General features: G+C 39.2%; 1 protein-coding gene across 1 annotated transcript; it reads left to right on the top strand.

The window, feature by feature from the left end:
- The first annotated feature begins 26,656 nt into the window (after positions 1 to 26,656).
- Positions 26,657 to 71,507, top strand: LOC126475145 (2-aminoethanethiol dioxygenase). Its single transcript, XM_050102758.1, has 2 exons — positions 26,657 to 27,529; positions 69,326 to 71,507. Exons 1-2 carry the CDS (start codon positions 26,820 to 26,822, stop codon positions 69,330 to 69,332), a joined length of 717 nt encoding a protein of 238 aa, XP_049958715.1. The 5' UTR covers positions 26,657 to 26,819; the 3' UTR covers positions 69,333 to 71,507.
- The last annotated feature ends 582 nt before the right edge of the window (positions 71,508 to 72,089 follow it).

Below are 72,089 nucleotides of genomic sequence, written 5' to 3'. Positions count from 1 at the left end.
GCGGCAGAGTTAACACACAGGCGTCTAAAGCTAGCAAAATGAGGGATGCTCAACTACCGGACCTAACGATAGATGGCTCTACCAGCTGATTACAGTCGTCTGTATTGCCCGCCATATTCGAATTTGGCAAGAAGTTACTCATAGATGGCTCTACCAGCTGATTACAGTCGTCTGTATTGCCCGCCATATTCGAATTTGGCACGAAGTTACTCTCGGTCTGTACGGTGTATAAGGAATTACGGACTATCGAAATGGTGATTTCTTGTTCCGATTTCAATTGTACGAAGCGATGGAGTAAGGAGAGTGACTTACCATTTCACAGGTAATACGAATACGGATACAATACGATAAAAATACAGACTTAGTGCGTTTGCTAATTCGATGTTTTTGAACAGGTTTCCTCTAAAGCACCCAGAGCTACTAAAGACATGGATTACTTCCGTGAATCGGAAAGATTTTAATCCTACGTCTTGCAGTTTTCTTTGCGGAAACCGTTTCCGACAAGATGATTACGTAGTGAGCCCTGGAACGTGGGAGAAACGTTTCAAACCAGAAGCAGTGCCATAGTTTTTGACTTTCCGACACATTTGATGCACCAAATAAACAGTCACGACGACATGTTGTCAGGATTTTGAGTGAAAACGATTATTCTCCATTTGAGGTAGCTAATTACTTTCCTTGCTGTGTGTGCGCTTTTTACTTTTGTAAATTTATTTCGTACGCTACATAGGTCTAAGCAATGTTGTAATACAGGTCCATATTTTTGTTTTTAGCGTTCTGTCATGGAATCCGTGCTCGATTTGCCCATTGCAGACGCTACTGATTGCGTGGAGAATGTTGTCAATGAGAATTCTTCCGTGGAAAGCATGTCCCACTTATCCAATGCAGAAGCTGCGAATTGTGTCGAAAACGTTAGTATAAGGATGTTTTCACACCCCCAACGTTTTCTTATAATATTTTTTCATCAAACCTTGAGTTATTTCAATCGTATATAACGAAATTATTTCCTTATTTAGAGTGCAGTTGGTTCTTCAGTAATTGATTGTGGTATACAGTCGAAAGTATAAATGGAAGGCAAGGCGACCGAAACTTGCATTTTTTTTCCTCAGACATTGTGCACGAATTAAAACGTAAACTGAAGTGTGTCCGTGAAAAAATTCGAAGAAGAAAGTGTTTTCCGTGGATGACATGATAAGTTCATTGAAGGAGAAGGGGCATCTTCCTGAGAAGTTACATAACTTCCTCAATCATCAGAAAGGAACACAAGTGGAATTAGTGTGCAATTTAGTGAACAACTCTCTCTCATCAAAGGGTAACAGATACACAACAAATGTGAAAATGTTTGCGATGACTGTGTACTTTTATTCACCAGCAGCATATGAATACCTGAAAAAATTAATGCCTCTGCCCCATTGATTTCAAAATGGGTGGCAAGTGTAGACTGTGAACCTGGCGTCTTAAAAGATGTTTTCAAGTACATTGTAAGGGACCAGTTCAGCGATTCATGTCTAATTGTAGACAGTGTGGCAATTAGGAAGCAAGTAGTTTGGGACCAAGGAACTAAGCACAGGTTTTTTAGACTTTGGTGGGGAAGTGCCTCAGTAAAAGAAGTAGTAGAGCCATCTGAGGCTCTGGTTTTCATGCTTGTCTCTATTAAAGGCAAATTTAAATGCCTGATTGCATATTTCTTTATCAACGGTGTACAGGCAAATAATCAGGCCACACTGATAAAATCTGCTTTAGAGAGGCTGCATAGTTCTGGCATTAGGGTTTGGTGTGTTACATGTGATGGCTGTAAGGTAAATATAAGCACTTTACGTTCACTTGGCTGTACTTTAAATTTTTACAAGGGTGATTTTAAAAGCTACTTTCCTCATCCTGTGGAAAAATACAATGTTTAATGTATCTTGGACATGTGCCATATGATTAAGTTTGCCAGAAATGCTCTAGCAAAAGTATCTGCTATTGAGTCTCCAACTGGCATTATTAGATGGCATTTCATTGAGCAATTGAATAAGGTACAAGAAGAAGAAGGTATGACATTTGCGAACAAACTATCAGGACAACATATAAGTAGTGTAAATAGAAAAATGAATGTTTCATTAGCTGCACAGACTTTGAGTTCTAGCGTGGCAGATAGTATAGAGTTTTTGAGGAGGGTTTGTGATCCAAATTTTAAAGGAAGTGAAGCAACAGTAGAATTTTAGTATTTTATTGATAGGATTTTTGATATTCTGAACTCTAGAAATCCATTAGGTAAAGGGTATAAGAGCCCCCGGAGACTTAACAAATCTTATTGGCTTGGTATTTGGGTCTAGTGTAGCAGGGGATACAACCCGTCGGCTTTGGACAATGACGTCACAAGTCGCCAGATAGCAGTTTACCATTTTCGCTTTTGCTGTTATGTTTCAGTTTCGTTTTTTTACTGATTGCTTAATAAAGCGGATCTGTTTATTCTATCTCGTGAGATTTTTTTAAAAAAAGCCAAAAAACACTTATCAGCCACTAAAGGGAGCTACAACACTAAGAAGAATCGCTTCTCGATTGGCGACTTGTGACGTCAATGTCCAAAGCCGACGGGTTGTAACCCCTGCTACACTAGTCCTTGGTATTTTCAGACACTGAAAATTATATCAAAAGCTTAAAAATCATTGGTGTTCCATTGCTGCTCCATGCAAGAAATGTTAAATCTGCATTAGAATGTATTTATCTCTATGCTTTTCCCAATATGGCCAATAAAAATGCATTTTTAAATTTTGTTAACTGGGGAAAACTGTTTAAAACAAGTGACTGCGTGTACTCTGTTGTAGAATACTCAGAAACTGTTTCAGATGTTTGTGATTGCTGGGGATATGCGACAGAAATATATACAGGCCAAGATTTTGCATTGTGTTAAAATTAAATTCGTAGATTACCCATTTCCTGCTCCTGCTCTTGGTCATGATTACCATTATGAAATTGGGATTGAGGATTTACATCAGACTCAACTTGTTTGTAAGATTGCATCCCTGTACTCCTGCACATGCTTAAAAACATATGGAAAAAAAGCCCGCTGAGAAAATTTTAAACAACAAATCACGTATAAGGCAGAAGTTAAATAAACTCATATTGTTTAATCATGTATAGTGCTCAAATTGGAAAAGATTATGTATTGGGACATTTCATGCAGATGGGTGTGACATTTTGACAGATTTTTTAAAACTATTTTGTCCATAGATTTGTTGTTGTATAATGATGAACTTCAAACGATGAATCACATTGAAGTAAAATTAACTCTTTACATCCTGTGTAGATATTGTAACAAAATTATAATTGTTGTGTCTAGACAAGACAGCCTAGACACAATGAGAGGAAGCCGAAAGGCACACGCTAAGCTAAAGCAGGATGGCGTGAGGTCTGAAACAGGATACGTAATGAATGCTATAAAGTAAAGTATGTAGCTTCTGGAATACTTAACTTTAATCCATCATTTTGGTACATCTGGAGATTGTGGCAATACAAGTGAGACTCTTTAGATACATGCAATGTTACTTGCTAGGTCGTAGCCATTGATTTAGCTGAAGGCTATTCTAACTATCTGCTCTGCAAATGAGCGAGGCTTCGTCAGTGTGCATCGCTAGCTACGTCGTCCGTACAACTGGGGCGAGTGCTAGTCCGTATCTCGAGACCTGCCTTGTGATGGCGCTCGGTCTGCGATCCCTGAGAGTGGCGACACGCGGGTCCGACATGTACTAGTGGACCGCGGCCGATTTAAAGCTACCACCTAGCAAGTGTGGTGTCTGGCGGTGACACCACAATAATTATTTATTATATAAGCTTATTTTAAGATGTTAGGTGTTACAAAATATGCACTTGCATTAAAAACAGGTGATTTGTGTGATATTAATGAAAAAAAAGTTCTGAGACTTATTTGAGAGATAGCTTTCAGTGTGAGAAAATATTTCCCTCAATAACTATGTTAACTTGAATTTTTCACTTTAAGAAAGCAGTTTAATCACAGAATGGGTGTGATCTAATGGAGTATGCAGTGGCCCTATGTTTCAAACAGTAATGTTTGTGGATACTCTGCAATATAAGAGCAATAAAATTGTTACTCTCTTAATTCTTGTTTTAATACTTCTTAGAATGAACACAATGTTCCAATTGATCGTAAGCATTCTTATTACTTTAGAACCATTCTAGAATAAGGGGGCCTGATTCAGGCAAAACCTAATTTTGTCTTTATTTTGCTAGGAGGTCTTTCTGTTATATTTTCCTGTGTTGGGGGGGGGGGGGGGGGGGAGAATGCAAATAATCAACATTAACCTTCATTATACGGTTACACTTTTTGCTGATTGGTAATAAAAGCCTTTCATTTTTTTAGTTCATATGTCCCATATGGAACTGAAATTATCAAGTTATGATGACAAAGGAAGGAATAAGGAATCTTACTTCACAGAAATTATGTAACAATGGTTACACTTTCTGCTAGTTAGCTTTAACATAAACAGTTTAGTTTTCCATTAACAGTGAAAGCAGTTGCACGAGTCACGTGAAGAACAAAGTTTCCCATAGGGAACAAAAGTATTTTACGTTTGAGTTATTGCAGACCCAAAGTATTGTGATCTTCATATTTCAATTTAAAAAAGTTCGTAACTCAAATTCACAGACATTTTGGAATCTGTACATACATGTGTGAAGCAAGGTACTTTTCATGTGCCATGTGGAACCTTTAATTTTCTGGTTTAAATATAACTTATTTCATGAATTACCTTTAATACCAACAATGTCTGAATGCAATATTTACAATTTAGAAGAGGAAATCTTAGTGTACAGAATAACAAACCTCATGAAAAATGAGAGAGATTGTTCTGTACAGAACTTGGAATGGCTGTCTATCAATAGCAGGTAAAAAGAAGGCTTCTATTAAATGTTCAAAGAAACCAGTCAGTACCTCTTAATTCACCATAGAGGTGATACATTAATAAAAGAATTTCTGCTAAGTATTAAATGTGTAAGACCTATTCAATAAGTATTTGCTTTACCAATAACCTGTAGTACAAGCACATGTATAAGCAAGTAATTATGGGAGTCAAGAGTTATGTTAAAATTAAAGATACTGACTGGTATTACTTGCTCACAAAACATTGTAGTTGCTGTACAGTTAATGCTGTAAGTGGTGTACCCAATGTGATTCCTGGAGGACATAATATTCTGTTATCCTATGGGAGTGCACTGCTACCACACCTATTGAAAGTAAGTTTTGCTGTGGAATAGTTGTATCAGACGTCTGTACCAGAAAACAAATCTCCACTGTGACACCCTCGTGTTCTTGGTATGCTATTAGCTGTTACTACAGGAATACTCTTCACATGGAGGAGGGAGGGAGAGGGAGAGAGAGAGGGAGAGAGAGAGAGAGAGAGAGAGAGATTGGAGAACATCATGTTCTTAGGAGGAGCAAGCTTTACAGCAGCATATGCTGTTAAATGCATGGTGAGATTTTCTTTTTCGTCATTTCCAACATTGTACACAACTTTCTTGCACTTTTATGTTATCACATTTTTCCGTTGAGAATGGAGAAGAGAGAGAAAAAAAAAATTAAGCAAGCTCTCATAATAACTGAAAACTCTACTTGCGTCATTTGTTATATTCATAATGTTACTCTCTTTCCAAATACTGTTCTATTTCTTCAAACCAATTCTGAATTTCTCAGGTTATTACATATTATTTACTGTACATTGTCCAGCAATACTTCTGTTGTTACTGGATAGTTTGTAATTTGGCACTGCCTTTGTGCCACTGGTATTGGCTAGTGTACTTTTGCAGGTAAGAAAATTGACTGGACTAGAATGTCCTGTCATTAAAGGACAAAATCAGACAATATGGAACTTTCTACACTAAATTTGCAATATAATGTCACCCTTGTGTCTCACAGATTGTAGCAGCCATTGGGGTGCCAACTTCTGCAGCTTTTGCTTTCAGGTTTGTTTTTTGCTTGGGCCCTATACTGACAACCAGTCATTTCAGTGATTGACACCATGTCAAAGACTGGAACCAAGATTCACAGAAATAAGATTCCATGGTTGTAATTCATAGTGTAATAATTTTTTCTCACTGACATGTTTTGAATTCAATTTTAAAATAAAACCATGGTACCAGTCGTTGTTTGGGTGTCAGACTGGAAAATTACAGTTTTAAGACACCCCAACCTTAAAATTAACAGCTGTGAACGATGTTATTTTCAACAAGTTCCTTCACTTCCTACATCATCATGGATCAGTCCAATATAATATTATTAATAGACTTAACTTCCAAATGATACAAGTCATGCATTTAAGAGGAGCCTTAACGTTGGTTTTTGTGTTTGTCTCATTTAAATGTATTTCTTGTCTCGTATCAAAGACTGAAGCACTGTCAAAAACTAGTACTTCTACCTTATCACTCAGTTAAAATACACCGTGTAATGTACAGGCGTTAATAATATCATGGTATTTAAATTTCTGATCAAAGAGTGAGCCAAATTCGTAAGTGCATGTTGCAATTACAGTGTCAGCATATAAGCAGATCGGTAATGCATCACTACAGATAAAGAAAAATTTTTTCCGTTTATACGGAAGTAATACTTTAATAGTTCAGTTGTAATTTCTGTTGTCAGTAAAGATACCCCTAAGCAAACGATGTCAACTTCTCTTTAAGGGACGTCTTCACTCTTTTCCACACTTGATTTTCCGAATTATACCTGTAGTTAAAAGCTTTGGCAAGCAAGGTAATTTTTTGACCTCCATTGAATCTTAAATAGTGTTTTAAAACGGGCAAATAAGTAAAGCACTCATAAAATTAATAGTAAACAATTTATAGGTCAGCTTGTCAAACTTCCAAAACACACTCGAATTTAGGAATTTCATAGCAGAACAGTCACTGTTTTTTCTCGCTAGATTAGAAACACTTCATTATGTTGATCTGTAGATATCTAGAACATAGAATATAAAAGACTTATGAGGGCGCAGAACGAAAAACATTTTCATCCGTGTTTTGACACTTCGCTTTTTGCCAAATTCAGACATGGCGGACACCAGTGACCTCTGGCGGACACTCAATGATATGATGTTTGGCCGGCACGCGCTAGGGCCATCTATCGGTAGGTCCAGTAGTTGAGCATCCCTCATTTCGCTAGCTTTAGACGCCTGTCTGTGTGCTACAGGCGTCTAAAGCTAGCGAAATGAGGGATGCTCAACTACCGGACCTACAGATAGATGGCTCTAGCGCGTGCCGCCACGAGATTATATCATTGAGTGTCCGCCATATCTGAATTTGGCAAAAAAACGAAGTGTCGAAACACGGATGAAAATATTTTTCGTTCTGCGCCCTCATAAGTATTTTATATTGGATGTTCTAGATATCTACACATCAACATAATGAAGTGTTTCTAATCTAGCGAGAAAAAACAGTGACAATTCTGCTATGAAATTCCTAAATTCGAGTGTGTTTTGAAAGTTTGACAAGCTGACCTATAAATTGTTTACTATTTTATGAGTGCTTTACTTATTTGCCCGTTTTAAAACACTATTTAAGATTCAATGGAGGTCAACAAATTACCTTACTTGCCGAAGCTTTTAACTACTGGTATAATTCGGAAAATCAAGTGTGGACAACAGTGAAGACGTCTCTTGAAAAAAGTTGACATCGTGTGCTTAGGGGTATCTTTACTGACAACAGAAATTACAACTGAACTATTAAAGTATTACTTACGTATAAACAGAAAAAATCGTTATTTTTTCTTTATCTGAAGTGATGCATTACCGATCTGCATATATGCTGACACTGTAATTGCAACATGCACTTACGAATTTGGCACTCTCTTTGATCAGTAATTTAAATGCCATGATTTTATTAACGCCTGTACATGACACGGGGTATTTAAACTGAGTGATATGGTAGAAGCACCAGTTTTTAACAGTGCTACAGTCTTTGATACAAGACAAGAAATACATTTAAATGAGATAAACACAAAGCCCAACGTTAAGGCTCCTCTCAAATGCTTGACTTGTATCATTTGGAAGTTAAGTCTAGTAATAATATTATATTGGACTGATCCATGATGATGTAGGAAGTGAATGAACTTGTTGAAAATAACCTCGATCACAGCTGTTAATTTTAAGGTTGGGGTATCTTAAAACTGTAATTTTCCAGTCTGACACCCAAACAATTTTAAAATTAAATTCAAAACATGTCAGTGAGCAAAATTAATTACACTTTGAATTACAACCATAGAATTCTATTTCTGTGAATCTTGGCTCCAGTCTTTGACATGGTGTCAATCACTGGAATGACTGGTTGTCAGTATATGGCCCAAGCAAAAAACAAACCTGAAGGTGAAAGCTGCAGAAGCTGGCCAGACAGGCACCCCAATGGCTGCTACAATCTGTGTGAGACAAGGGTGACATTATATTGCAAATTTAGTGTAAGAAGTTCCATATTGTCTGAATTTGTCATATACTGACAGGACAATCTAATCCAGTCGATTTTCTTATCTGCAAAAGTACACTAGCCAATACCAGTGGCACAAAGGTAGTGCCACATTACAAACTATCTGGTAATAACAGAAGTACTGGTGGACAATATGTAATAACCTGAGAAATTCAAAATTGGTTTGAAGAAATAGGACAGTATTTGGAAAGAGAGTAACATTTTGAAAATAACAAATGACGCAAGTAGAGTTTTCAGTTATGAAGGCTCGCTTAAATTTTTTTTTCCCCTCTCTCTTTTCAATTATCAAGTGAAAAAATGTGATAACATAAAAGTGCAAGAAAGTTGTGTACAATGTTGGAAATGATTAAAAAGAAAATTTCACTATGCTTCCTCCTCCATGTGAAGAGTATTCCTGTAATAATAGCTAATAGCATACCAAGAACATAAGGGTGTCACAGTGGAGATTTGTTTTCTGGTACAGACATCTGATACAACTATTCCACAACAAAACATACTTTCAATAGGTGTGGTACCAGTGCACTCCCATGGGATAACAGAATATTATGTCCTCCAGGAATCACATTGGGTACACCACATACAGCATAAACTGTACAGCAACTACAATGCTTTGTGAGCAAGTAATAACAGTCAGTATCTTTAATTTTAACATAACTCTTGACTCCCATAATTATCTGCTTATATGTGTGCTTGTACTACAGGTTATTGGTAAAGCAAATACTAATTGAATACGTCTTCACACTTTTAATACTTAGCAGAAATTCTGAAAAAAGTAAATTTTTTACTACTGTATCACCTCTATGGCGAATTAAGAGGTACTGACTGGTTTCTTTGAACATTTAATAGAAGCCTTCTTTTTTACCTGCTATTGATAAAGAGCCATTCCAAGTTCTGTACAGAACAATCTCTCGCATTTTTCATGAGGTTTGTTATTCTGTACACTAATATTTCTTCTTCTAAATGGTAAATAATGCATTCAAGCAGTGCTGGTATTAAAGGTAATTCATGAAATAAATTATATTTAAACCAGAAAATTAAAGGTTCCACATGGCACATGAAAAGTACCTTGCTACACGCATGTATGTACAGATTCCAGAATGTCTGTGAATTTGAGTTACAAACTTTTTTAAATAGAAATATGAAGATCACAATACTTTGGGTCTGCAATAACTCAAACGTAAAATACTTTAGTTTCCTATGGGAAACTTTGTTCTTTACATGACTTGTGCAACTGCTTTCACTCTTAATGGAAAACTAAATGGTTTATGTTAAAGTTAACTAGCAAAAAGTGTAACCATTGTTACATAATTTATGTGAAGTAAGATTCCTTAATGTTATTTCCTTCCTTTGTCATCATAACTTGATAATTTCAGTTCCGTATGGGACATATGAACTAACAAAATGAAATGCTTTTATTACTATGACCAAACAAAATCTTTTTAACATGTAGTACACAGTTCAAATCAGCAAAAAGTGTAACCGTATAATTAAGGTAAATGTTAATGAAAATTAGGCATGTAACATTACTGAAATTTCCTAGATTTCCACGTGTACCTGTAATCACTGTATTCTGCACTTTGTAGTGCTAGAAAGATAATTCTATATGATTATTTGCATTCTCTTCTCCCCCCTCAACACAGGAAAATATAATAGAAAGACATCCTAGCAAAATAAAGACAAAATTCAGAAAATTAGGTTTTGCCTGACTCAGGTCCCCTTATTCTAGAATGGTTATAAAGTAATAAGAATGCTTATGATCAACTGGAACATTGTGTTCATTATAGGAAGTATTAAAACAACTGTTTTCTTAAAGTGAAACATTCAAGTTAACATAGTTATTGAGGGACATATTTTCTCACACTGAAAGCCATCTGTCAAATAAGTCTCAGAATATTTTTTTTTTTCATTAATTTTACACAAATCACCCGTTTTTAATGCAAGTGCATATTTTGTAACACCAAACATCTTAAAATAAGCTTTTATAATAAACAATTATAATTTTGTTAAGATATCTACACAGGATGTAAAGACTTTAATTTTACTTCAATGTGATTCATCTTTTGAAGTTCATCATCACACAACAACAAATCTATGGACAAAATAGTTTTAAAAAATCTGTCAAAATGTCACACCCATCTGCATGGAATGTCCCATTACATAATTTTTCCAATTTGAGCACTATACATGATTAAACAATATGAGTTTATTTAACTTCTGCCTTATACTTGATTTGTTGTTTAAAATTTTCTCAGCAGGCTTTTTTTCCACATGTTTTTAAGCGTATGCAGGAGTATAGGGATGCAATCTTACAAGCAAGCTGAGTCTGATGTAAGTCCTCAATCCTAATTTCATAACGGTAATCATGACCAAGAGCAGGAAATGGGTAATCTACAAATTTCTTTTTAACACAATGCAAAATCTTGGCCTGTATATATTTCTGTCACATATCCCCAGCAGTCACAAACATCTAAAACAGTTTCTGAGTATTCTACAACAGAGTACACGCAGTCACTTGTTTTAACCAGTTTTCCCCAGTTAACAAAATTTACAAATGCATTTTTATTGGCCATATTGGGAAAAGCATAGAGAGAATCACATTCTAATGCAGATTTAACTACTGGTGGCTTCAGTATGTGAAGACAGTCTTTGCATGTGATCTGCCTTGAAAGCACAATGACACACACCCTGCAATATAATAGAGTATGTTTTACTTGTGAAATGAGAACTTAATCTTATCGTCAAGAAGTGCACACCACTCCTCTACTTCATTTTCTGCAGCACTTTCATCACTTTCTACTACATGCTTTCTTGCATGAAAATCATAAACAGGTGGCAAACAACACACATTAAAATTTGAGCAATTCCCATTCATTGCAGTGACACTGTTACCCAAGAGCAACTTTCTCATGGCACATTTGAACTGGTATGCATTTGGATTGTTGTTCCAACCACATCTGGACCGAATGCAGGGGAAAAAAAGCTCTATGTGGTCTTGTGACATTTTATATGATAGCAAATGCTTCAAAGGAGATTCAACACGAAGCATACTTGTCAGAGCTATGTGCCTTACTGATTGCATATTGAAAATTATCCCAAAAGCAAAAGTATTTCTTGCATGGAGCAGCAATGGAACACCAATGATTTTTAAGCTTTTGATATAATTTTCAGTGTGTCTGAAAATACTAACGTGTTGAATGGGTGTTGTGTGATGTCCTTAGGTTAGTTAGGTTTAAGTAGTTCTAAGTTCTAGGGGACTGATGATCATAGATGCTAAGTTCCATAGTGCTCAGAGCCATTTGAACCATTTTTTTTTAATTTATTTTATTTTTTTTTTAAATACCAAGCCAATAAGATTTGTTGTCAAGTCTCGGGGGGCTCTTATACCCTTTACCTAATGGATTTCTGGAGTTCAGAATATCAAAAATCCTATCAATATTATACAAAAATTCTACTGTTGCTTCACTTCCTTTAATATTTGGATCAACAACCCTCCTCAAAAACTCTATACTATCTGCCACACTAGAACTCAAAGTCTGTGGAGCTAATGAAACATTCATTTTTCTATTTACATAACTTATATGTTGTCCTGATAGTTTGTTGGCAAATGTCATACCTTCTTCTTGTTGTACCTTGTTCAATTGCTCAATGAAATGCCATCTAATAATGCCAGTTGGAGCCTCAATAGCAGATACTTCTGCTAGACCATTTCTGGCAAACTTCATCATATGACATGTCCAACATACAATAAACATTGTAGCTCTTAAAATCACCCTTGGAAAAATTTAAAGTACAGCCAAGTGTACATAAAGTGCTTATATTTACCTTCCAGCCATCACATGTAACACACCAAACCCTAATGCCAGAACTATGCAGCCTCTCTAAAGCGGATTTCATCAGTGTGGCCTGATTATTTGCCTGTACACCGTTGATAAAGAAATATGCAATCGGGCATATAAATTTGCCTTTAATAGAGACAAGCATGAAAACCAGAGCCTCAGATGCCTCTATTACTTCTTTTGACTGAGGCACTTCCCCACCAAACTCTAAAAAACCTGTGTATTGCTTAGTTCCTTGGTCCCAAACTACTTGCTTCCTAAGTGCCACACTGTCTACAATTAGACATGAATCGCTGAACTGGTCCCTTACGATTGGGTTCGAATCAACGTACTTAAAAACATCTTTTAAGAAGCCAGTTTCACAGTCGACACTTGCCACCCATTTGGAAATCAATGATTTATGGGTCAGAGGCATTAATTTTTGCAGGTATTCATATGCTGCTGGTGAATAAAAGTACACAGTCATTGCAAACATTTTCACATTTGTTGTGTATCTATTACCCTTTGACGAGAGAGAGTTGTCCACTAAATTGCACACTAATTCCACTTATGTTCCTTTCTGATGATTGAAGAAGTTATGTAACTTCTCAGGAAGATGCCCCTTCTCCTTCAATGAACTTATGATGTCATCCATGGAAAACACTTTCTTCTCTCTTCTTCGAAGTTTTTCACGGACACACTTCACATTTCAGTTAACGTTTTAATTCGTGCACAATGTCTGAGAAAAAATTGCAAGTTTTGGTCGCCTTGTCTTCCATTTCTACTTTCGACTGTATACCACAATCAATTACTTGAGAACCAATTGCACTCTGAAATAAAGAAATAATTTCGTTATATATGATTGAAATAACTCAAGGCTTGATGAAAAAATATTATAAGAAAACTTTGGGGGTGTGAAAACATCCTTATACTAACGATTTCGACACAATTCGCAGCTTCTGCATTGGATAAATGGGACATGCTTTCCACGGAAGAATTCTCATTGACAAAATTCTCCACGCAATCAGTAGCTTCTGCAGAGGGCAAATCAAGCACGGATTCCAGGCCAGAACACTAAAAACAAAACTATGGAACTGTATTACAACATTGCTTAGACCTATGTAGCCCATTTGTGTCCGCACGAAATAAATTCACAAAAGTCAAAATCACACACATAGCAAGGCCATTAATTAGCTACCTCAAATGGAGAAGCATCGTTGTCACTCAAAATCCTAACATGTCGTCGTGGCTGTTTATTTGGTGGTATCAAATGTGTCGGAAAGTCAAAAACTGATGGCACCGCTTCGGGTTTGAGACGTTTCTTCCACGTTCCAGGGCTCACTACGTAATCATCTTGCCGGAAAAGGTTTCCGCAAAGAAAACTGCAAGACGTAGGTTTAAAATCTTTCCGCTTCACGGAAGTAATCCACTTCTTTAGCAGCTCTGGGTGCTTTAGAGGAAACCTGTTCAAAAACATCGAATTAGCAAACGCACTAAGTCTGTATTGTTGTCGTATTGTATCGGTAGTCCTATTACCTGTGAAATGGTAAGTCACTTTCCTTACTCCATCGCTTCGTACGCTTGAAAGCGGAACAAGAAATCACCATTTCGATAATCCTTAATTCCTTATACACCGTACAGACCGAAAGAAACTTCTTGCCAAATTCGAATATGGCGGGCAACACAGACGACAGTAATCAGCTGGTAGAGCCATCTATCGGTAGGTCCGGTAGTTGAGCATCCCTCATTTCGCTAGCTTTAGACGCCTGTAGTTAACACTACCAAAGATCCTACACACTTTGAGTCTTCACACGACCTATCGATGTAATCGTTCGATAGCAGTTTTCCCTAGGCAAGACCCAGCGTAAAAATACAAATAATATTTACGAAACAAACCAATTATACATCGACATAAATGCATATATATATATATATATATATATATATATATACAAACAGTAAAGCAATTACAATATATAAAGAGACAGAAATGTCATATCTTGAGGTAACAAAACAAGGAAAAAAATAATAGTACAATAGATGGAAATAGGAGGATATGCATTTCCGGCGTTACAGCCTCTCCCCAATGTTATTCAATCTGTATATTGTGCAAGCATTAAAGGAAACAAAAGAAAAATTCGGAGTAGGTATTAAAATCCATGGAGAAGAAATAAAAACTTTGAGGTTCGCCGATGACATCGTAATTCTGTCAGAGACAGCAAAGGACTTGGAAGAGCAGTTGAACAGAATGGACTGTGTCTTGAAAGGAGGATATAAGATGAACACCAACAACAGCAAAACGGGGATAATGGAATGTAGTCGAATTAAGTCTGGTGATGCTGGGGGAATTAGATTAGGAAATGAGACACATAAAGTAGTAAAGGAGTTTTGCTGTTTCGGAAGCAAAATAACTGATGATGGTCGAGGTAGAGAGGATATAAAATTTAGACTGGCAATGGCAAGAAAATGGTTCAAATGGCCTTGAGCACTATGGGACTGTTCGAACCTGCGACCGTAGCGGTGGCGCGGTTCCAGACTGTAGCGCCTAGAACCGCTTGGCGACACAGGCTGGCTGAGCAAATGGAACGGGAGGCTAATGGGATGCCGTCTGTAAACCAAAGCCTGGTCGTAGACGTGGGCACACAGGTAGGCTATTCATCGGCGACCTGAAGATATTGGGTCGCAGACAATGACAACGCAGGTAACAGCCGGCAGCCGCAACAGCCCTGCTCGTTTGGGGCAACAAGGGTATTTAAATGGCCACTGATGACTTGTCTCCACTGTTGTACTACAAGATGTAGACGAGATAAGACAGTTGTACACGTAATACAGTCAAGTAAGACTACAGCAACTGCTAATAGCTGTACGGAACTGTCAACCGTGTTTGCTTTCTTCTGCAGTCCTCCGCCGTCTTCTGTAGTAACCTGGCATTGTCTTCTGAGGAATCTGAGTCACACACAACGACTCAAATTCCATGTGTAGTGTCACCAAACAAATAATCCACCACCTGTTCACAATTACCGATGTTTTTGTTGTTGTGGTCACCAGTCCTGAGACTGGTTTTGGTGCAGCTCTCCATGCTACTCTATCCTGTGCAAGTTGCTTCATCTCCCAGTACCTACTGCAACCTACATCCTTCTGAATCTGCTTAGTGAATTCATCCCTTAGCCTCCTTCTACGATTTTTACCCTCCACGCTGCCCTCCAATACTAAATTGGTGATCCCTTGATGCCTCAGAACATGTCCTATCACCTGATCCCTTCTTCTAGTCAAGTTGTGCCACAAGCTCCTCTTCTCCCCAATTCTATTCAATACCTCCTGTTTAGTTATGTGATCTACCCATCTAATCTTCAGCATTCTTCTGTAGCACCACATTTCGAAAGCTACTATTCTCTTCTTGTCCAAACTATTTATCATCCACATTTCACTTCCATACATGGCTACACTCCATAAAAATACTTTCAGAAACGACATCCTGACGCTGATGTTAACAAATTCCTCTTCTTCAGAAACGCTTTTCTTGCCATTGTAGCCGGTCGTGGTGGCCAAGTGGTTCTAGGCGCTACAGTCTGGAACCGCGCGACCGCTACGGTCGCAGGTTCGAATCCTGCCTCGGGTATGGATGTGTGTGATGTCCTTAGGTTAGTTAGGTTGAAGTAGTTCTAAGTTCTAGGGGACTGATGACCTCAGCAGTTAAGTCCCATAGTGCTCAGAGCCATCCATCTGCACATCATGTTGTTGCCTCCAGTTTTTGGGCATCCTGTGCTACTAATGCCCACAGTTAGTTTCTGATTTACAACAAATACTATACAATACATAAAACAATTTATTGACACCTATGAAATATAAAATTTTAAGATGCACTCTCTATTGAGGTCATTTACCTTTACATTTATTATTGTTCTATTTGTATTGTTAGCCAAGACACTCACGTATTTACTATTATTATTTTGATGATTTCTTTTCATGTACAAAGTTCATGTTACTAATAAAAGAACACACCTGAACCTATGTACTGCAATTATTATATACCTGTCAGGACCTGTATATCTATAAAAAATTCATGTTCACTAGTTCTCCATATAACTGTAGCATTATACTCACCACCAGACCCAATGTTAATAATTGATAACTACTTGTTAACTATTTGTTACACTACTGTTAACTACTGGGCAGTAGGATTTTTATGTAAGTCTAACTACCCCACTATTCAAAGAAAACTACTCTGTCATTGTGTATCACAAGATCGTCTGATCTCATGGCTCTAGATTTCGTCATGGATGTCGTCGTGAAAATCTGTGCACAATAAAGTGCACATATGCATACACAAATGAATGATTAGGTGGGTCTCTTCTGCACTTTATGCTTCGGCTTGTTTGCTGTGGACAATTATAAACTACATGGAAAGTTTAGTACAAATTACTGCAAACTTCGTTAGTCATATTTTTTACGTACCTTTACTCATGGTCTTACTCAGTACTACCTTCACTGTCGCTGTTACGTTTCTCTGGCGGTGTCTTCTTTTCACCTTAATAAACTTACAATTTATTTTACTACTGGCACATGAATATATAAAGATATTATTACATTATATAAAATCACTGCTCATCAACACGACTGACATGTCCTTATGTATTACCCTCTGTGTCATGTGCTTTGAACATACAGCTTTGTACTTTTCCTTTATTACACTTGTCGTGTCTCCATCTCCTTATTACACTTCCATTTCTTGTCCCTCTAACACTCAAATAATATTTCGGTGCGTTCATACGGAATTCCGTCTCTTTGAACAGCATAAGTACAACATTCCCATACAAATACAGGTGCGCTCACGTGTAGCCATGTGGAGCTGGCCATCTAGTAAATTCTCGTTTTTCTGAATGGAGAGACCGAGCGAGGTGGCGCAGTGGTTAGCACACTGGACTCGCATTCGGGAGGACGACGGTTCAATCCCGTCTCCGGCCATCCTGATTTAGGTTTTCCGTGATTTCCCTAAATCGCTTCAGGCAAATGCTGGGATGGTTCCTTTGAAAGGGCACGGCCGATTTCCTTCCCCATTCTTCCCTCACCCGAGCTTGCGCTCCGTCTCTAATGACCTCGTTGTCGACGGGACGTTAAACACTAATCTCCTCCTCCTCCTCTGAATGGAGACAAATCATAGTTGGACAACACCTGCATGTCACTGCAAACCTATTTGCAAGTCACTCATTTATGATCCCATTGCTAAACATGTAAAGTAGACACTCATTTCTAAAATTTTTTACTGACGTTCTCTCCTCATACGTTCCACCTCAATTGGTTAACAATTTTTTTATCTACTCACACATCTTTACAACTATTTTGCAGTACCACGTGTCTCTCAATTTCACTTTATTCCTTCATGGACAGATAGCACATCTTAAACTCTAAACACCTTCTAAAATTGTATGCCCAGCTTGCTGTCACATAGTTATAACCTACCAAGAAACATAGCCTAATTTTCTTACCCAAGACATCTTGCACTTTTATCTACTGTAGTACCTCTTTTAACATGATAAAATTATAGAAAATTTGATAAATCTACAGATCCCTTCAGTGTAATACTTAACTTAATTGCTAATTATATACAATACTACACTTTTGCCATACAAGCTCCCGTCAATTCTCCCTACTTATTCTATAAATGGTTTGAGATGGCTCATATGATGGAGTCCCAAAGATTTTCATGTTTTTACAGACTCGATTTCAACCGCATTTGCCTGCACTAGTCTTCTTATACAGACAGGGCCGCAGAATCTCTTGAAGAACTTTTCACACAGCTTCATTTGTTTGTTGGACAACCTTGCACCTTGCGCTTCTCACCAGCGACCTGATTATTGCACAAAGCCTGCTCCACTATGACATTATGCTCTCGGCGCGTCCTTTGTGGAAAATCGATCATTCCTCGAATTTTATCTGGAGAGTCCCTATTCTTCAGAACCATCATAGGTGACATCAGTGTAGTACTGTGGGGAGCTCGTTTATCACACCCTGAAAATCTTTAAGAAATACATCCCAGCTAGCATGATTCTTTCCGCAGTATAATCTACATAAATTGCCCAAATCTTTCTTCGCTCTCTCTGTGGAGTTCAAACTTGGGTGAAACCTACTGATAAATATGAGATTTATCTTATACCTCCTTAATGTTCTTTTCCATACCTCAGATTTATATTGAGGTCCATTATCTGAGATAATACAGTCTACAGTTCCCACTTTATGATGTCTCTACACAAGCCTCTACTTACAGTTGCACCAGTCGCTCTTTTTCCTTAGCTTCTCAGGAATAATTGGGTATAAAGGAGCCTGGGTTCCTAGTCATGGATTTCGCTTTTTGGCAGTTTTTACAGTTGGCTAGTACTTTCCGTATGCGTTTCTCCATGTTTTTAAAGTAGCAGACACTCCTCATTTTCATAAAACATTTTCGTGAACCGAAATGAGCGTAACTTAGGTCTGTGTACCATATAAGCTTATTTATTAACTCATTTGGTATGCACACCACCCACAGCGAATCATTAATGTTTGTCCTATAAAACAGAATCCCTTTTCTCAAAAGGTACTGCTGTCTTATGCGGGCCTGCGCCCGAACCTTCAATTTTTCTTCTATATTGACTAAATCTGGGTCCTTGTCCTCCTCATTCTGGATATTCTGTATCGTTCCAGTAACGAAGTTTTCAAATGCCACGCCTTTGAGATAGAACAACGGAAAGTGCTCTTGCTCTAATGCTTCAGCCACCTCTTCTGTTACACATATAGGTGAGCGGGACAGGGCGTCAGTGATGACGTTTGTCGGACCCGGTGCACAGACCGTTGAAATCTGGTATCCCTGAAGCACAGCTACCCATCTCGCTAGTATTCCAAGAGGATGTTCGGCGGTTAGGAGAAACTCTAGGGCCCTATGGTCCGTATAGACTTTTGTTTTTCTACCGAACAGAAAACACCTGAACTTTTAAAATCCCTATACTATTGCAAGGGCTTCAAGTTCGGTAACAGAGTAATTTCTTTCACTTTTGGATAGTACCCTGCTACAAAAGGCGATTGTTCTGTGTACTAATTTGCCATCTTGTTCAAACTCCTGAAACACCAATACTTCCAGACCGGTTTTCGCCCTGTCATAAGTCAGGATGTGATAAGTCAGAGTGTGAAAAAATAGGAGCATTGACGAGTGCCGCCTTCAAATTATTGAATTCTCGGTCTGCACACTCACCCCACACCCAGGGTGTTCCTTTTCCTGTCAATTGGCAGCGTCGGGGACTTGCTAATGTTTCCACATCGATGAACGTCTTATAGAAATTTATTATTCCTAGAAACCCTCTCAGTTGTTTTCTGGTTGTAGGAGTGGTAAACTTTGCACTTGCCGCCATCCTCTCTGGGTCAGGACTAATCCCTTGTCCTGTTATCACGTGTCCCAGAAAGCTAACCCTACTGTTCCCGAAATAAGACTTCTCAATGTTTGCGGTCATCCCGTATCTTTTCAAACTGCTTAACACTTCCTCTAAGAGTTTGTTATATCCCTCCAAGGTCTTTTCTGCTTTCAGTATATCGCCTACATAACACGTGAGCTTCTCTTTTAACTCTTCACTCAATATTTTACTGAAGCCACTGATAAATGCAGCTCAAGATATATTCAATCCAAAAGGGAGCCTTTTGAATAGAAAATACCTTCCGAAGGCAATAAAAGCCGTGTATATTCGGCATTCAGGATCGAGCTCAATCTACCAAAAGCGCGAGCGCAAATTAAGCGAGGAAAACACCGAATCCCCGTGAAATCTTTGACGCAGCTCCTCAGGCCTTTCAGGTTGATCCGTCTCTATCACAATAATGGTATTTATTTGCCGTGAGTCTAACACCATTCCACCGTCCTTTTTGTCTACTATGCGTAGTTATGCTATGTTAGCAGCACAAGGCACTGGTGAGGGGAATAACGATCCAAGGGAATTTAATGAGGATGATAGACACAGTCAAGCCCGTGGTGGGCAATCTGATAGTGAAGATGAGGAACACAGACACACTGAGGCAATTGCAAAGATACAGGAATATAATATAGAGAGTCCAAGTGAACGCAGAACAACTAGGAATTGCGGTAGATCGCCGTCAGTGGCATCGTCATGACGCAGCATTTCAGGGGCACAAGGTGATGACTTTCTTGAATATTAAGAAATGGAAAGGGAAAAGGGTAGAAGATCACCCAATAGTCGAGGAAGAGAATGTCACAATACGAGAGAAGATACAGATAACACAGATATGTTGGACATCCTTGCATACCTAAAAGAAATGGGGAATAATATACAGAAGGTAGGCTCAGAAATGGGGAATAAAATTCAAAAGGTCAGCGCTGAATTGGGAGAGCAAATAAAAAAAGGGGATTGATGAAGTATGCTATGAAATGGGTAGTAAAATTCAAAATGTCAGTGCTGAAATGGGAAGTAAAATCCAAAACGATAGTGCTGAAATGCAGAAGGACAGCTCATAAATGGGAAACAAAATTCAAAACGTTAGTGTCGAAATTCAGTCAATAAAACATGAGACGAGGGAAGTGAAAAACGTTGTACTGACGCTACGAACAAAACTAGAACGAGAAAAAGCGGAGGTCAGAAGAACCGCGAGCGAGGCGCGATTACTAGCGAGGGACACGAAGCGAATTTGCTATTGAAATATTAGAGAAAACGAAAAATGCGACAAAGATAGGTAGAGGTGTACTAACGATGTTGCATAGGTGCGTGAAACAAGTGGAAATAACGCAGCTGCAAAAGACGGAAATTGCTTTAAATAAGGCATTGACCGAGGAGCTCTCCCAATTTAAACAGAACACAGAAAGCGAAATTAAACAAATATCTCAGGAAATCAGGTCGCTACCAAGGCAAAAATCATCTCTCAGAAAGGAAATAGTAGGTGATTTGGAAACAACAGATACCATAAGAGCCGGTTCAAACGAATGTGCTTGTATGTAAGAGTTGCTCGTCAATTACAGACTGAATGCGTATCTGCAGAGCAACAAAATATCGCTAGAGATATGGCCCCCGCGTCTACACAGAGCACGACTGGGTCACAAATTGCGAATACGGAGAACGGCAATGAGATATTTCATATGCATAATTGTTACCCGATAATGCGCACCGTAAAACATTTTTCCACTGATGAAAACATAACAGGGATTAGTAGAAAGGATGCCCAAAGTAACGGTAGACCGGAAACGTCAGCGCCAAGTGAGAATGTGATAGGCTGCGCGGGAAGAAATCCCAATGAAATTTTATATTTTAAACATTTTATCTCTATACGAAAATTTCAGCAATACAAAGACGAGGGTAATGTTTTACACCCAAAAACCTTTATTGGTCAATTTGATTTATCATTACCTCTTCACTGGCCTCTGATGTACAAACTGGACTTCGTATTTTCACATATTGAGGGAACAATGGCCGAATAACTGCGGAACATTGCCAAAACGTGAACGTTATACGAAGAGTTTCGTGATGCATTTTGAACAAATACTGATCCAAGGAGACACAGAACAGGATCAAACAGGAAATAATAATGAGTAGAGACTTGGAGAGTTCAGGGTTCCTTAGTCTGGTGAAGCTTTTTGAAAACTGGCCTCTGATGTACAAACTGGACTTCGTATTTTCACATATTGAGGGAACAATGGCCGAATAACTGCGGAACATTGCCAAAACGTGAACGTTATACGAAGAGTTTCGTGATGCATTTTGAACAAATACTGATCCAAGGAGACACAGAACAGGATCAAACAGGAAATAATAATGAGTAGAGACTTGGAGAGTTCAGGGTTCCTTAGTCTGGTGAAGCTTTTTGAAAACTGGCCTCTGATGTACAAACTGGACTTCGTATTTTCACATATTGAGGGAACAATGGCCGAATAACTGCGGAACATTGCCAAAACGTGAACGTTATACGAAGAGTTTCGTGATGCATTTTGAACAAATACTGATCCAAGGAGACACAGAACAGGATCAAACAGGAAATAATAATGAGTAGAGACTTGGAGAGTTCAGGGTTCCTTAGTCTGGTGAAGCTTTTTGAAAACTTGACCAAGAAGAATCAGTATTTGCCGACCCACGCACAGCGGCAGAGATCATGACGCTGCCAATTTCCTACCAGCAAACGCTCGTCGGCCGATGTGTAAGTGATGTAGAAGGATTCAAGAGTATCCTAAGAGAGAGAGAGCGTTCGCTTTCAACTAGCAGCAGGTGCGAGAAAGACGTAGGCAGAAAGACATGCAAGACGAAAAAAGGGAGACCATGGAGGGAATAACAGAGGCCATACTTGGCAAAACAATGCAAATCGTCTGCCTCACCAAAACATGGACCAGGGAGATTGTAGCGGGAATAATGGACAATGGAGGAACTGTGGCACAGAATATAGACAAAAAAATGACTGGAGATGGGAGGCACAAAATAATGGCGCATCATGGGGCGACAATAGAGAAACTCGACAATGGTCTGACCGAGGATGGAGTGGACTGAACAACAACAGGAATCGGGAACTATCGATTCGAATTACACCATCTAACCCTGGGAGAGCATGCCAAGATAACACAGAAAATGGACACTGACTAGGCCAGACGAGGCTCTAAACCGTCTTCTGTTCTAAATGAGCCCCACTAAATGAGCCCCACGCCATAATAGACTGCAGGAAGATCTTGGAACAATACTATTACCTTGCCATCAAATACTAAAACACTAATGAAGTAGAACAGTCTTGAAATTAACAATTTAATATCATGTTACCTGCACGAAGTGAACATAAACCTTTGACGAATGTAGGCTAATTCACAGTGGCTGTCACATTGAGTATCCTCTGAACATCATCAAATCAGAGTGTATTCACACTGTCCATCACTCTGTGTCTTTTATTCTTATTTATTTACAGCATGTGGTCAGCGCTGTTCAGTTATTGTAAAACCTAAATAACTTTTCACTTTCTGATATCTGACTCCGCTTGTGGAAGAACACTCAATTTAAAAAAAACATCCCATTCGTCATGGAACATTAGCAATTTGCCATGAAAACAGAATACTGTACAGTAAGCCCTGCGGTCTTGGCACTAGATAACTCAGCAGTCCCTATATCTCAGCCACCCCTGCCACATACTATGGCAGGGCAGATAACCGTTTTCCTCACATCACACTCCAATTCCTCCACCATGAGACTGACGCCAGCCCTCTCAATCTACCAGCACCCTATGTCATGGTTAGACAATTCATTAATCGCATGCCGTAAGGCGATGTGAGTGAATGTTGTTCAGAGCTGTTTCAAAGTTTTTGCATACTTTACAGTACAGTACTCTGCAATGGCATCTTCTGTTAAGAAAAATAGGTTACCTTGTCTATCAAGCACAAATTTGGCACATTAAAGAGACGGGATAAGGGAAAAAGAGTCAATGCAATAGTTAAGAACTTGGGAGTCGACAAAAATACGATCGTAGACTGGATGAATAAGTGGATGGTCATGGAGTCTTGATGTGTTAAGTGTAGTGAGGTAAATGAAGCACTTAGCATTTGGTTTTGCCAAATGGGAGAGAACAGCATGCCGATTAGAGGACCGATCTTGCAAGGCTTTGAAATTTTATGAAGAATTAGAAAAAAGGCAACGATCTTAACTTTGTAGCAAGCACTGGCTGGCTTGGTAACTGGAAAAAACGATATGGAGTCCGACAGCTTAGTATCTGTGAATGAAAACTATACATGGAGATTATGTCTCAGTTTAAGGAAAAGTTTCAGAAATTTATCAGAGTTGAAGGTTTGAGCAATTGTACAATTGTAATGATACAAGGTTGAATTATAAACTGTTACCAACTAAAAGTCCTGCTTTCAAGTAAGAACAGTAGCTCCTGATTTTAAAAGGAACAAAGAATATGTCACATTCCTAGCATGCAGTCACAGAACAGGTGACTACAAATTAAAACTTGGTCTCATTGGAAAATCAAAGAACCCACATGCCTTGAAGCATACTGAAACGGATACCATTTCAGCTTGATACCGAAAACAGTCAGTTGCTGAATGAGTGGTGTAATTTTCAAGGAATAGTTTCATTAGTTGAGCATTTTTTAAAGTCTAAATATCTACCAAGGAAGACTACTCTGATTTTGAACAACACATATTTGCACCCAGACACTGAAGAGTTAAAAAATGGGGACATAAAATCAATATTATTACTACCCAACATCTCAGCCTTATGTCAGCATATGGACCAAGGATTTTGTTTAGCCTGAAGAGAAGACATAGGCTCAAGCTGTTTTCCTACCTTCTTTCTGCAAACGATGGAAGATCTTATCCAAAACTTGAAGAAAATTGACCTAGTGGATGTTACCCAAAGGGTGGCGATCTCCTGGAACGAGTTAGGGTCACAAACACTAGTTTGTTCCTGGAAAAACTCCTTGATCACCAGAGGAATGAGTTCATTGAATATCATGATACAGAAAATGTATACTTAATTGACCTTGGTAACAAAGCTCCTGGATGCAAAGAAGCCAATGGAAATGAAGTCTAGGAGTGGTTCCAGAACGATGCAGAAATTATTGCTGCTCTCATAAGTAATTTCACGAAAATTATGCAAACATTGAGTTTGAGGTCTTTACTGTTCAAGATCCTAAAATATTACATAGTGAGGGATTAAAGGCTGTTGAAACTGCCCGTCAGTATTCTGAGTAACATTTCCGCCGTTGAATTTGAGGTCTTTACCGTTCAAGATCCTAAAATATTACATAGTGAGGGATTAAAGGCTGTTGAAACTGCCCTTCAGTAATCTAAACAACAATTTACATCGATAAGAGATTTATTGTTCCTTCTTCATCTTCATGATAAAGCAGCAAGGTGCAGAATGCAGTGCAGGAAACACCAGGGTATTATGCATTTCTTTTTAAAAAATTATTCAGTTCTTTTTTAAAGCAGACCAGTTAATTTTCACTAGAGAAAGCTGTATGCCTTCATGAAGTAATTTTTTGAAGTTTGTCTTATGACTATTGTGTTCATTAATTTTCATTAGCAAAGGGTCTATGCGTTCATAAAGTAACTTTCCTTCAATTTAAGTGTAGACAGAAATATATTCGTAACTTACATTGATATAAAGTTCATATATTAGGTATTTTCTTAAGTTTATCTGGACAGTTTGAATTGCAGCATTATTTGTAAATTGTTGTATCTCAAACAACAAATAAAAGTATTTTATGAAGAAAGATTCATTCTTTTTTTAACACCTTTTCCGATAACTCGGCATTTTCAAGAAATCGGCCACTCTATAGTCCTCGTTAGGCCAAGGTTTCGAGACTTCATGAACTGTTAACATGAAAGGAGATTTAAAACCAGAAATATTAAGACGAATTAAATTGGGCTGGCAAGCTTATGGGAGGCACTCTTCAATTTTGAAATCTATTTTTGACCAACATTTGTTGCCATTAATAATGTATGGCTGCGAAACATGGACATTAAATGAGTTCATTGTTAGGAAGCTAACAGTAGCCCAAAGAGGAATGGAAAGATCAATGTTGGGTTGCATGAAAAAGACAGGAAGAGAGCAGCTGAAATATGATGAACAATGAAACTCACCAACATAATGGAAAGAGTGAATACATTGAAATGACAATGGGCTGGTCATGTTGCTCGAACAAACGATGATAGATGGTCTAAACTAGTCCTAGACTGGAGCCCAATTTACCAAAAAACACCTAGAGGACGGCCACCAGACAAATGGGACAAAGATATAAGAAAGACAGTGGGATTCAGTTAGCAACGGGAAGCTCAGGATCGGAAGAAATGGGAGATCTTACTGGGATTATTTTCTTATACGCCGACTCAAAGAAGGTCATATCATTAAGTGATAGAACTGGCTGATGATATACATTAAGAAAATACAAAAGCACAAGATCCACTACTATGTCATTTGTAAGTGCGGCGGAATAAGTCAACTTCTGATGTTAGTAGATGACGACGCCGTCAAAAATTTCTCCCTGAGAAATCTTAACATGACATGATGGCCCGCTGATGCCTATAAGAATGCCGGCATTTGAACGCATCTAATATTCCAGCCAGTTGGAATTGGCCTAATTTTTAAATTTATGTATGCGTATAATAGCAGTATATTGAAGATTTAACTGTCTTCAGTAACCTCCGTGTAGTGTAGTGGCTGTATTGTTTCCAGTAAAGAGTCAATAATATTGTATTTTTAAAAATACCGGAGCACTACAACACTCTGTATGTATACCCTTTGCTGTAGGTTATCTTATCCTACATGCGTATTTTCATCTATGATAAGCGGAGCTAATCGTTTAACTTGGTTGATTATTTTGAGACACGTTATCATGTTATTACATAAACAGTAATTCTTACGCGTATTGTGGCTCAACAAAGGAAGCTTAACATACATTTTAATTTATTAAATGTACTTACTGTCTTGGTGTGTTGAAATATTGCCGCTTGGGTTGCTAGCGCATTCTACCAAAAGATCTTTGGTAGTAAGTTAATCTTTCAACTGCGCAGACTCCCGAAAAAAAAAAAAAGGCCAAAAAATGGTGACACTTATGGAGAGGTTATGGAAACAGGCATTACGTACATTTTCAAAGCGAAATGTACTTTCACAGCAGTCATTCGAAGAGAGCTTTTTGGTACTGAAATCATTAGCTGATGCTGTAACTGCTGCGGACGTTAAACTTGACCTGAAGTTGCTGGAAAGGCATCCCTTAGGTCCTCTGAGCAGAAGAAAGCCACCTGTGACTTACATCGAAATATATGAGGATGATAATGTTACTATTGGAATATTTATTTTAAAAGCTGGCGTCAAATTACCCTTGCATGACCACCCTCAGATGTACGGTATTTTGAAAGTGATTTCAGGAACTGTTACCATCCAGAGCTATAGTGTTGTACCAAGTGATCGCATAAGTCCTAGATGTGGTTCTGAAGCCAAGTGTGTGTATGCAGAAAAACTCCCAGAAGTGACAGTGAATCAGAGTGATAATTCATGCACTCTAACGCCTACAGAACGAAACCTGCATGAAATAAGAAGTGTAGATGGCCCAGCAGCATTTTTGGATATCCTGGCACCTCCTTATGATTCAGAGACAGGTGACTCTGATCTGACAGATCGGTCGTGTCATTACTTCGTCGAAGTGCCGTGGACAAGTGATGTTTGTGACAAAAATATCAAGAGGCTGTGTGTCATACCCAGTCCACCAGATTTCTGGAGCGATTCTGCGCCGTATAACGGCCCAGAATTACGGTGGGTACATTAGCCGATTAATCTGTTTTTGTCTGCACAGAAATCACAAATGTTTATGTTGCTCTTAGACTGTATGATCGCAGATGAAGCAGGTAATAACACACCAAGAAATGTCAGAATTTCTGTACAGCCATTAACAATCGAAAAGTGCATAATGTGTCTGAGTAGTACGTGCCCCACTTCGTGCCGATTAGGCTATATATTTTGTGGGCTGTTAGGAGTGCCATAGTTCTGTGAGACTGGCAATATGTAAGTACCACCTAACAGTGATATTGTTTTGTTTTGAAAACGTGTTTATATGCTTGTAGTCCTGGTGTGGGGAAAAAGATAAGATATGCTGGCGAATAATGATTTCAGAATGACAGATGCAGAAATTTATTACTGTCATTGAAGCAAAATTTTGTAATCACTACTAATACTCTTATTAGGCCTAGTTTGTTTCTTCATCCAGGGATCATCTGATAATGATGTAGGATTTGTCATCGTAATACAGTGGGATTAAGTAGCGCAAATACGTAGGGGTGGCATAGAACATATAATGATTTTGGGAGGACAGGACAAGTTTACCTTTTCTTGTAGATACTCCAGTTGTTACATTTACAAGTAGCAGATTGTACCTCCTGATGCATCTCAAGGAAATCATTAGCACTGTCATTTTTTATTATTTATTTATTTATTCAGTCATGATGGTGTCATCTCATAGTGATAAAGAATTTGTTATTATAAAACAGTGAGAATAAATAGCTAAGATATTTATACACATAGAATACACAAGTATGTTTCTACGGGAACAGGACAAGTTGTTGGCCATGGCCTTGCAGAAGGAACTATCCTGGCATTTCACTGAAAATTGCTTAAGAAAATATGCAGTCGTGTACTCAGTCAGTTATTTTGTTATCGGTGTTTTTTCAGCAACCATAGAAATGCTTCTGATCACCTCAGTATTTCTTTTTCTGAAATTTATTACATTGAGCTATTACAGAAAGTTTCATTTGTCAGTTTTTACTTCCATTTTTAGTTATTGGCATTTGAGCATTCAAATTGCTTAGAATAATTATGCTAATATTTTTCTTTCCTTGACATATAGCGAAATTGTAGTTGCCATCCAGTCACAAATGGTGGGTTAGGGCACTTCAATACTAAACATCCTCATATCTTGAATAATTTCGCAACAAAATTTGTTTAGCATACCTGCTAATTATCCTTACTACTCCTGGCTGTCTAGTTTATTGGGAATGAATTGGGTGACTCAGATTCTAGTCTTGTGTGGGAGTAACCATCAATTTTCCTGGGACAGTAACAGAAGACAATACCAATAGACCATTTAAAATTTCGTAGACAAGCAATTTAATCAGTTGACAAGCATTCAACTCAAATTGATCTTACATCAAAATATGTAATTCTGAGGACACCTGCCTCGTAGGTTCGTATCTTTCATGAAGTACACTACCAAAGAACATGCATCAGTACAAGTTATTGTATGTTACGTGCAAGCTATATCGTGGGCATATGAGACGGGTTTCAAGTTACTCAGTCTAATCACTGTGCTATGTTTCTTTGTGAGAATTTGATTAAATATATTTTGTGTCAAAGAATTGTCTTTGAGAAAGAAGTGAAAAGTGCTAATAAGAGTTGAGGGAAAGTTTTGCCAGAATATAAAACAATATAATTGCTTTTGGATCAAAGGAGATGATAATTCACCATAAAGCAAGTGTTGACTAGTATCTTCACAAGTGGTCTCTTCCTATATTATCATGATAAATGGTAGGCAGTCTCCAATTGTGTTCCATATTTGGCTGCTGTTCTGGACCTGATTGAACTACCAAGATGAATGTTATATGCCCTGGCATGTATCAGCAACAGTGTCCTCCTCCAACTTATATTCAAACATGTTCAACATCTCTCATATCTCACACATCATCATTGTCATAAAATTCAGTTCACAATTCAACAACTGAAAAAAAAACTGAAGGAGAGTACGGTTAAAAGGACTGAGCGCCTAAATTCTAGCAGCTAATATCAATTGTGAGCAGAAAAGCCAAACTCAGTTTTGAAGTTGATAGGAAAAGTATGAAGAAATTTGGAATTGAACTGGGCAGCTGTTGTTACTGTAGCCATATTGGGCTTGCAAGTAACAGTGAAAAGCAACTTTGCCCCTTTCTGCATCTGTCACTCAGTTTGTTGTCCTGATACAAGTGCACGTGCTGGCCCCTACACTTGATAAGTTTGGAAAACAGAAGGAAACAATTCTGTAATAGAATATTCATTGCTGACCACATGCCTCTCCATATTCGCATCCAGTGACACCTGTGGGCTGAGGATGACATGGTGGCCAGTCGATACCGTTGGGGCTTCATGACCTGTTTGGGCGGAGTTTAGATTTTTTGTCTATCTCTTGAGCTCAGACCCACACAGATATATGATAGCAAATATAATATGTCAAATAAACGATACTGCATATAATCAGACACAAACTGTGTCCCATGCTGAATAGATCTCCACAAGTTGGCCTCCCAGCAGTACCACATAAATCCATCACTGGTTCAGGAAGGGGCATCCTTCACTGTTTTCTTATGATTTCTATAGTGATGACCATAACCAGCCTAAACACATGTAGAAAAGTCATGGCACTAGCATATCAACTTTGTCAACATGTAGCTATTATATTTGATAGTAAGATCTGTGACATCTCAACTTGAGGAACAACTTTTACCTAATAATAACACAGCCAACAACTTTCCAGTCATCAAAATTTAACACTAGTGTGTGCCACCTTCTGCTAGGTACCTTCTCACGCACCACCTTTGAAACACACTGCCCATATATGGTGTTACATGACACAACATAATGATGTGATGTTCACTGCTGAAGATTTCAGCTGACCCAAGATTTTTATAGCTACTTTCTGTGCCACATTAAGTCATGATAACGTCAGTATGCCCAACTACTCTGTCTGCATTAAATTCTATAATGGATACCACATATTATCTTTATTATATATGTCTCTGCAACAAACACTTTCTTTTTAAGTGACAAGTTATCCCAGAATATAATGTCATAAGTCTTTAGTGTAAGAAAATAGGAAAAAGTAAGCCAACTTTTTGAAATTTTCGTCTCCAAAATCTGGTGTCATTAGTAGCACAAAAGTTGCAGAACTTAGACATTTAAGAAGAACAGTAATTTGTGACTTCCAATTCAGTTTCTTTTCTGCATAAACGCATAATAATTTATAATATTTTGTTGTATTCATTGATTTTTCCTCTTGCATTATTTCCAGTGTTGTGGGTCAGCCATATATGATATGGAGTTGCATTATTGCATTTTGTTTAAGTTCAGGGTCAGTCCATTAGCAGAGTATCAGGCAATAATATTCAGTAAAATATTGTTTACATTTTCATTTGTTGAAGTTTCTCCATGAGGTGTGGTTATAATAGGCCTAGTTGCATTGTCAGCAAAGAAGACTATTTCTACTTCTTGGAAATAAGATGACAAATCATCAAAGATAATTATAATTAATTATATTTTAACATCCTGATGGTGCACCTATTATGATTATTTCCCATTCTGACAATCCTGTTTTATTTTTTACGCTGTGTGGTTTTTTTTAAATGTGATACTGTACATTATTGTAGGTTGTAGATAACATAAACCAGTTACTGGTACTAGCTAGATCTGACAGTAGTATTTGAGCTTCTCTGTTTAAGAAAACAGTGAACTGCACCATAAAATGCTTTGACAAGCCCCAGAAAATACTGGTTGGTAGTGTTGTCTTATTAAAATGTGTATAATATGGTTCACAAATTATAACTGGCAGGGTTCGTCAAGAGACCCTTTTGAAATCCAAATGGAGATTTATTTGAAGTATTTTATTTTTGAATAGGTATGTTGTTGTTGTTGTTGCATACACAATCTTCTCTAGTACTGTGAGAAGGAAGGATGCTGCAACACATAACATCTACCATACTACCTTTCCTGTAAAGAAGTGGCATATAGCAGTCTGTATGGATATATTCCTTGTGATAGAGATGTGTTGCTTATGTGACTTAATAAATTGCCTATATATTTCTTAACTGTCTTGTCAGTTTCTCTTCTGACTGTTACACAGTTACATTTAATTTTATGATCTGAAATTTTTATTTCAGATGGTATACACAGGTTTGCACTCTCCCTCCCCCTTCTCTCTCTCTCTCTCTCTCTCTCTCTCTCTCTCTCTCTCTCTCTCTCTCTCTCTCTCTCATATATATATGTTGCCTCATCAGGAAAGAGGGAAAGACGAAAGGATGTGGGTTTTAAGGGAGAGGGTAAGGAGTCATTCCAATCCCGGGAGCGGAAAGACTTACCTTAGGGGGGAAAAAAGACAGGTATACACTCGCACACACACACACACACATATCCATCCGCACATATACAGACACAAGCAGGCATATTTAAAGACCATCTCCTGATGAGGCAACAGTTTGTTGCGAAAGCTTGAATTTTGTGTGTATGTTTGTGTTTGTTTGTGTGTCTGTCGACCTGCCAGCACTTTTATTTGGTAAGTCACATCATCTTTGTTTTTTTAATAAGAGTCACATTGTCACATTGTACACCCTCCCCCCCCCCCCCCCCCCCCCCCCTCCCATGAACCATGGACCTTGCCGTTGGTGGGGAGGCTTGCGTGCCTCAGCGATACAGATTGCCGTACCGTAGGTGCAACCACAACGGAGGGGTATCTGTTGAGAGGCCAGACAAACATGTGGTTCCTGAAGAGGGGCAGCAGCCTTTTCAGTAGTTGCAGGGGCAACAGTCTGGATGATTGACTGATCTGGCCTTGTAACATTAACCAAAACGGCCTTGCTGTGCTGGTACTGCGAACGGCTGAAAGCAAGGGGAAACTAAAGCCGTAATTTTTCCCGAGGGCATGCAGCTTTACTGTATGGTTAAAAGATGATGGCGTCCTCAAGACTAAAATATTCCGGAGTTAAAATAGTCCCCCATTCGGATCTCCGGGCGGGGACTACTCAAGAGGATGTCGTTAGCAGGAGAAAGAAAACTGGTGTTCTACGGATCGGAGCGTGGAATGTCAGATCCCTTAATCGGGCAGGTAGATTAGAAAATTTAAAAAGGGAAATGGATAGGTTGAAGTTAGATATAGTGGGAATTAGTGAAGTTCGGTGGCAGGAGGAACAAGACTTCTGGTCAGGTGACTACAGGGTTATAAACACAAAATCAAATAGGGGTAATGCAGGAGTAGGTTTAATAATGAATAGGAAAATAGGAATGCGGGTAAGCTACTACAAACAGCACAGTGAACGCATTATTGTGGCCAAGATAGATACGAAGCCCACACCTACTACAGTAGTACAAGTTTATATGCCAACTAGCTCTGCAGATGACGAAGAAATTGAAGAAATGTATGATGAAATAAAAGAAATTATTCAGATAGTGAAGGGAGACGAAAATTTAATAGTCATGGGTGACTGGAATTCGAGTGTAGGAAAAGGGAGAGAAGGAAACATAGTCGGTGAATATGGATTGGGGCTAAGAAGTGAAAGAGGAAGCCGCCTGGTAGAATTTTGCACAGAGCACAACATAATCATAGCTAACACTTGGTTTAAGAATCATGAAAGAAGGTTGTATACATGGAAGAACCCTGGAGATACTAAAAGGTATCAGATAGATTATATAATGGTAAGACAGAGATTTAGGAACCAGGTTTTAAATTGTAAGACATTTCCAGGGGCAGATGTGGACTCGGACCACAATCTATTGGTTATGACCTGTAGATTAAAACTGAAGAAACTGCAAAAAGGTGGGAATTTAAGGAGATGGGACCTGGAAAAACTGAAAGAACCAGAGGTTGTACAGAGTTTCAGGGAGAGCATAAGGGAGCAATTGACAGGAATGGGGGAAATAAATACAGTAGAAGAAGAATGGGTAGCTTTGAGGGATGAAGTAGTGAAGGCAGCAGAGAATCATGTAGGTAAAAAGACGAGGGCTAGTAGAAATCCTTGGGTAACAGAAGAAATATTGAATTTAATTGATGAAAGGAGAAAATATAAAAATGCAGTAAATGAAGCAGGCAAAAAGAAATACAAACGTCTCAAAAATGAGATCGAAAGGAAGTGCAAAATAGCTAAGCAGGGATGGCTAGAGGACAAATGTAAGGATGTAGAGGCTTATCTCACTAGGGGTAAGATAGATACTGCCTACAGGAAAATTAAAGAGACCTTTGGAGATAAGAGAACAACTTGTATGAATATCAAGGGCTCAGATGGAAACCCAGTTCTAAGCAAAGAAGGGAAAGCAGAAAGGTGGAAGGAGTGTATAGAGGGTCTATACAAGGGAGATGTACTTGAGGGCAATGTTATAGAAATGGAAGAAGAAGTAGATGGTAATGAAATGGGAAATATTATACTGGGTGAAGAGTTTGACAGAGCACTGAAAGACCTGAGTCGAAACAAGGCCCCCGGAGTAGACAACATTCCATTGGAACTACTGACGACCTTGGGAGAGCCAGTCCTGACAAAACTCTACCATCTGGTGAGCAAGATGTATGAAACAGGTGAAATACCCTCAGACTTCAAGAAGAATATAATAATTCAAATCCCAAAGAAAGCAGGTTGTGACAGATGTGAAAATTACCGAACTATCAGTTTAATAAGTCACAGCTGCAAAATACTAACACGAATTCTTTACAGACGAATGGAAAAACTAGTATAAGCCAACCTCGGGGAAGATCAGTTTGGATTCCGTAGAAACACTGGAACACGTGAGGCAATACTGACCTTACGACTTATCTTAGAAGAAAGATTAAGGAAAGGCAAACCTACGTTTCTAGCATTTGTAGACTTAGAGAAAGCTTTTGACAATGTTGACTGGAATACTCTCTTTCAAATTCTAAAGGTGGCAGTGGTAAAATACAGGGAGCGAAAGGCTACTTACAATTTGTACAGAAACCAGATGGCAGTTATAAGAGTCGAGGGACATGAAAGGGAAGCAGTGGTTGGGAAGGGAGTGAGACAGGGTTGTAGCCTCTCCCCGATGTTATTCAATCTGTATATTGAGCAAGCCGTAAAGGAAACAAAAGAAAAATTTGGAGTAGGTACTAAAATCCATGGAGAAGAAATAAAAACTTTGAGGTTCGCTGATGACATTGTAATTCTGTCAGAGACAGCAAAGGACTTGGAAGAGCATTTGAATGGAATGGACAGTGTCTTGAAAGGAGGATATAAGATGAACATCAACAAAAGCAAAACGAAGATAATGGAATGTAGTCAAATTAAGTTGGGTGATGCTGAGGGAATTAGGTTAGGAAATGAGACATTTAAAGTAGTAAAGGAGTTTTGCTATTTGGGGAGCAAAATAACTGATGATGGTCGAAGTAGAGAGGATATAAAATGTAGACTGGCAATGGCAAGGAAAGCTTTTCTGAAGAAGAAAAATTTGTTAACATCGAGTATAGATTTAAGTGTCAGGAAGTCATTTCTGAAAGCATTTGTATGGAGTGTAGCCATGTATGGAAGTGAAACATGGACGATAAATAGTTTGGACAAGAAGAGAATAGAAGCATTCGAAATGTGGTGCTACAGAAGAATGCTGAAGATTAGATGGGTAGATCACATAACTAATGAGGAAGTATTGAATAGGATTGGGGAGAAGAGAAGTTTGTGGCACAACTTGACCAGAAGGCGGGATCGGTTGGTAGGACATGTTCTGAGGCATCAAGGGATCACCAATTTAGTATTGGAGGGCAGCGTGGAGGGTAAAAATCGTAAAGGGAGACCAAGAGCCAAATACGATGTACATCTCTACTGTCTGTCCACAAACTTGTAGTATTTATACATTTATGTTACTTCCACTTACTTAAGTGAAAATTACAGAGAAACTCGTGTAGAGCCTCCAAAGGCTTTGTAATTTAATGACAGAAATACATATCCTTACTCTTAGTAGATTACAAAATTAAACATTCTGCAATTTTCAATGGTGTTTGTCTTAAAATGAAAGAACCTATTTTTTTTATCTAGTTTCATCTACAGTGCACTATGGAAAGATTTGTGACTTATGTGTTGGCGAGTTGTCGGTGCAAATTGGTTCTCGATTGTGGGAGTTTGTTCTTTCCACCTGTAAAGTGAACATGTTTGTTATGAGTTTGAATATTTCTTCTTCTCCTTCTTAATAAACCCTTCATGAATGGGATTGCACCACTCATTTTACTGCCTTATTTAACTGTACAAAAGAAACAGTCAGTCCAGACATCTGCAGTTGTCAATTAGTACTTTTCGGTATGCACAGCAGCTGTGACAACCGGCTCCACACGTCATCAAGGAGCTCATGGTGTGAAGACGGTTGCTTAGACTGAAACCAGTTACTAGAAATAATAAGTAAATAATTGTAGCGATCTGGGCTGTTTCTGTTCTACTATGAAATGTGATCACTGCCAGTCTGCTGCGACATCAAAAATTATTATTGTAACTGCTTAGGAACTTAAAAATGCTTATTCAAAATAATAAATCTATCATAGCCACCAGTAGGATACTGTTGAAAATCTCTTTAAGCACCATCTGCTTATTTTGACAGTATAGGAGGTGTGTATATAATATCTGGGCACTGTTATGTATTTTAGTTTGTAGCTTGCCACTTTTTTTTGTATTCAGTAAGTTCAAACCACATTCACCATTCTGGTTTTCAGTTGTAGGAAATGGTAGGTGTATCAACAGGCCTGTTGTGGTCAGTGGACTGAGTGTCGGCTGCCAAGGTAACAAGACATTTGCACAAGGGGATAAAAAAGTATGATGAATTAAAGTAAGAAATAGTGGTAAAAGTAAGTGAAATAAGTGATCAGTATGATCTAAAAGTGACTAGGTGTGTGATTCTTCTAGAACAGAAGTTTATATTTTGAACATTGAGCATGATCTTCATTTGGCATCAGTTTACTGACACTGAAGCTAATAAATGGTCAGAGTTACATGTCTGAATGTATTTCTGTTTCTTTTAAAGAACCTTTTGTGTAATTAATCAACTGAGACAACAAAGTTCCTTTACAAAGGAAAACCCATGAGTATTGCCACAATTTAGTCTCATACCACTGGAAGTATGAGTGAAAGAGACATCAGTGGCAGTGGCATTGAGAAACAACTAAAATCATTAAAACTGAACAAAGCTCCATGGCCCGACGGAATCCTTATCAGATTATATACGCAATTTGCAGCTGAGTTAGCCCCTCTGTTAACCACACTCTTTTTCTATTAAACACACACTATTGCAGATCTTTCAAACAAAAACCAGTGCCTAGTAGTTGGGGGGAAAAGAACAGGCCACATCCATCTACAAGAAGGATGGCACAGGTCACACCCATCTATAAGAAAGGTAGCACAGATTTCAAAAACATCGATCAAGTAAGCCTAAATGTACATTTCTCACATGAGACTTACTGAAAGTTATGGATCAAGGCAGTTAGGTAGACACACTATTTCTCAATTTCCGAAAAGCATTTAACTCGATGTCACACCTAGCTTCTTATCATAAGTATGATAATGTGGGGTTCGCATGAAAGTTGTGGCTGGATTGACGGTTTTTTGGTAGTGAGGACACAGAAAATTGTCTTGGATGGAGAGTCATCGACAGATGTATGTGTAACTTCGGGTGTACCCCAGGAAGATGTGTTGGGACCCTTACTGTTCATGTTGTATATTAATGACATTGTTGTTGTTGTTGTTGTGGTCTTCAGTCCAGAGACTGGTTTGATGCAGCTCTCCATGCTACTCTATCCTGTGCAAGCTTCTTCATCTCCCAGTACCTACTGCAACCTACATCCTTCTGAATCTGTTTAGTGTATTCATCTCTTGGTCTCCCTCTTCGATTTTTACCCTCCACGCTTACTTCCAATACTAAATTGGTTACCCCTTGATGTCTCAGAATATGCCCTACCAGCCAATCCCTTCTTCTAGTCAAGTTATGTCACAAACTCCTCTTCTCTCCAATTCTATTCAATACCTCCTCATTAGTTATGTGATCCACCCATATAATCTTCAGCATTCTTCTGTAACACCACATTTCGAAAGCTTCTATTTTCTTCTTCCAAACTATTTATTGTCCATGTTTCACTTCCATACATGGCTACACTCCATACAAATACTTTCAGAAACAACTTCATGACACTTAAATCTTTACTCAATGTTAACAAATTTTTCTTCTTCAGAAATGCTTTCCTTGCCATTGCCAGTCTACATTTTATATCCTCTCTACTTCGACCATCATCAGTTGTTTTGCTCCCCAAATAGCAAAACTCGTTTACTACCTTAAGCGTCTCATTTCCTAATCTAATTCCCTCAGCATCATCCGATTTAATTCGACTACATTCCATTATCCTCGTTTTGCATTTGTTGATGTTCATCTTATATCCTCCTTTCAAGACCCTGTCCATTCTGTTCAGCTGCTCTTCCAGGTCCTTTGCTGTGTCTGACAGAATTACAATGTCATCGGTGAACCTCAAAGTTTTTATTTCTTCTCCATGGATTTTAATACCTACTCCGAATTTTCCTTTTGTTTCCTTCACTACTTGCTCAATATACAGATTGAATAACATCGGGGATAGGCTACAACCCTGTCTCACTCCCTTCCCAACCACTGCTTGCCTTTGATGTCCCTCGACTCTTATAACTGCCATCTGGTTTCTGTACAAATTGTAAATAGCCTTTTGTTCCCTGTATTTTACCCCTGCCACCTTCAGAATTGAGAGTATTGCAGTCAGCATTATCAAAAGCTTCCTCTAAGTCAACAAATGCTAGAAACGTAGGTTTACCTTTCCTTAATCTATTTTCTAAGATAAGTCGTAGGGTCAGTATTGCCTCATGTGTTCCAACATTTCTATGGAATCCAAACTGATCTTCCCCGAGGTCGGCTTCTATCAGTTTTTACATTTGTCTGTAAAGAATTCGTGTTGGTATTTTGCAGTTGTGGCTTATTAAACTGATAGTTCAGTGATTTTCACATCTGTCAACACCTGCTTGCTTTGAGATTGGGATTATTATATTCTTCTTGAAGTCTGAGGGTGTTTCGCCTGTCTCATACACAGTATTAATGACCTTACAGACAATATTAATAGGAACTTCAGACTTTTCACAGATGATGCCGTTGTCTACAATTAAGTACAAGAAAGTGAAGAGATATTCAGTCAGGTCTTGATGAAATTTCAAATTGGTGCACAGATTGACAGCTTGTTTCAAATACTTAGAACTGTGTACTTCACAAAACAAAACAAACCAACAAAAAAACTAGCTTATTTTATCACTACAGTGGCAATGAGTCACAGTTGGAATTGGTAATCTCATATAAATCCCTGAATGTAAAACTTTGTAGGGACATGAAATGAAGCAGTCGCATAGGCTGAGTGATGTGTAAATCAGGTGGCAGACTTCACTTTATTTGTAGAATGTGAGGAAATGCAGTCAATCTACAGAGGTGATTGTTTACAAATTACTCATGTGAGAACAAACAGGTGACCATAGAATGCTGGCTTTCAAAGCCATTATTTGTGATATTGCTGATTTTTGTTTTATGTGTATTAGGCTGTCATCCAAAGCAGAATTCTCTGCTTCACATTTCGTTTACCAATGCTGGAGACATCATCAAAGGTTTTAATGACTCAGAAAGCTATTGCAGACACAAACAAGCTCAGAAAGTCAAACAGTTTACATGTATCCACGATGGCCAGTTCGTGACGCCATCAGCCTCCTGCGTAAGATCGTGAAGTCACATCAATGTATGTTACAGAGCTCGTAATGTGGAAGAGCTGTCTCTGTTTGCTGTATTTAACACTCAGGTGCTCATCTTGTGTAATTTCAATCCTTCTTGTGTTCTGTTGAAATTGTGTTTGTGCTTCTGTATTTCTGTGGCCTCTCCATACATGCTAGCTTAGTAATTGTTAGATCTTCCTAAAACAGTGGTGCCAGAGAAACGAATGTGGTGATTTCCCAGTCCAGATGTGTGATCTGCTACTGCTGATTTATTCATCTTGCCCAGGTAACAGTTGCTCTTGTATTCATTAAGGCAGATTTTAATACTTCTTTTTGCGGTTCCTGTGCACACTTGGCCACAAGTGCAAGGCATTTTATTTACTCCTGCTGTGGGATGCGGTGTGCTAAGGTCCTTTCAGTATTCAAATATTTGTGCACCTTTCTTATTGGTTTAAACACTGTATGTTTTCTGAGTACTCTGCTGATGTTATCTGTGTTTTTATATATAAATGAAAGGAGAACTTGCCTTTTAGTTGTTTGTTTTTTCCTTAGAGGCTTTACAGCTTTAGTATGTAGTTGTTATTTGTTTGTCAGAGTAGCCATTGCTTCTGAATGTTTTCTTAGGTGATTGAGCTCATGTGACAAGTACTGTGATTCTCTTATTCTCTTAGTTCAGTCCACCAATCACTCCTGTTCTCTGCATGGGATCATGAATGGCATTTCTGTGAAAATGTCTATCCTTGCAACTAGTCTTTCTTTAGGCTTTATGCCCTAAACTGATTGTGGGGCAATGGGGAACCTGCTCATCACAGATGTAGTGAATTTTTATGTGATGAAAACTTGAAGAAGCAGCTCTTCAGATGGCAAAGAAGAAACCTCATATTATTGCCTTCAGTATGTGGATGACACTTTTGTTACATGGCGTCATGGGGAAAAAGAACACACTGAATTCCCAAATCTTCTGAATAATGTTAATTCTAATATAAAGTTCACTATGGAAAAAGAGAAAGGAGGTCGAATTTCATTTTTAGACTTAGAGGTACTTCGGATACATGACAGAACTTTGGGACATAACATCTACAGAAAGTGCACCCACACAGATAGAATCTTTGCAGAAATTCTGATCAACCCAAGCAGAATAGAGGAGTGATCAAAACATTGGTGGACCAGGCTAAAAGAATCTGTGAACCACACAGTTCTTTGAAGATGAGCTCAATAATTCAAAAATGGTATTCAGAAGAAATGACTACTCTGCGTTACAGGTTTGCCATCAATCTGAAAATTGAAGGTTTAGGCATCTTAACTGAAAATTATTTTACTCAGGCAGAAACAACATTCAGGAAAGAGAGATGGTGGGAGATTTTTTTGTGCATTGCATTTCATTCACACACCCCAAAGCAGAACATTTTGCTCGCTGTAACAGTAGAATCACTGTAGAGTAGATTTGGTGGGTGTCTCGCCCAGTTTTTTGTATGTAAGCTCATTGAGTAAAGAGACAGTGGCACACACATCAGGCTGAAACTGAATGGGGGTCTTGTTAAGTTAAACTGGAGGAGGGTCTGTTTAAGTTTCTCTGTGAATGGGTCAAGCTGTGTGAACAACTTGTTGACATGTTTATACTGTGGTGTTTGTAGCTCATTATGCTGAGTGTGATTTGGCTATAGCATCAGTGACCAGTGCTGGATCAGCTTCCAAGGTGTGCTGTTACGAACACAGCTATGTGTCCAGTTTTGCTACATTGATTACATTCCTCATCCCAGAAAGAACATTGGAACAATAATGCATAATGATAAAACAGCAACCCAGAAAAACCTTTGTAGGTTATTTTGGAGGAACTGAAGCACGCAACTCACGACATGTTCTGTGGGCATAGGTGTTACTATTAACAATTGTGTGCAGTATCACTATCCATTGAAGAACACTCTGAATTCTCTTCACGTGAGAACTTGGATGTCCCCAAATCCCTGTTGGAAGACCTATCTGATGACTCCCGATCTCAATACGATTCACAGGAATGGGAAGGTTTAGACATGGTAAACACCACATGTTCTTAAACTGAAGTGTGTGCTCGTTTTGAGATTTTGTTAGCTTTAACGATTGCAAGGACCTCTTCCAACATGGGGTTTTCTAATTTCAAGGCTTGCAGTGCTTCAGTCTGATAAGGAACACAATGAATTATGACATTGCACACCAAACAGTCGGTGCATGACTTTGCAGGCCATGTTTTCACAGGTAAAACAACACTTTTGGAGACACTATATAAATGTCCTGCCCAAGCTGGTAACTGCAGCAACTACATGCTGTTTTCGTTCATTGTAGGGCATCACTGTACATGTTAGTGCCTCCTTGGTGCAGGCCACACTGTCTTGTGAGTGCCACCTATTGCTGACCATGGCCATCTCCATAATGGTATTGGATCGAGAGCCTGTGTTGTCATTATACCGGAATTCAAGAATGTTGATCGGGATAGTGTTTCATCGTGGCTGCAGAGGAAGAAGTAAAATTTGGATCCCATGTAAGGCTGTAGTGAATAAATACAAGAAAGTTTCACAGGAAACTCTTTAGGGAAGGTAAAGTCATAAGTCTTCAAGAGGCTATACCTAGCATGAAGTAATAAATGTTGGTAAGAGAACCTGAATATCTTCCCTGGTCTTGTGACTGTGTTGTCTTTTGATGTCAACAGAAATGTTTATTGCAATATTGTATATTTTCACATAACATTTTATGGTGTATGATGGAGAGGCTTATCAGGTTTTGCAAAATCCACTGATATCATTTTACTCTAAAACCATCAGTGTTTTCTACTTTATCTGTATGTTACTCGATTAGTTCTCAAAACAGCCAACTGATTAGTTTTTTGTTCACATGTGTATATCTAATAGTATATTAAGATTTCTGTGGTCTCATGCATGATTTCTCTGCTCTGGGATTACTTTAACCACTGGGCATTGTTACCCACTAGAATTACATATACACAATTTATTGAACAATTTTGATGCCAACAACAGTGTGGACCTAAGGACTACAAACATTAAGCATCAGTATATAGATGAAGGCTCATTTATAATTGCTAATGAGCCTAGAACTAAGAAAAACAAATATCAGTTGTATATTGCTCAAATTGCGAGCTGTTGTTGTCCAGGCAGTGATTCAGGTATAACGTGTAATGTCAAATATCTCCAGAAATAAGAAGTGAGGTTTATTTGGCCACAGGTGCCAGATATTGACACAATAAATGAAGGATGGATAACCTTAGTTCTAACTGAAGAATGGATAACCTTAGTTCTAACTGCACTGGATGTTTTGAAATGAAGATTTAGGTTTAAGATGGACGAGACGTAAGTTATTATGCTCAATGAAATTTGGAGCTGTGTGCGTGGTACTCTATCTGCGTACCTTTCGTTATATTTGTAATCTGATGATGCCTCATACTGTTTGATTTATGTACCGTACTAGGTATTTTATTTTATGAGGCTTCATAAGGCAAGTTGAAGTTTTAATATGTTTTTGAAATATTGACCACAATTCACAAATGGAATGGTAGTTGACAGTCATGACGGAGGTATAGGCCAGTGAATGTATCCCCAAATCCAAGCTAACTTTAACCACCTACAATTTTTTCATTATGTACTCTGCATTTTAGAAAATGCATCCCCCGTAATTAGTATGTAATCCTTTTATGCAAACTCCTGTATTCACTAACCTAAATATAAAAGTTAAAAAGCAGTCATGATAATCACATCAAGTTAAAATGTGACCTGAAAATTGTTCAAAATATGCCCAATGTACGGTAGTTATATTTTTAGAGACCAAGTCAAGTAGTCATTTTATTGTTCTCCTGTAGTTCTGGACTTTTGACAAAGTTTTTATCACACGCATGGAAGAAAGTATTCCTCCATGCATACTTTTCCTTCAGGAGTAAAAGTAATTTCTGATTAAAATGATTCAAAATTCAAAATCACGTTTGGGATTGCACATTATAAGAAGTTTCAGTGATTATTACTGATTTGAAGCTGTAAAATGGAATAAAGAGTGGACGAGTAAGAACTTAATATCCTGTCAATAATATTATGTGCTCATAAGAGACGAAGTGTAAACCCAGGCAAGAAATCAGCTGTGGTCTTTTTCTGACAGAACCATATGGCATTCACCTTAAGTGAAGTCAAATAAAAAAATAAATCTCATTGACCAGAGTATCCTCCTCCTCCTGAGTGAAAGTCCAGTGCCTTAACCATGGCACAGCCTTACTCGGTAGATATCATTGCACTACTTACAAGGGGTTACTTATGTAAAGATGAGACACATTTATCACAGCAGTGTATGAGAAAATGATTAAAGCTCTCACATATTCACATGCTGGTGTTCTTGTATGAATTGTAGTGAATTTGAGTAATAAAAAGCAGCTAAGTAAAACCACAAAGCTTGCACCATTCAAAAATGTTTAAAATATAACATAGCTGCTTTGCTGAGACAAAACAAGCATCGTTCATGTTGAAAAAACTATGAGGGTTGGTACTTTAATAGTGGCAACTGTTTAATAAACCTTTTGCAAAATAGATACCTGTTCAAAGTTTTACTATCCTTCTAAGTAGTAGAGCTTGCACAGGATAGATTAGCAAGGAGAGCTGCATCAAACCAGTCTCAGGACTGAAGACCACAACAACAACAACGCAGAATCTGATGTAGAGGGGGCAACTCGTATTAGTTTCATGGTGAAATAGATTTGAGGCTTCATGACCAACAGTTTTGGATGCACTTGGTACTAATAAACATTTCTTCAAACTGACTCTGAATTGATCCAGCAGCAAGTGTGATGGGTCAGGATGTGAGTTTAGTTTGTGAAGATAACTTTTTCTCGGGTGTGGGATAGGGAGAGGAGCAGCAGCTTTGTCCCCTCTCTCTCCACTTCATGTTGATATAAATGAAAGTCTTTTTTTTTTGTTATGCTAGTACAAGAACAATAAAATAAATCATATAGCACCCTAAGAATGCTTTCGTTCATGCTGACTTCTAGATTAGTTATGTTGTTTATGTTTCAGTCAAATGTATAAAGTGGACTATTGTGCTGTCATAAAATTCACTGTTTTGAACAATTTATCACCAGCAGAAGTTCACCCAAAGTTTGTGAAAGCTTAAAAGAAGCCTACTCCTTGATTTTTAACATTTAAGAAATGGGCAACTAATTTCAAATGTTGTGATTCTCTGTTAAAGATCACTGACAGGAAGGACATTCCATAACTACAACCAGACTTGCAAACATGTGGAAAATGCATGCTGCAGAATTGGATGATCAGCCATAAATGATTTATGAAATAGTTGATATCATCAGTATATCAAAAGAGTGTACAGTACATTGTACATGAGGAATTTTTTTTAAGGCTTTTTGAATGTTTGCCAATAGTAAATGCAGAAATGAGTTTTTCAGCAATGATTTTATTCAAAGGATGCCATACACTACTTTTTTGTGCCTATTTTATTCCAAAAACGAAACAGAAGTCAAAGCAGTGGGTGGAGGCAGGTGGCCCTGCACTGAAACAACAAAGACCCTTTTATCTCCCACATAAGGTGTGACATAGATGCATAATCATGCTCATGTAGTATTGTAGTGAGATATCAAATAACTCTTGAAAACTTTTGAAAGGAAATGATTGTCTATAATGATTTATAGCTTTGTGGGAACATTCTACTAAATTTTCATCTTTGCTTGTGACAGATGTGTAATCAGGACCTAGTTGTCCATAATTTGTATGTAACTAACTGTTGTAGTAGACACAGAAGCTTTCATGGCTATGAATGACATTCCTGCTATCAAAGTTTTATTCTTAAAGTAGATATTTCATTTGTGTGGAAAGGAAGTTTCACTTACTTGATGACAAAGAGAATTTTGACAATAATTTGGAGGGTCCTATGGCAGACTGGACAAATTACAAATTACATATTTTGATATATTCAACTCTAAGGTTCAGCCACAGGGGAAAGACTCAGTTAAGACACTGAGGATAGTAAATGACATTCAGTACAATTTAATGTATACTCGGTGTCATCTGTTATCTATCCAAACAAATTATGTGCATTACAGACCTGAAAAAATTATGGCCATTAGAGCTAACTACAGTGAAAAACAAACAATGACACTGTCTCATCACAGATGTTAACCATACAATAGTCATGTTTCTTTCAACTAAGGACTATGTTGTAAGCTGTTAAGAGATGATGTCTTTAGATAGAATTTCGAGGGTTCTCACTTATCTACTAACATTGCTTCATCACTGGAATCTCCAACACTCTGAGTAGCATTTAGTAAATTCTTGTAAAATTCATGGTGATATGGAGAATGCAACACAGGATTGATAGTAGGACTTCCTTCTTTACACTCATAAGTGGTTTTCCAATGGGATACTTGAAGTTCAGGGCAGTGACATTAAACTTAGCTGGACAGTTCATTACACATTTAGTGAAATGTAGTTCATAGCATTTGACATCATCGTTGTGTGTGAACTTCAGGTGCTTTACATACAGTTTATATTTGCTGATTGTGATGTATTTTTTGTTCATCCAAGCTGCAGTTTGTCCATAATTTTTTCCTGTTTTTTAAAACTGTCAGAGCATTTCCATCACATGGAACTTTTGGTTTTTAAGTCTGCATGTGTTGATGGTAAATATGTTGGCTGCATTTAAGCTTGCTCTCAGTGTTGATTGAAATTAGTATAACTGGTCTGAGAAGTCTGGCCTAGATTTAAAAAAATTTGAGCAATCTCTTTGATATGATAGGTAGTATCTTGAACTTTAGAATGGTTAGAAGTTGATACTTCTGTTGTGGTCACCACTAGAGTCTGAATAAAGCATTACAGTTTCTTCTATAGGATTAGTATTTAATACCTTCGAAAGACACAGTCTTGGCCCTCGGCCTGGCATTCTCTCATGCCAAAGTTACATAAGTCCTTTGGACATGCCCAAGTCATGGACACCCCACATTAAAGCAAGAAAGTTATTTGCAATACACAGTATCTGTGGGAACCTTGGGAAGTGAAACTATCTTTTGTAGATCAAATGTCAGTACCTCTTCTGCCCCCTCTCCCCCGTATTTTGTTGCCTTGAAAAGTCAACTTGTTGATTATGCCTTCGCATATTCAGGATTCCTGTCAAATACACTAAGAGACGTGGTTTTTATTTTAAATATGTCATAATTTTTGTGTAATTCTCATACATGGAAGTGAACCAAATGCATTCCTGATGTTTAGTTGCTGATGTTCAGTAGTTGTAATAACAACTTAGGAATATGTCTATACACATATTCAGTTTTGATCTTCAGGCTATACTTATTCTTCGAAACTTTATAAATAAGTTCTATGGGGTTATATATCCATGTTCATTAACTGCATGAACATCTACAAACATACTTTCCATGTTGGTGTCTGTATTACACTGAAACAACCTAACAGCTTGTCATGAGATTTGATGTATACATTTTTGAATATGCATTCTTCCTTTGTGATTTTTACTGTTGCCTACTCTGAGAGGCCCCTTCAGCAGTCCATTTTGTTTTGGAAGCTCCATCACATGCTTGTTGTGATGCAAAGGAGCCTTCTGGTGAACTCCAGCCACCACATGCTGCCCAAGGAGTACCTCAAACAAATAACAATTCAGCATAAATAAATATTTGTTCTAACATATAATCACATATGTGAAAATGCAAACCTGCACATTATTTGAAACCTGCACTTTAACATAACAATGATAAACAACAAATTTACTCATTTATATATGACAATGAATGTACAGAGAACTTCTCACCTCTAACTTCAGAGGAAGAACCCCGAATTTCACCATGCAAAAACTCTGCACCCTCTTATGCATATTTCACTACATAGTTCTCACTTTACTCTCTAGATGGCACCATAGCACACCCATAAGTAGTTAGCTCGCTTCCATGTGTAATCTCAACTTCATACAATTGTTTTAAACCTTTTTTTATCCAGATCTGTGTAGTCTTAAATATAAAATGTACCTTCACTAACTGATTGACCAGGAGTTACCAAGTGTTCATCATTAGAACTACACCTGACATCAGCATCACTGTTATTTGACTTGTGATCTTTTGTCTAGAAATTTTTCTGCTACCTTGTCAGTAGATTAGTTCACTTTCACAACAGAAACATATGCAGATTTTGCATATGCCAGAAGTTCAAACATGAACAATATTACTCAGTGTCCATACACAGTCTTGGCGCAGCTAGCCATGTGAATATTTGCAGTATTCAACATCAATTTCCACGACAAACTTAAAAGGTCTAAAGTTTATAGTTGGTTCAGTCAGGTGTAAGACCATACATCTAGACTAAAGCATTAGCCCTTAGTGGGGAGGCAGGAAGATGACCATCACCATACTTATGGCATTCAGTAAGACACACATGCTTTATGGGTCGTGCCAAATGGCTGTCACCTCAGGAATCTCATCTTTTGTTACCCTTGGGGTTTCAGAGTTGACGACTAGTGAATACCAACAGTTATCCTCTGTTCTGGACATGTTTCAGTGACCACCATGCCATGGAGCACTGGAACATGATGAGGATCTTGACTTAATCCCCATCCTCAGATTGCAGGTATGGTAAAAACCTCTATTGAAAACCCTCAACCTCCCCCTCAAGGTGTACTATGTTGCAGAGGGATGGATGAAGGTGAAACAGCCATTAGTGTGCTATCTTTAAGGTATTTTCAGGATGCCACTTGTATAAGGTATGTCCATATAAGTGTGTTTCTATGTGGATTGGCTTGTATTTTTGTAGCTGCTTTTAGGAGATTAGTGAATTTTACATCAACCACAAACACCCCCAGTTTTTCTAGTGATCTGTTGGGCAGTATTAACAACCAAACAACCAATAGACTCTGTGTGACTAGCCCACATTAGAAATCTGTCAATAGTAGCTAAATTAATGTCAGTTACAAGCCTGTGTTAAATGATGTAGACTACTTTTGTGGCCAGATTTGTGGGAGATGCCTTTGTGAAATTATCTCCTTTGTATATAAGTGAATCCACTGTGTAGTGGCTCAATCCTAGCCAAAACATAAAGATGTACCCAAGTAACCCAGCTAATAACATTCAAATTTCCTTTGCGAGTATGTTATAAACATTGAGCCGCATACCGTGCTGAATGACAGTAAATGAGTTGTCAGCTCTAGGGACTACATGGACTACAACTTAAATGGGCAGTAAATAATTGTGAGCTTGGAAAGACACTCATTGTACCAAAGTTACCTGAGTACACATGAGCTACTTTAATCCATCTGGCAGTTATGCTTTATTCATGTAATCCTGAGTGCTGCTTCAAGTGTCGACATTTGGTTACAATGCTACAGTGTGTGTTGACCAGGCAGCTTGCAGCAGATGTGGTTCAACTGCCCACAAAACAAATATACACCGTTCCACCCATGTGGCTAATTTTTTCCAAAGGCATCCAGTTTGGAACAGGGGATGTCTTTGTAGAAGAAGAAGAAGAAAAAAAGGATCCATGATGTAAAAACTGCATGATGTATCTCATATTCCGAGGCAACAAAGATATTAAGGCCACTTGGCTACCTTTTATTCATGAACTCCTTTGCTTCAGAAATGAAATGGCGTGCATCAAAGACCAGCATTGTCACCTAGACAATGTCACTCTCAGGAAATGCCAAAACCTGCATATTTACAAGCAGTTGCAGATGTACTCTAATACGTCTTTGTCATTGTCTCCAACAGAAAAATATACCTTAAAGATCAGCTGTAAAGCTGTAAAACCATGCAATCTTGCAAGTCACTTCCCACCCTGTCTCCACTTGTATTCTCCCAACCCTTCTGGGATGAAAGAGAAAAAACTCCTCGTTAAACTACCTGCCATGAATGAGTTCAGAACCCATGTGGAAGAATGGAAACTTCTCGCATAGGGAAGATCCTTTGCATGTCAAACAATTTAAAGTTTTTGATGCCACTGTGCTATTCCCTACATGATGTGGACAGCCTGTGTGGTGTAGGAGCTAAAGATGAAATGGCAATGTTTGTCAGTGTCAAAAATCATTCTCCATCTCTCACTCAACAACAGACTACAAACAGTCGTTGCATCAGTACAGGTGCATTGTATGGTACACATACCTTCCTTATATCTGCATCCTCTTGAATATTTAGCTGAAGAGGTTCTTACATGTAAGACTGAGCAGTTTCCCCAACATTTCCTCTTATGTGGTAATTTGAATGCACACTTGTGCTTGTGGTATCAACAACCACCTGCTGCAGGGATCAAGCCTTTGAGAGACTCTTGTTATCACCACACATATCTACGGAACATGTGGTAGGGCACACACTTCAGCACTGCTATGGCTCATTCTCTGCTATTTGTGAAGCCTCACTATGCTGTCCAGCCATTGCACAGACCACTGGGTGTGCAATAACTGCACTCGTAGGGGCATTGTTTGAAAGTAAACTGCCCAGATGGAAAGTAGGCAAAGGGTAACTGGATGGTTTGCATTGAGTGTGCTAATTTCAAACATAGTACAAGTGTCTAGAAATGGGTTTACGACTTTACCAGCATGATCTAACACAGCACTGAAGCACCCATACCATGGTCTTCATACAAAGTAAGATGATTTTCTTTCCTCTGATGCAATAAAGAATGCCATTGTTGCATTAGGGGCTGATGGACAGTTCTGCATAGGTTCAAATTCTGACCAACTGCAGAGAATCTTATAGCCTTTATGGCTTTACAGAACTATTCAAGAGAGCAATAAAAGATCATGACAGCAGTTTCCAAACAAACCAAGGCAGTCCATTAACAATACAGTTTTAGGAAAGACAATTAAGGAAATTTCAGTAAGAAGTGTGAAGTGTACAGTTGCTGCCCTGAGGTGAAACTGATGTCTCTCGTTTAAAAATGTTGAACATGGTGCCCTATGATGGAATTAGTCTGGCCACTGAGGCCTTTAGAACCACCCTGTACTGAGCCTTTGTGCGGAGGCTAGTGAGCCACTGCTCCACATCAGGTGACAACTTCTTATGGTGCAACAGACTTACAAAACAACATCCATGCCAAACATTCCTGTGTACCAGACCATTGCTCGGCCACCGTTTGAAAGGCATTTTCGTCATTGACAATGAGCAACAAGGCCCTATTGGGTTTGTGTGAAGGATTGCCTTTTAGAGATGGGTGTGGGTGATTTTAAAGTTTAGTACCAAGGTTGGAGCAGGCTCCTACAGGGGCGCAGAAATATTTTAGACTTGACAAATTATAAGAAAGATTGCACTCCATCTTTTACATTTCAGTCTCCGTTTATTAACATTTTAGATGGTCATCACAGTTTTAAAGTTGTGTATACTGAGGTTTCCAAATGAGGGGACTCCCCTGGCTATTCAGTAGTGTTTCTCGACTATGTCTTCAGGATTCACTTTCCCTAAAAATATACTACTGCATTTACTGCAGAGCTCCACAAGATCTGGAAAGTGCTTAAGCAGTGAGATATTTTCAGGGCAAATAGTTTCTCATCTTCCCAGATTGCCTTAGTGCCCTGCCATCATTGCAACACATGTACCCAGCAGAGAAAATGCTCCAGCTAATATGTATTCATCTGTACTCCCTTCAGCAGTGAGGGAAGCAGATAGCATTCTGCTGAGTGCAAATTTTGGAAAATAAACAGGTAGACCAAGCAACCAAGGAGGCCTGCAGAGAACATGATGTCACACAACGTGCCATCCCCTTGCAGGCTGTCATTTCACTGTTGCATTGGAGATACATGTGAGGGTGGGAGGAGGCTGGCAATGAAAAATAGTAAGCTGAGGTGGGTGAAGCCATCTATCTGGCCATGGCATTCTTCACATTGGTCACTCCAGTGGGTTGAAGTGTCACTGACTCCTAACACATAGCTTAGTACTCCGGTGAGTGGACCCTCCAGTCTGTGATGCCTGTGGCATGCAAATCCCTAATGCCACATTTTAACTGAGTGTACTGTATATTGTGAGAAGTGGGCAGAGGCAAACACAGATGGTGATCTTACCTCTTATTTTAGCTAATGATGATATTTGTGGTTGGGCGGGTGTTTGTTTAGGGTGTTCTCTGTGCAGTTTTGGGATCATAATCCAGCACACTCATCTCGTACAATTTTAGTATGGGTGCTAAAAACCATATTATCTTCATCATCATCATCATCATCATCATCATCATCATCATCATCCATGTATGAGCTGGCTTCAGTATTGTCTTTGGCTTGTGGCACATCACCTAGTTATGACCGGATCCATTACAGCATAATTTTATGCATACTTTGCACTGTGCTGCCGCCACTGTTGATACATGAAGATATAGAAATCACTACCTCAGTTGTGCTAAAGCTTTAACTGATAGCAGCATTTACATTCATTGAATATAATCAAGAGACAATTGTTTGACATCTTGTGGAGTGAGCTCAGTTTTCTGCTGTGTTTTGACACAATACAGTTAGTAGATTGCTCGTGTACACATACAAAGTGTGTTTGGCGCACATAGACTTGGCTCTTTCTTAGTTAATGGCAATATATCATGAGGATATGTATAGAGCTACACACTACTGGAACTGTTTTAATATTCACTTCAGCATTCCACAAGATCACAGGCACTTGTCACCTGATAATGATTAATGAACACAACTTATTTTGAGAATTAAAATATTTTCTTAATAGCAGCTGAGGTGGTGACTTTATCTGTCACTGAATGTCACAGCACCTCACAGTCAGAAATAAATAAATTTTCCTTACCCTTTTTAATTGTATCTGGATGACAGACCATTTTGTGACTCATAGAAAGGTGATAAGTTAATCCTATTTCTAAAACCTGGGAAATGCCCAAGCAGTTATTATAGTGTTGTCCTCGTCAGCATAGAGGAAAGAACATGAAGAAGATTTTCAACCACTGCCATGTCTGCTTTTGAAAATCCACACAGCATTCAATTAGTGTTCTGGAGCTACCACTTCACCATTAAAAACTAAATCCTACAGTAGGTGACTAGAACAGGCCTGCCAATGCAGATATAATCTAACAAATGGAAGAATGCTCCTTTCAGAGCACAGAAAAGGTGAATATATTTCCCTTTACAAGACACTGACTGGCAAGTGAGCAACCAGCTGCCTCATTCTGCCTTTGTCACCAAAAGTTTTGGCAATATGAACATATTTGCACTATTTTAACACAGAACTTTCTAAATCCTTTTACTTGATACTTTACCTATGGGTAGCGAGATATTGATGCACACATTGGAGCTTTGGAAAAATTGCAATAACAGAGGAAGCCACCAGGCGGAAGAGCTGCCTGCAGAAGAGTAACCCAAACTAACAGTAAGCGAGCAAAACACAACAGACAGATGCAGACAAGACAACAGACTAGGACCAGGACAAGGACAAACAACCTAGAAGACAATGAGGCACTAATTGAAGTCTTCTCCAAAATGATAATGAGGCCTAGAGCAATGGAGAGAGAAATCCAAAATGCACCTAGTACAGCGAAGATAGCTCAACAGTTTCAAGTGCGAGCACCAAACTACCAATTATGCACTGGGTGGCCACCTGTGTACCAGCTACATGGAATGCTACTGGCTGCTGTATATAAGTGGCAAGGTGGAGGTACTCTCTCTGTACGAGCACAGCACTACACAGCTCTGGTACCCCATAACAGCCATCTAAATCCAACTCCTGTGGCAGGCATTCAACCCCCCACAGCACCCGATACACAAGTTAAGACTTCATCCTCATGGTCACCAGAAGGGTGAGGCAAAGGCAGCAGTTCAGGTAAGTTCTTGGGCGAGGAAGAAAAACGATGACAGTGACGTTTTGATCACTAGATTTGATTTCTTCTTTGATGAGCTTCGGCCCCAAATACCCCACATCCAACTGCAACTGAGAACTCTACTCTTCTCCAAATGGCAATGAAGGCCTGCATTGTGCAGGGTCATAAGTAGGGTGCAGAAGTTTTGCGAATGCTCCTGACAGGAGGGTCCTGTAATAATGAGATCATCCAGATAATTCACACAGGCTGCAATCTACTGTGTGTCAGTTGTTCCAGATATTTTTGGAAAATTGCGGGGGCCAAGGCAGTGCCAAACGAGAGATGCTTGTACTCATATAAACCAAAAGGTGTGTCACTGACAATGTTCTGAGATTCCTCATCTAAGGGTAACTGAAGGTAAGCATCATCAAGGTCGACCCCTTTTAGCAAGTTTCCATGCAATAGGATCAGTTTCGACCTGTGATTGAGCATTAATTGTAACATGTACAAACTTCAAAAAAATGCATGATTTTCAATTTTTGTTTTCCTTGTCACATTTGATCTCTTTTTGTGTGTTATATAGTTGCCATGAAGATTGTTCAGAATCAAAACCAGTTGCAAATAAATGTTATTATAGACAGCACCATTTTTTGTAGTGGGGCAGCCAATGTGTTAGATGTCATAGGCTTTATAACTCCAGCAGCATGGAGACAATCAGGCTCCTACTTCACCGCAGTACATAAGGGCATCAGAACAGGTCTGGCATGGTAAAAACAAGTCCATCTGAAGGGTGATGTGCACTTGAAAGTCCACGGCAAACACCATATCCGGCTTAAATAGAGATGCAAACACCGAGCAGAGGTCATAGAGTTCCTGGAAACGTACTGTGGGAATGTGACCTTGACTTCATTGGAGATAGAAAACCCAAACAGTGTAAAAGCATCAAGGCCCCCCCCCCCCCCCCAAAAAAAAAGACACATGTAACTTGTATGTATGCTACTGTGGCCAAGAAGTGTTCACAAAGGGGAATAAAACTGTCCCCATAGACCACCAAACAAAGTAGTAGTAGGAGAGGTGTTTGTGGGCGCACGACAGCAAGGTCTTCAGCGCCCCACCAAACAAAGTGAGTAAGGAAATGAAACACCTACTTCCATCCTTGTGATGTCATTTATTGTATGGCTACGTTTCGATGCTTCAGTGCACACCTTCAGGCCGTAGCTGATGCAGAGAGGGCTAACAGCAACCATACACATGATGTATCACTGGCCAACATCTGTAACTGGTTCCTGCAGACTACCTGTAACTGCGATGTTGCCTCTCCAACCATCAACTATCAACACAATGACAAGGACAGTGGAGACGCAAATCCAAAACATGACCAAAGAGATTAACTGTGTGAAAAGCTAGGTAGTTGTAAAGCAGTCCTGACATAGCAACGATAGATCTGACAATATGAAGCATGAGCACTGAACTGACCAGCTGTGCGCTGGGTGGCTGCCTGTATACCGGCCATGTGGACAGCTATTGGCTGCTGTATTCATGCGAGACAGTGGCACTGTTGCCATGCGTGCATAGTACTCTGCGGCCACAGTGCCTCCTAAGGGCCATCTAAGTCCATCTCCTCTGGTGGGGCATTCAAGCCACAGGGGCTCAGAATTCATTTGCTGGGTATGGGCTTGATGACCCCGAGTTTCTTGAGCTGAGGACTAATAAGCACCTCCAGTCCTCTGTCTGTGTGAAGTCTGGACATGCTTCAGCGACCATCATGCAGCACAATGATGGATGTTGTGTGTCACAGGGAACAAGGTAAGAAACCCTTGAGTCTCAAGGTGTGCTGTGCGCTGATGAAATGCATGGCTTTTGGGGTAGAACCGTCCTTAGTGGGGAACCTCTGGGGATCCTGCAGCACCTTGGTTTGTGTAAGGCTTACCTAGGCACCCAGGGCTCTGCCTAGGTGGGCTATTATTTTCGTAGCTGCTCGTGGGACTAAGATAGATCCCTTGAAATTGTCTTCTCCTCCTCCCAGTGAAAAGGGTGTGTTACTGGTAGGTACTAATACCCAATCATGTAGCCAGTCCTTCAGACTTGGGGGTTACACAGAATCTTTCAGTCTCGATAAACAGAACACGTGCTGGTGGCCAGAATGTATTTATTATAGTTAAACAGAAAGAGAAAGTTTCATCTTTCTACTAACAAAAAGGTTTAGAAAGTGTCATTAGAATGTTAAAATCTGTCAAGCATCTACATCTACATGTCTACATCTACATGACTACTCTGCAATTCACATTTAAGTGCTTGGCAGAGGGTTCATCGAACCACAATCATACTATCTGTCTGCCATTCCACTCCCGAACAGCGCGCGGGAAAAACAAACACCTAAACCTTTCTGTTCGAGCTCTGATTTCTCTTATTTTATTTTGATGATCATTCCTACCTATGTAGGTGGGGCTCAACAAAATATTTTCGCATTCGGAAGAGAAAGTTGGTGACTGAAATTTCGTAAATAGATCTCGCCGCGACGAAAAACGTCTTTGCTGTAATGACTTTCATCCCAATTCGCGTATCATATCTGCCACACTCTCTCCCCTATTACGTGATAATACAAAACGAGCTGCCCATTTTTGCACCCTTTTGATTCCTCCGTCAATCCCACCTGGCAAGGATCCCACAACGCGCAGCAATATTCTAACAGAAGACGAACGAGTGTAGTGTAAGCTGTCTCTTTAGTGGACTTGTTGCATCTTCTGAGTGTCCTGCCAATGAAACGCAACCTTCGGCTCGCCTTCCCCACAATATTATCTATGTGGTCTTTCCAACTGAAGTTGTTCGTAATTTTGACACCCAGGTACTTAGTTGAATTGACAGCTTTGAGAATTGTATTATTTATCGAGTAATTGAATTCCAACGGATTTCTTTTGGAACTCATGTAGATCACCTCACACTTTTCGTTATTTAGTGTCAACTGCCACCTGCCATACCATATAGCAATCTTTTCTAAATCGCTTTGCAACTGATACTGGTCTTCGGATGACCTTATTAGACGGTAAATTACAGCATCATCTGCGAACAACCTAAGAGAACTGCTCAGATTGTCACCCAGGTCATTTATATAGATCAGGAACAGCAGAGGTCCCAGGACGCTTCCCTAGGGAACACCTGATATCACTTCAGTTTTACTCGATGATTTGCCGTCTATTACTACGAACTGCGACCATCCTGACAGGAAATCACGAATCCAGTCGCACAACTGAGACGATACCCCATAGGCCCGCAGCTTGATTAGAAGTCGCTTGTCAGGAACGGTGTCAAGCTTTCCGGAAATCTAGAAATACGGAATCAACTTGAGATACCTGTCGATAGCGGCCATTACTTTGTGTGAATAAAGAGCTAGCTGCGTTGCACAAGAACGATGTTTTCTGAAACCATGCTGATTACGTATCAATAGATCGTTTCCTTTGAGGTGATTCATAATGTTTGAATACAGTATATGCTCCGAAACCCTACTGCAAACCGACGTCAATGATATAGGTCTGTAGTTAGATGGATTACTCCTACTACCCTTCTTAAACACTGGTGCGACCTGCGCAATTTTCCAATCTGTAGGTACAGATCTATCGGTGAGCGAGTGGTTGTATATGATTGCTAAGTAGGGAGCTATTGTATCAGCGTAATCTGAAAGGAACCTAATTGGTATACAATCTGGACCTGAAGACTTGTCTGTATCAAGCGATTTGAGTTGCTTTGCAACCCCTAAGGTATCTACTTCTAAGAAACTCATGCTAGCAGCTGTTTGTGTTTCAAATTCTGGAATATTCCATTCATCTTCCCTGGTGAACGAATTTCGGAAAACTGCGTTCAATGACTCCGCTTTAGCGGCACAGTCATCGGTAACAGTACCATCAGCACTGCACAGCGAAGGTATTGACTGCGTCTTACCGCTTGTGTACTTTACATATGACCAGAATTTCTTCGGATTTTCTACCAAATTTTGAGACAATGTTTCGTTGTGGAACCTATTAAAGGCATCTCGCATTGAAGTCCGAGCCAAATTTCGCGCGTCTGTAAATTTTAGCCAATCTTCGGGATTTCACGTTCTTCTGAACTTCGCATGCTTTTTCCGTTGCCTCTGCAACAGCGTTCGGACCTGTTTCGTGTACCACAGGGGATCAGTTCCATCTCTTACCAATTTATGAGGTATGAATCTCTCAATTGCTGTTGCTACTATTTCTTTGAATTTGAGCCACATCTCATCTACATTTGCATAGTTAGTTTGGAAGGAATGGAGTTTGTCTCTTAGGAATGCTTCTAGTGACACTTTATCCGCTTTTTTAAATAAAATTATTTTGGGTTTGTTTCTGGTGGATTTGGAAGAAACGGTATTGAGCCTAGCTACAACGACCTTGTGATCACTAATCCCTGCATCAGTCATGATGCTCTCTATCAGCTCTGGATTGTTTTGTGGCTAAGAGGTCAAGAGTGTTTTCGCAACCATTTACAATTCGCGTGGGTTCGTGGACTAACTGCGTGAAATAATTTTCGGAGAAAGCATTTAGGACAATCTCAGAAGATGTTTTCTGCCTACCACCGGTTTTGAACAAGTATTTTTGCCAACATATCGAGGGAAGGTTGAAGTCCCCACCAACTATAACTGTATGAGTGGGGTATTTACTTGTTATGAGACTCAAATTTTCTCTGAACTGTTCAGCAACTGTATCATCGGAGTCTGGGGGTCGGTAGAAGGAGCCAATTATTAACTTAGTTCGGCTGTTAAGTATAACCTCCACCCATACCAATTTGCACTGAGTATCTACTTCGACTTCACTACAAGATAAACCACTACTGACAGACACAAACACTCCACCACCAATTCTGCCTAATCTATCTTTCCTGAACACCGTCTGAGACTTCGTAAAAATTTCTGCAGAACTTATTTCAGGCTTTAGCCAGCTTTCTGCACCTATAACGATTTCAGCTTCTGTGCTTTCTATTAGCGCTTGAAGCTCAGGGACTTTCCGAGCACAGCTACAACAATTTACAACTACAATCTGACTGTTCCTTGTTCCAAGCACGTCCTGTATTTCTCACACACCCTTTGAGATTGCAGCCCACCCCGTACTTTCCCGAGGCCTTCTAACCTAAAAAATCGCCCAGTCCACGCCACACAGCCTCCGCTACCCGTGTAGCCGCCAGCTGAGTGCACTTGTGAAATGGGACGCTGTCGGCAAAACTTCTAGTTCTGGACAAGTGAAGCAAGTTCAGAAAGCTCAGTGCCTAGGGAAGTATGCAATAGAAAGTGAACTGCACAACACCTTGAACTGCATCATAGGTGTTGACACTTGCAGGCATCTGGTTGATGTTCCCCAAGAAGAACTGAAAGCTGAGTGATCCGGGGAAGGCGTTGTTGAGTTGTTGATGTGCAAAACATTATGAAAAGGGCGGATGGCGATCTTGTCAAATCCGACTCTTTTTATACTTGCATTTAACAGCACCAAACTTCCAGAGTATATTGAGGCAATTTTCCTTTGCCTAAGTATATGGCCTTATTTCATGTACCCAGTGCACTGTTTTAAATGCCAGCACTTTGGGCACACTGCTCTTGATTGTGAGGGAGAAGCCACTTGAGGCAAATATGGTGAAGACGCCCAAGGCAGAGTTGGTTGTTCCTCTGCTCTAAAGTGTGTCAACTGCTCTGAGTATATCCTCATCAGGAATAGTGACTGCAGTGTCTTCCTTGAAGATTGGAACTCCTTGCCCTCTCCAAAGATCCAGTTTTGTCCAGCGATGCCACTACCAACTCCATGTTTGTGGCTGTGGAGCATCCTCAGGCAAAAAATCTAAATCAAAGGTGAAGAAGCACCCCTGACAGAGTTGGGAAGTACATAGTCCGGCAATGTCAACATCATCCTCTCAGATGTCTCTCTCGAATCGTCTTCAGATGCAGTGGGCCTTGATGTCAGATGTGGGCAATCAGCTCACCCCAAAACTAAGCCTCCACTCATTGCTGGCTCGCCTCCCCTGCAGAAAGTCAGGATGAAAGTGCTACCCACATGATAAATGGCTCCCATCCTGCAGTAGAACATCAATGGGTTCAGGACACATGTGGAGGGACTAAAACGCCTAGTACAGGAACACACCCTGTGCTTTTGTATGCAGGAAATGTGTTTTAAAGTGTCTGATCCCCTGGACTATCAGGCTAAATGCTGTATCGAGAGGATGACCTGACTGGGGAAAGAGCCAAAGAAGGGGTCACTGTGTATGTGAATAACTACTTCTCTGTTCTCCTCCTGGCTACTGACCTGCAAACAGTTGCCGTTGAAATTCATGTGTGTGAGAGGATAACTAGTTGCTCACAGTATCTACCTCTGCAAGATGCAATAGACTCCGAGGCTCTCACAGATCTTATGGACCAATTGCTCCGACCATTACTCGTACTGGAAGACTTCAAGATCGACCATCTCTTATGGGGCTTGACCTCTGCTTGCCCTCGGGTTGGGTTTTGGATAGCCTCCTGACATCTCACAAGCTGTGCTTCCTCAACACAGGTACTCCCACTCATTTCTGTGCTGGTACTGGGTCATTCTCGGCCATCGACTTCCATTTATGCTCTCCAGCCTTCGCAGACTCTGTTCGGTGGAAAAGTCATTGATGACCTCCATTCCACTGACCACTTCCTACTCAGCTAGATGGAACATTACCTGATGAGTGACCACCAAAATAATGGTCAGCAGGGCTAACTGGATGCTGTTCAGTCAGCTTGGCTGTATTTGAACACTGTAACAATGTCCAGGAATGGGTGGACCACATTACATGGGTAATCTGTCATGCTGCTGACTTATCCATCCCAAAGCCATCAGGTCATCTTATGAGGCAACATCTACCTTGATGGATTGTTGAGTGCTGCTCAGAAATCCGGGACAGGCGTGTGGCTCCTTGACAGTTTAAGTACTGCCCAACAGCAGAGAACCCCACAGCATTTCAGGTCGCGAGAGCCAAGGCTTGATGCATAATTAAAGAGAGCAAGGGAAGGCCATGGCAAGCATTCCTGGACTCCGTCAATTGTTCCACTTGTTTTACAAAAGTATAGGAAATCCTCAGGAGGATTTCTGGTAAACACAGTCATTTACCGACAGCAGCTGTGCTGAAACAGGAGTGTCTCGAAACAACGCCCGGAGACATCACTCAGATGGCAGCAGAACATTTTGCAAAAACTACTGCCACTGCCAGCCAGGATCCAGTGTTTTACCACTGCTGTGCAACTGTAGAGGACCAAGTTGGACTTCATACTCAACCATTCTGAGTCTTACAATCATCCATTCTCCATGTGGGAGCTGAACATAACCTAGTTCTTATCAGAGTATCATCTTAATGAGCTGTGTAGGAAAGACCCTGGACTGAATGGTTAACTGTTGTTTGGTGTGGTTGTTAGAGGCATCTATTCAGCAGACTTTCCTACATAAACATCACTGTCTCGGCATATTCTTTGATATCAGTAAGGTGTATGATACTACTTCGAGACTAAGTATTGTCACACAACTCTATCAATGGGGCTTTCGTGGCCACCTCCCCATCTTCCTGTGGTCTTTCCTGTTTTAGCGGTTTTTTGGTCCTGAGTTGGTGACACACTGTCAGATCATTTGGAGCAGGAGAAAGATATGTTTTAAGTGTTACCCTCTTTGTCATAGCCATTAATAGTATCAAATCTATCATCAGTATCACATCTACCATAAGGAGACCTGTGCAATGCTCCTCATTTGTGGACGATTTTTCTGTTTTCTGTTCGCCCTCCAGTGTTGCAGCAGTGACTTGTCAGTTGCAATTTACTGTGCAGAGGTTAGAGGAGTGGGGTGCAAAGACAGGTTTTCAATTTTCTACAGATAAGTGTGTGTGTGTGTGTGTGTGTGTGTGTGTGTGTGTGTTTCATTTTAATCATTTCCTTTGTTTTTTTAATTCACCTGACTTGCATATGGGGGATACCTTTCTACATTTTAAAGACTCAGTAAGGTTTCTGGGCCTCATTTTTAACTCCAAAATCTCTTGGTTACCATGCCTGAGTGACCTGAAAGGCAGAACCCAGAAGGCAATGAATATCCTACAATGTCTGAGCAAAAGGTCGTGAGGAGCAGACAGAGCACAGCTGCTCCAGTTTTATATGGCTTTTGTGTGTTCACGACTAGACTGTGGGTCCACAGCATATGGATCAGTGAGGCATTTCTACCTGGATATTATTGATACTATCCACTGTGAGGGTATTAGGCTGGCCAAGGAGGCCCCATACCTATTCTCTATGCTGAGGCTAGGGAACCGCAACTCACCATCTGGCGGCAGCTCCTCGTAGTGCAGCAGACTTGCAAGTTTCTTGCAGCTCCGACTTCACCTGCATACCATACTGTTGCTTGTCCACCTCTGGAGTGCCTTTTGTCAAATTGTCCATGAGCAACAATACTGTTTGGGATCAGTGTGCAGTGTTTATTTTGCTGGAGTCACTTGGAGTGGAGCATTTACAACACCAAATCCAGGATTTTAACTGCAGAGGTCCAGACCAGTTTTTGATTTGGTGCTGTGAAGGAGAGATTGCACTCCTACATATGTTTTTAGTACATCATTTTATGACATTGTAACTGAGCACCACTACTCTACAGCTGTCTTTACAGATGGGTCAAAACAGGGGGACTCCGTTGGTTGCTGCTTTGATTCCCCTGATCGTGTCCTCAAAGTCTGACTGCTGTCTTCAGTGCAGAATTATATGCGATCTTGTGGGCACTGGAGCAGATTAGATGTGGTTCAGGTGCTAAATTTCTTGTCTGTTCTGATTCTCCGAGTGTCCTGAACTCTCTACAATGCCTGTATGCAGTAGACCAAATTTTACTAGACTGTGTTTTATTTTTGCATCAGAGGGCAGTGGCAGATTTGCCAGCAGATCTACCATCTATTTTAATGACATTAAAATAAATGTAGTTAGAGTTCAAAAATTTTGCAATCTGTCCAATTTGTTTCCATAAATTTTATGGAGATGCTACTAATGTGTCAGCAGTGTGACTGGCTAACCCTTTTTTTTTTTTTTTTTTTTTTTTTAAAAAAAAAGAAAGTGGTCAGCCAGTCACTTTTCCCTGTGCCTTTCTTTTAGCTGTTCTCTGGTTTTATTTCTGTTTTAACCCCATTTCTGGTGCCTGTCACTCTTCTTCATTTTATTAGGGCCTATGAGATAGTGTGATTGTGTGGGTCAGTGGGAGTGAGGGAGCGAATGTCATTTCATAGTTTCCTTCTCACTGTGTGACAACAATTTTAGTCATTTTATCCATATCTATTTCCTTAAATATATGTAAAGGTGGTGATAGCCTTGGCTTTGAATGCCTGTAAGCTCAACACCCTCCCTTTCACCCCCCCCCCCCCCCCTCCCTCCACTGCCACGCACGCGCACACACACACACAAAAAATCACTCACACGCCACACAATACTCACTGTCCCCTTTTCTCTCATTGATTTACAGTGTATACCACTGCCAGTGTCTCCTCCGTCACTCATACTCTACTCTCTCCTCTCTCACTTACACTGTCTCTTATTGTCTTTCTTTGCCACAGCCAGTCTCCACCATACCTCGGTAGCTCAAAAATGCTGGAGGGTCCAATTTGTTCTTTCATCGGTACCCAAGTATTTAAAATTTCTGTCCAAAATGCAGCATCCCCTATACCTACATGTTGAACCGTGCCAGTCTGGGAGGGTCCAGACACTCCAAGCCTATGTATGGTCTCCACTCATATGTAATTTTCATTTCCACTGTCTCTTCTTCCTTTCTCTCCTGTTGGGACTCTTCCACCTTCACTGTCTTTGTGCTACTCAGTTTCAGCTCAAAAAAGTATGAATAATTTTGCATGCTGTAATTTTTGGTGGGGAAAGCAGAATGAGGATTCAGTCAGCTGGTTCTCCAGTTTTCTGTCAGAGTCTTTAAAAGAAGAATGTATTTTTCTCTTTTGTGCTCTGACAGGAGCATTTTCTGCTTGTTTCATTATTTTCCTTGCTACAGAAGGGTGTGCTGCTTGTATAAAACAAATTCTGTAGGTCTGTAAAGTTTTGAAAGTTTATTTGTTTGGTTCATCATATTTATCAATTTTAACACACATAAACAACAAGTAATTGTACATAATGATAAGAGTAACACGAACTCTTTTGTTTTACATTTTTTATGGATGCTTTCCTCATCAATCACAATTCATCAAAAATGTTCAGCTTATGATTGTACAAGGTATGCAACTTTGCATCCGCCATTTTTTTCCCCAACATTTGAGGCTTTAATCAAACAGATTGGTGAACATGTATCATTCAAAGTATTTTCCATCGCTCTCCCATCTTTTGGGCATTGTACGAACCCCGCGTCGGAAAAATTGTTCATCTTTTGAAGCGATCCACGAATCAATCCAATTTGTGACTTCTTCATGAGATCGGAAGTGTTGGTCAGCCAAGCCATGCGCCATTGATCTAAAAACAGGTGATAGTCTGAGGGAGCAATGTCTGGAGTATATGATGGGTTAGATAGGACTTTTTAGCATTCCCAAATACGTTTTGACCTCTTTTTGCAACGTGGGGTTGAGCAGTGTCATGCTGCAAAGTCACTTTATTGTGCCTCTCACTGTATTGTGGTTGTTTTTCTTTTAATGCTCTGCTCAAACTCATTAATTGCATTCGATAATGAGCACCTGTGATTGTTTCACTTGGTTTTAACACCTCATAGTACACGACGCCGAGCTGGTCGCACCAAATGCAGAGCATTATCTTGGAGCTGTGAATATTCGGTTTGGCCGTCGACGTGGAAGCATGGCTGGGATATCCCCATAATTTTTTGCATTTCCGGTTATTGTAATGAACCCATTTTTCATCCCTGGTCACAATGTGCTGCAGAAATCCCTTTCGTTTTTGCCTGTGAAGCAACTGTTCACTAACACACAAATGCCATTCAACGTCTCATGGTTTCAGCTCACACAGGACCCAAGTTCCTTCTTTATGAATCATGTCCGTAGCCTTGAGATATTTTGAAATGGCTTGCTGTGTCACTCCCACTAACCGTGCCAATTCTTCTTTAGTTTTATGCGAGTCTTCACTCAGCAATGTCTCCAATTCTGCATCTTCGAAAACATTCTCCCTTCCACCACTATGCGGGTCTGCGACGTTAAAATCACCATTATTGAAGCGTTGAAACCACTCACGACTCGTTCTTTCACTAATAGCATCCTTACCACACGTACTTGAGAGCATTCGATGAGACTCAGCCGCTGTTTTCTTCATATTGAAACAAAACAGTAACACCTCCTGCGAATGACGAGAATTAGGCGCCTGACGTCTATGATCTGTTTCTTTCGACCGCTACTTACCATTGTCGCCACCTATCACCAAATAGCGGAAGCAAAGTTGTACACCTTGTAAATTAAGACAAAAAATGTTGTTAGAAATATTTTACTGGATTTACAGTTTTTCCTGTTCTATATAATTTTTATCATTCATTTTAAGTTCTTTTCATGCATGTTAAGACTCATTTTATCCCATTTTTGTCACAGCCGTACCACATTGTGCATATTTAAACAGGCATGAAGTGCCTATTATACAGAGACCGTGCAGCATAATGTTGGTGAACAAGTAGTGCCTAAAAACACAGTTTAATGACCTCAGAACCCTTTGATGACCTATGAACCTGTGTCATGGGTTCACTGTGTCAGTTACAACTACATTTATGCCTCAGCCCAGGTATTATGTTCATAAATTTAAGTTTCACCACAGAGAAGATCCTCTTAAGAACATATGGTAAACATTTTGATGATTTACCTTGAATACAAAGTGTAGAAGTGGCTGCCCCTGGCCCAGCATTGGTGCTTTTTGCCCTCAACAATCAGGGATTTTCAGGTGTATCTTGACAATGGATAAAGATTTTCGAAAATGGGAAAATAGTGTGTGTCAATGAATGTCTAAAGACTGTACAGTTAAATTTTGAGCCATTTTCTACATTTAGTTACTTAGGTAATTGCAGCCCACAGTGCAAAAATGGGTTTTTGTTGTTATCTGCTTAAGTACTGTAACAATGAACAAATGGAGCATTTGGAAGCCACCTAAGGTTTCAGCTGAGAATTCTGTTTGTGTGCTTTTTAACCATTCCTGTTCTGATTTTAATAAATTTTCAAAATTTTAAATAACCAGTGAAATTTCAATGTCACACATTTAACTTAAAGCTTACCTGCTTGATACACATTAGAGATCTGAGAACTCCTCCCAAACAGGCCATGAAGGCCCAATGGTACCGACCGACCGCCGTGTCACCCTCAGCCCATAGGCATTTTTGGATGCGGATATGGAGGGGCATGTGGTCAGCACATCGCTCTCCCACCCATATGTCAGATTCCGAGGCTGGAGCCACTACTTCTCAATCAAGTAGCTCCTCAATTTGCCTCACAAGGACTGAGTGCACCCCACTTGCAAACGGCACTCGGCAGACCGGATGATCACCCATCCAAGTGCTAGCCCAGCTCGACAGCACTTAACTTCGGTGATCTGATGGGAACCGGTGTTACAACTGCAGCAAGGCCATTGGTAGAGATCTGATAGCATGCTTCTTAATATCACCATGTATTTTAAAAAGCAAGAGCCATAGTTCACTGAGAATGGATCAAGCCTGTATTCTCCAGTTTTACAGAGCCTTTGTGGAAATGCAGATTGATAGTAGTTGTGTGGAATTGCAGATTGATAGTAGTTGCATCATTTATGGGTTTACTAGATCATTCTGTTTAAAAAATAATAGGTTTGTTGCATGGTGAGGAAAAGAGGCTTGCTGTTTGAGCCTTTAGGGCTAGCCATATGCTCAGCATCTATTCTGCAGCTGGTGGATCACTGTTCAACATCAGGTAAATATTCCTCATGATGCAACAAGACTATAAAATGGTATCTGCACACCATATTTTTACTTATTCACATACAAAATAGATTTTCATCCATACTGTCTGAGAGCAACAAGGACAAAGAATTGCCTTTTAGAACTGACAGTGGCTAATAACTAAGTTTTACAGTAAGACTGGAGCCGATCAACACCTTGGCATCTTAAGAGACCCAAAACTATCTCTCGGCAAATTTAAAGAACAAATGTACTGTAGAGATAACTTCTGAGAATTCATTTTATTACTCATAACAATAAGGGAAATTCCTGGGTGGAAAAATTCATAAAACAAGGGAAAGGCAATAACTTACATATAAAGGACTGGCACATGGCACACAGAAACATGTAATAGAAAACAGTTAACTCTAACTTTCATGCTGTTGCTCTTTTTCTAGTAAGATTACACACACACACACACACACACACACACACACACACACACACACAAATGAGCACAACCACAGTGGCGATGTGACTGATTATTGAATATCAATTATTGAAAGCAGTTGCCTGGGTAGATGGAGGCAGGCAGGGGTGGGGAAAAGAAGGGCACGAGAGAGACAGAGAGGGGGATGCGTGGGAAAAGGGGGGAGAGGAGGAGAGGTTTCGTGTGTGTGTGTGTGTGTGTGTGTGTGTGTGTGTGTGTGTGTGTGTGTGTGTGTGGGCGCGCGCGCGAGCGAGTGAGCGAGCTATATTTTTCTGCTGTATTACTTTTGTACCATACCTGTGCACACTTACAAAGAATGGACATTTCAAAGATGTGCTGTCTTGGCTACAGGTAATCTTGTGCTAGTATAAAACAGTAGTAGCTGGGACAGATGTTCCAACTGTTAAAGAGCAAGAGTCCTTATTGCGGTAATAGATAACAGGAGCTGCGGTCACAGGGTTGCCATCGGCCATACCGGAGTGGTATCACCAGTTCCCGTCAGATCACTGAAGTTAAGTGCTGTCAGGCTGGGCTAGCACTTGGATGGCTAACCATCTGATCTCCTGACCACTTTTGGCAAGCAGGGTGCATTCAGCCCTTGTGAGGCAAACTGAGGAGCTACGTGATTGAGAAGTAGCAGCTCCAGTCTCGTAAACTGGCATATGGCCGAAAGAGCGGTGTGCTGACCACATAACCCATAACCCTCCATATCAGCATCCAGTGATGCCTGCGGGCTGAGGATGACGCAGCGGCTAGTTGGTACCGTTGGGCCTTCATGGCCTGTTTGGGCGGAGTTTAGTTAGTTTAGTTTAGTTTAGTGGTCAAACAGTAAAAGGATTTTGCGAAAGTATGGCTTGAGCTTGGATTGTATGATTATGAAGGACCAGATTGTTGATGAAGAGGAATCAATGGAATTGGAAAAGGTGAAAGTTCTTGTGGCAGAATGGATGACGGCCCGAGATGCCAATTTTAATAGCAAGCCCATTAGGTGGGATACCATGTGCCAGAAAAGATTTCATAAAGAGGATTTGTGGTTGGAGTATTGCTAGGGTGAAGGAAAGTTATTGGAATTGGTGGTAGTAGAATGAGCAGGGATACATGGCAGGATGGGCAGAAGACAAAAGGAGTGACTGGAAAAAATGGATATTCAATAATCAGTCTCGCTGCTACCACAGGCATGTGTGAATGTGTGTACTCTTGCTAAAAGAGAACAGAAAAGCTAGTGTTAATGTTTTCTATTACATGTTTGTGTGTGCCACACACCAATCCTCATTTTATTATTTTTTACATAAGCACCATAATTCGAGTCTATGCTACTCAGATGATTGAAAGCAGTTGTTTTTATAGATCATCTCTTCAGTATTTGCCTTCAGAATAACTGCACTGTATTTAGTGCAGAACTGCATGGACTCGTGAAGGAACTGTAATACATAAAGCATCATTACTGTAAGAAATTTTCATCTGATCAAATTCCCTTAATGTATTGCAAGCAGTGCAACAAATGTACTCGGCAGATAAAATGTATAGAATCCCTTCATCTTTGTACAACAATGAGGCAAATATGTTATTCCCTGTGAGAAACTGGAGAAACAAGCAAGATGATGTAGACATTCCCCTACAGGTTGTCTTCTTGCTGTTCCTGAAAGAGATGTACAAATGTGGAAGGAGGAGGGCTGGTCATGAGGGACAATATTCTGGTCTTGATAAAAGCAACTATCTGACTGTCACATGCCAGATATGACCTCTTTGAAAGGAAAAATTCACTCTAACCTGCCTCTGAGTGAGTCACTGTCTCCAGGTTGTGGTGCTCATGGCATATTAATCACTGAATGCCATATTTTAATTGAGTATATTTTATGTTTTAATGATAAAGCAGAAACTAACTTGTACAGTGCTCTGCCCTGAAATGAGTGTGCTAAAACTTCTAAAATTCTGTGTTTTTGGCTCATTTCTTTTATTTTTATTCCTGAAATCAGCCAGCTATATTTTTCTGCTCTTTTAGTTTTGTACCATACATGTGCACACTTACAAAGAATGGATGTTTCAAGATGAGCTGTCTTAAGTGTCAACATTTCCTTAAGGTTGATGTCTTTCCTCTTGCCATTATTCATCTATTGCTCACAATTTTCCTTAAAATGATGGTTAATATACATACAAAACAACTTAACACATGCTTGTATTAGAGATAAACAATGGAAACACCAGGCAGAAATGTCAACAATGTAAGAAAAGATAGGTTGCTACTTACCATAAAGGAGACACTTTAAGATGCAGACAGGCACAATTAAAAGACACTTATATAAAGCTTTTGGCCACAGACTTCTTCAACAAAAGAGAAACACACATCATTTATCTACACAAGCACACGTGACCACCATTTCCAGCATCTTGGGCCAGAATGCCAGCCCAAGATGCTGGAGTTGGCAGTCATGTGTGCTTGCTTGTGTGTATGAATGATATGTGCTGATGACGGCTGTGGCTGAAAGCTTTATGTAAGTGTATTTTGATTGTGCCTGTCTGAAACTTATTGTTTCTCATTTACAGTAAGGAGCAATCTATCTTTTCTTTTATTGTTGTTTGTTTTAGAGTCGTTCTTTTCATGCTTAAGTGTTTATACAATCTCATATTATTAGCAATTAGCAGTTGGGACTGGAGTAATTGCAAGGCTGTCATTTCCATACTGTTTTGATTTGCTTTTTAAGACATTTGTGCTCCCGAATACACATCTTCATAAATGCTTTTGACTCATCCTGCAGTCCTCAAACGTAATTAGTCAGCTACAATGATTTTCCTTTAAATTTTCAGTTGTTCACTTGCTGAGTTACTGTTGTTTTGTACCCTTGTCTGTGGCATAGGGAAAGTCTTATATGTTTGATAAATAAAGAGATTTAATTATTATTAATTTTATTGTTAGAATAGTGCCAGTCTACTTTCCATAAAATATCATTGACTGAATATCTCATTTTTGTTTTTTCTTGTTCCAGGATGTGAGGCATAGGATTAATGGTGAAATAATTATGAGAGAAATGGATACTGACAAGGGATATTATAATTTCATAATTTGATATAAACTGTCTGCCTGAAGATAATCAAGAGGCTGTATCTTTTGTGTTGAACAAGTGATTTCACTGAGTGTATGCTGTCAGTATTTAATCAGTTCAACTGCGTGGGGTGCCACGTTTTCAGTTCACATATTATGAAGTGCAAAATAAATAAAAACATCATCAAATGACTGTAATACTCATGAAACTTTGAATGGATGTAACTTTTTTGCTCGGGGACTGTGTATATAAAGTGCAACTCAGAGTGTAAATATTAATAAGAATAGTTAAACAGCTATTCCATGCTGAACTGGCTTGTATGTCTTTTACAAGGAACGTGAGACTGTAAGTCTATAAAGTACTTGTTTCATAATTATATTTTGGTTTGTATAATTTTTGACAGAAAAATACCTCAGTATTAAGTTTAGTTAGAAAAATCTAAGATTTCATTAAGTTTGTAATTTTAAAGTGTCAGCTCCCTCCACAACCACTGCCTGAAATGGTCTTGTGCTCAAATTACTCAAAGGGCAAGATAACTTTGATGATTGTCCGGAGACATGACAATTTGAATAGTTAAATTTGTCTGTGTAGACAAAATACTAGTGCAGTTGTGAAAGTGTAACTAATACACTATTGCAGAAAGTGCATGTAAGAATGAGAGCTGGTTCTCTGTGATTTTTTAAAAAAATCTTTATCAAATAATTTCTTTGTAATTCCATGGGCATGTTTGTTAAATTATAAGGTGCATAAGTCTAAATTTGACATTAGAGCTTTCCAGTGGTACCTACAAAAATCAAAATTAATTGATTTTGTGTTGGTTGAACAACATTTTCTAATAGTAAGTATTATGCAAAAAGGTAATTGATAAATGCGTAGAGATGCAAAATGCAGCAATTGACTTTAATTGTGACTTAATTTTTTATAGTAATACTTTTTACCATAGCTGCATGAAAAGCAAAATTTATTTCATAATTGATAAGCCCTTCCATAACCTGGCTCACGACAATTATTGAAAAGATGTACTGTTTTCAATAAGATCTCATCTTTGCCAGTGGAGGGTAATAATGCATCTTATCAACATGTTTTGTTCCTTTGTGGAGCTTCGCTGGCTAGAAATACAAAACCCTTATATTAGTTAAAGTTATTGGGAAAGTAATCAAGCTCAAGCGATATGTTACAAAAGTGACAAAAATAAGGTCTTTTATGTGTTTCTTTCTTTCTCTGTGGTAAATGCTATATTAGCATAATTTACCAGAATTCTACCTCATAGGTGCTATCCAATTCATTGAATTAACATTGCAAAGTTCTACACGAGGACATTATTAATTTGAAATTCAGTATATTATTATTTCTTTCTGGTATTCCTTTTGAAATGGGCATTGACAGTGTTGACACCTAACACACTAAATAATTTTGTGTCCAGTGTTCCTGGCTTTCACTTCTCTGTTATTGTAAACTACATTGCACCATTCTGATTAACTTTTTCTGGTTTTTCAGCAATATTTTCAGATTTATGGCTCTTATTCTGGGTAACAGATTTTTGAATATATCTAAAGAAAAAACATTCATCAGTAATCGGTCATGATTTCTTGTTCTATGAAAACATGTGATATTATTGATAAGTAAAAAACTGTCTGTACTAAAGCAAATTTGTTTTAATAGTGCATTTGTGATGTATATCCATTCTGCTTTTGATTATTCTATAATGTGGTCCAGATATAGTTGTAAAATTAAAATTTTAGTCTTGATGAAGAACTACCCATTGTGTAAATTGTTTATAAATTCCATAAATTTTGACTTGATGTATAGACTGCTAAATTCTAAAAAGAACAAATTGTTAGCACTACATTTGGAAGTAGTTCTAAGTGTGAAACCCAGTGTACAGTTCAGTATTCAGTTGCTATCAATCATTGCAGTATAATTTCAAGAACCATAAATTATCAATTAAAGCAGAACATTGATTTGTGAGTACAATTTGCTGAAGGAAATACATTACATATGTTTTTGTATAATTAACATGATATGATTATGATAGACCGTGGAAGTGCATTGTTTGCAAGGTTTGGTACGACAGCTAGTGCATAACTGTATATCTACTTGTTAATGAAAATATTTATGAAATTTACACATTTGTTTAATTAAAATCACCTGGCAACTAACTCCTTACCTTTTCATGTGCATGCATGTTTGTGTTTATGTATGTTCATATGGAGTTGAGAAACTGGCCACTTTTGCATGTTTTTACAGCGATAATCAAAAGTATCCTTTGGTGACAGCTGGCTGGAATCACATCTGCGGGCAGCCGTTCCTCCTGCCCTGATGTGGTCAACAAACATGAGCTGTGCATACTTATTATTTCCAGCATGACTCAGAGAGATTTCCTCAAATGTTATATGTGATTTGTATCAGCAGCTATATAAAAAACAAAGAAATGGATAACATGAAGGAATTATTTCCAAACCATGCTTTATTTCTCTGAAATAATCAAAAAGCATATTGTCAGTATGTGGCACTGCAGTCATCTAATTTCTTATAGTGAAGAAGCAACTGATTTCTCAGGAGTAACTCTGAAAATTTGAATAAGAAGACAAGTAGAATAGGTCAGATAAAACCTTGGTAGTCATAGTAAAATGGGAAGGCCTGCAGCAGCTGCTAGGGATCACAAATGAGCCCTCTTAAATGTCAGTGTCAAGAAACGACAGATCAC

Source organism: Schistocerca serialis, chromosome 4, assembly GCF_023864345.2.
Source record: "Schistocerca serialis cubense isolate TAMUIC-IGC-003099 chromosome 4, iqSchSeri2.2, whole genome shotgun sequence".
Taxonomy (NCBI): Eukaryota; Metazoa; Arthropoda; class Insecta; order Orthoptera; family Acrididae; genus Schistocerca; species Schistocerca serialis.
This window is presented reverse-complemented; position numbering and strand designations above follow the sequence as displayed.

Bases quoted from the DNA above. Each gene is read 5' to 3' on its own strand.
- LOC126475145 (XM_050102758.1), top strand. From the start codon at position 26,820: ATGGTGACACTTATGGAGAGGTTATGGAAACAGGCATTACGTACATTT.